Source organism: Eptatretus burgeri, chromosome 17 (assembly GCF_056783735.1).
Source record: "Eptatretus burgeri isolate ZD-2024b chromosome 17, Ebu_testis_v1, whole genome shotgun sequence".
Lineage (NCBI taxonomy): Eukaryota > Metazoa > Chordata > Myxini > Myxiniformes > Myxinidae > Eptatretus > Eptatretus burgeri.
The window spans coordinates 48,682,559-48,754,647 of record NC_140977.1 but is presented as its reverse complement, the minus strand read 5'-3'; the positions used below and the strand labels follow the sequence as shown (position 1 = coordinate 48,754,647).

Sequence of the window (72,089 nt, the reverse complement as noted above, 5' to 3'; positions counted from 1 at the left end):
ACATTGATACCATGCTTCGCCCACTGTATTGTCTGTTCGAAAAGGCGTCAGCTGGAAATGGGACATTGCAGAGTCATCAGCCTTTCAGAAGTCAAAAGACATACTGCAGTCTTCAAATGTGCTCGTTCACGACGACCCAGACAAAGACATGGTCCTGTCGTGTGATACGAGTCAGTATGGGGTTGGTGTTGTTTTGTCACACATCATGCGAGATCGAACAGAGAGACCAATCACATTCACATCTCGTACACTGTCCCCGGCTGAGAACTAGTCAGCTGGACAAAGGAAGACTTGGAATTGTATTCGGAGTTATGAAATTTCACCAGTACATCTTCGGTCGACATTTCACGATTTACACGGACCACAAACCACTGTTTAGTTTGCTTGGTCCAACAAGAACTACCTCAGAGGTCTTACCAGCTCGGATCATACGCTGGTCATTTCCCTCTCAACTAATGATTGTGACATTACGTACAGACCTGGCTCCACAATTTCAATTGCAGATGCCATGAGGCATCTACCACTTCTCGACACATTGTTTGATCCCCCGACACCTGGCAGCGTGACATCTCTGATGGAATTTTTGAATGACAACCAAATCGATGACAACCAGATACGGACCTATTTCGTAAACGTCTCACCCTTCACCAAGGTATGAAGACATTGATGTGCTTGAGAGAAAAGTGTTTATTATTTACCAAGGTTCGTGCACAGGAAGCGCGGCAAACACCAGGAACATCAATTAAGAACTGAGGATGCCCGGAGGGTCCCGCTCTGCTCGAGACGGTTTTATTACCCCCTTATACACTCGTTTTTATTTTTGGACAAATGTTTATCTCACAATTGTCTTTTCAACCAAACCATCTGCAAGCAGTTGGCTCATTTCATGACAAGAATGGTGAAACAAAAGTGGAGAGAAGAAAGTAACGGGTCACTCCCTTTGCTCTGCTCTCACAGCGCTCCTCTGGATTACTCAAGGTTAATCATAATCATATTTCTGCACAATCTGTTCCATTGTTATTATTTTCTAAGCAGCCAGCCAAGAGTATAGTTTGATTAACACCAAGCCTGCAAAAAAACAAGTAAGGAACTTGGGAACAAGCAAAGCTAATAGAAAAAGGTACGATTCCCAACACCTACACCAGGCAGGCATGACCCACTTCTTTCCAAGATCATTCATGCGCCTGAGCAAGGGTGGGGCCTTCTACGTGATGCTAATCCTGAATTGTATTCGTACAATTCCAGGCAGAATGTACTTAGTGTCGAGAATGGCTGCTTGCTGTGGGGATGCCTTCTGGTCATTCGATCCTCGTGGAGGATCTCAAAGTCTCACTCACGTTGTTGTTCTTCATCTTCTTCTTGTGGACTTTTTTGTTTCACAGCCTCCAGGTTTCATCGAAACTTCCTGAAAGTTGGCATATATATGTAAAAATACCCTGCACAGACTGTAACCATCTCTGATTTTGAAAATTCCTACTAGAAAAAAAAGTTATGACGTCAAAATATCTCTGCTAATGGAAATCTCCAAAAAACATGGTCCAACACGTGGAACATGTCTTTCAATCCAGACAAATCTCACACTCTCACTATGTCTCTTCGAAAGGACCGTTTACAAAACCCCCCCATCCACTTTCTCAACAATCCTCTGGAAGAAGTCTTTTCTTTCAAGCTTCTAGGTCTCACTATCTGCCATGACCTTTCCTGGGAAAGTCACATTTCCAACCTCGCCTCAAAAGCCAGTCGCCGACTGGGAATCCTCCGTCGTGCTAAGTCCTTCCTCGGCCCTCTTGAGCTCCTGACCACTTACAAAGCTTTTGTCCGTAGCCTGATGGAGTACTGCTCTCCCCTCTGGGCTGGTGCTCCTGCCTCCCACCTTTATCGGCTTCACGCTGTCGAAACCAGGGCATTTAAGATCATCGGCATCTCCCGCAATGAAGCTGAGTCTTTGGGCCTCTCACTCAATCACCGCAGGTTGGTCGGTGGTCTTTCTGTCTTCTACCGACTCCTCTCCAGCCTTGCCCCCCTGCTCTCTCTGCGATTTGTCCCCACCACATTTCCACAGGGCGCTCAAGGTCCGCCAACAACCCCCTTCTGGTAAAACTACCAAAATCACGAATCACTGCTCATCTTCACTCTTTCATTCCTCTTTTTTCCCGCCTTTGGAATAAACTTCCTCACTCTATTCTTTCCCATTCTTCCCTCCAGGCTTTCAAAACAGCTGTTCACCACCACCTCTTATCTTCCCCCATCCAAATCCTCGATCTCTTCTACCCCCGATAATCCACCCAAGCCCACTTCCTTCATTTCTCCTGCTTTCCTTCCTGAAAGTCCCTGAAATGTCCATCTTCTCTTCGCCATGTTCCCCGTCCCATCCCCATCCCTCTCCCTTCCACAGTTCACCTAATGTGTCTGTTCCCCAATGTTTTGTCCCTTCCACTCCCGCCCCTCTTGTCTCATGCCTCCTTGCTGTGAGTTGTGTGTTTGCTCTCATACGAGCCTCGACCAAGGTATACAAAAACAAAAAAAAATAATAATAATAATAAATAAATATTAAAAAAAAATAATAATAATAATAAATAAACTGAGAAACGAGTGCTCCATTACTATCTCAGAAACGAGGCAAGCTTTTTGAATTCTGTTTGCGGGAATCGAACAAGGCATTAGCAGAGATGAATTACATCACATATGATACATCACTATGACGTCATATCAATTTTTATGCCGTCATTCCTATTTTTTGACATTTTTTGTTTCACAACCCAGAGTTTTCATCGGATCTTCATGAAACTTGCCATGTATATGCAGAAAGCCCCCGCGCAGACAGTAAGCATCTCCGATTTTGGAAATTCTTCCGAGAAAAAAAGTTGACATCATAATATCGCCACTAATGGAAATCGCCTATACCATTCTCTCTGAAACAAGGCAAGCTGTTTGAATTTTGTTTGCGGGAATCAAGCCGGGCATTAGCACGGATAATTTATCGCAAACCTGATACATCACAATGACGTCATATTCGTTTTGATGACGTCATCATTAAGAGGACGAGGATCTTAACTCATTTGAGCTTGTTCTCCCAAACTTGCGCACAAAGATTTGAATCAGCCTCACGATTATCATCCAGGTATTGTAAGAATCAAATCGCTGACCTGGAACTATGTCTGGTGGCCACATCTTGACTGTGACATCGGTCAGTGTGTGAAACATTGTTATCCATGCCAAAGCAGTCGAAATTCCCCTGCAAAGGCACCACAGCACCCCTGGGAATGGCCCACTGAACCATGGCAGAGGATTCATCTTGATTATGCTGGACCCATCGAAGGCCTACGATTCTTATTGTTACGGATGCTCACACTAAATGGACCGATGCCGATGTAGCACAGACAGCAACCTCACACGTAACCACAGAGAGGCTGTGCCAATGCTTTACCACTCCTGGTTTTCCACGCATGACAGTCACTGACAATGGAACCTTTTTCTCAAGCTCTGAATTCACTGAATTCACCCGCATGAACGGTATAATTCATAAGTTTGTGAGTCCACACCATCAAACTTAAAATGGACTCTCCGAACGCTCTGTGAGTGTCATTAAGTCTGGTCTCAATAATATACACGGCGGAAACCTTCAGAACAGACTCACGTTTGCTTTTCGCTCACCGCATCACTCCCCACACTACAATGGGGGTGACACCAGCTGAGCTGCACATGAAACGACGTTTGTGTGCAAAATTGGATTCTCCAAGCCCAGACATGGCGTCAGTCGTGTTTCAAAGTCGGTGGAAAGAGAGATTTCATCATTCCAAACATGCTGTACAGCGCTCTATAAACATCAGGGACCCGGTGTTTGTGAAAAACTTTGGTCCCGGAAAGGCTTGGCCACCAGGGAGGGTTCACAAAAACCGAGGGACCGTTGTCCCACAAGATCAACCTCGAGGACAGTCGAGTTTTCCGGAGGCACCTTGATCATGTCTGATATTGGTCTTGTGATCCTGTCGTCTTCACAAATGATGTCTCGCCACTTCCTGAACCTGTGACGAGTGACGTTGTTGATGCAGATGGTACTGCACCACTCCCTGAGGCTGATCCCAATAACGCTGTTGCAGCATCACCAGCGGGGCCTTGTATCGGCTTTGTACCCCGACGATCATCCAGAGTTCCAAAGGGGCCTATCCGCATTGATTTGTCGCCAATACTCGTATATTCATGATCTTTGTATTTTCTACCAGTGTCTTCGTGACTCTTGTGTTCATCTTTAATACATTTTAACACTTAATGCGAGGGGGAAGATGTCATGTATTCATGTATCAGATCAACCGGAAGCGCGGTCATCAGGAGGCGGGAACGAAGCTGCAGCATGAAGAAGCTCGACTCACGGATGGCTCTGAGGTTTCTGTGTGTGGAACACAATAAAAGATTGATGGAGCACTCAAACTGCTTTCCCTGCCTGATACATTGCACGTGTGTTGTGATGCTGCAGCACGTGATGCGAGGCAATGCGACGTCGCATGATTCTGCAAAACCCAAGGCAGCACCACGTCACGGGATGGAGCACCACATCACGGGACGGAGCACCACGCCACGGGATGGAGCACCACGTCACGGGATGGATCAACACGTCACGGGATGGAGCACCACGTCGCGGGATGGAGCACCACCTCACGGGATGGAGCGCCACGTCACGGGATGGAGTGCTACGTGACGTGATTGAGCGCCACGTGACGGGATGGAGCACCACATCACGGGACGGAGCACCACGCCACGGGATGGAGCACCACGTCACGGGATGGATCAACACGTCACGGGATGGAGCACCACGTCGCGGGATGGAGCACCACCTCACGGGACGGAGCACCACATCACGAGACGGAGCACCACGCCACGGGATGGAGCACCACCTCACGGGATGGAGCGCCACGTGCCGGGATGGAGCACCACGTGACGGGATGGAGTTCCACGTGATGAAACACAGGTGAACCCAACACGTCGTGACTCGATGTCACAACTCCCCCACCACAGGATTCACGATTCCAGTGGCGAGAGGATGTGTATGGGAACTGCAGTTGTGATGGGATAAATCTGTTCATGAGAGTGTGATCTGATGGAAGAATTCCCATGGGGGAAAAAAGGGAATGAAGAATAAAATGAAGAGAAGGGGAAGTAAAACAAAATGTGAACCCGCGATTAACCTCCCCTCCTAAAACAAGACAATAATCACCGAGGATTTCTCTAATGGACCATGTTGTGTTTTGGAGGTTCAAGTACGTGGTGTCGCTTAGACGATGTCTGCTGACGCGGATTGGCCACACTGGAGCATTGTGCTTCCAAAATGGCCGAATCATAGGCATGGGCGTCGATTGCTTTTGAAAAGTGGGGGGGCTAAAACATGAATCTCGGCCCAGCTATGAAATGACATTGCATGTCCAGACCACGAAGCCCACTTCGTGCCGGCGTGGACACAGCAAGTCTGCCCTTACAAATTCTTGATTTTATACGCTCGTTGACATGCTGCCTTCTGATCACACAAATCCCTAAAATTAATCTGACCATCTGTCAACCATCTTTTTATCAAATGTAAGCAGACGAAGCGAAATTAATTAAACATGAATCATACACATTTCAAAGTTTCAAGTGTCATCAAAGAAATACATATACAGGTATATATATCTATATATATACCTGTATATATATAACAATATATATATATATATATATATATATATATATATATATATATATATATATTGTTGTGGTTGACGGAATTCGCACACCACCATTCAGGTCCCTTAGGTGAGATATCTCCGTAAGTATATGTGTAGTTAGGCCCAAACCCGTTGTCTAGTGGGAATACATGTCATTCACTCGGGCTGCGACTTCAGGATAGCCGTTTTTCTTTTCCTATCTTTATTTTGGACCAGCCACCATTTCTACCACCACCAACCACGTCTCAACAGTCATCACACAACAACCACCAACCACAACGCAGCTTCACCACAACAGCCACGACCTTTACCGTCACACCTCGCAACCGTCGCATCGCCACCATTCTCGCGCCACTTGTGGGCACCGATGCTGGACTCGTGCAGGGCGCGCACCGAACAGCGTGTACAAAAACATCACAGACTTCCCGCAGAAAAACGGATCAAAAACGACTCACGCCCACTTTTGTTCCGTCCTATCGGAGAGCGTGGGCGATTTGGCCCCGCCTCCAGGGCGTTGGAGTGAGGACGCTATATGCAAATTCATGGATCAAAAAGCGTTCACGCCCACTTTTCCTCGGTCCAATGAGGAGCCAGTAAGAGAGGTGAAAGGTCGAAGGCAAAGGGTGAAAGAGCAAAGCCACGGGTCTTATAAAAGCGGCTGCGTTCGTCAGTAAAAGTTAGTTCGGAGTTCAAGAGAGTCGGTTGGAAGTTGGAAGCTGGAAAACGAGAGTTGCGCGTTGGAAGGAGTTGTGCGAAGTTCAAGAGAGTTGTGCATTGGAACGAGCTGTGCGGGGTTCAAGAAAGGAGACGGAGGGAACGAGTTGTCGGCGGAGCTGTGGAGAGGTGGCGGCGGCGAAGACGGACGAGGGGGTGCTCGCGTCGGTGCCGGGAGCTGAAGGCGGGAGGCCGACGGCGCGACCGAGGTTGAGGTGGAGACGCTCCTCGTCGCGGGACCCGAGACAGAGTAAAATCCTCCTTCCCCCGAGCATCAGCAACCCCCTCCTGTTTCCCCCCGCGCTGAGATAGTGCGACAAAGGGGGCCCCTTTTCCCACCCCCTACCAGACACTGTCCGCGAGGCCCGCGGAGTTGGGGCACCATCGCCACTTCGCGCCTCATCATCAGACGGGTAGGCCTGACCCGGTCTCGGCCCCAGGCCCGCCTCATCCTGAGGGTGGTTCTTTTTCTTTGGTTTTGGGTATGTGTTGTCGGCGCCGTCTGTGAAGTAAAATTGTATAAGTGTTGCCGTGTGCTCGGTAGTCGGATAGCTCTGCATTGTGTCTTCTCTTTTACATTTGCTTTTTGTGTAAAATTGCATTGTGTTTCTTCTCCTTTTACATGTGCTTTTTGTGGAATTGTATATGTGTGCTTTCCGTTCATCGCGAATAAATGTGCTTTATGTTGAACTGTTTTCCCGCTTCGCTTCGTCTTTTCTTTTATTGAATCTCCACCTTGCTTCACGTAAAGGGTTGGTCGTGGGCTGAAACGCCCGATAATTAATCGAACCGTCGAGGCCGACGAATAACACCGCTCGGTTATCCCGATTCCAACCTCATTTGACCATGTCCTCATTGACGGTCGTTGGAGGATGATCCAGAACTGCAGGGTCTACCGGAGTGCTCAGTTCCTCAATACTGACCACAGGCTTGTTGTAGCAACTCTAAAGCTGCACCTTAAATCCTGGAGAATGGTACCATCCCAGCCTAGGCTGGATGTTGCCAAGCTCAGGGATGAGAGAGTCGCTGAGGAGTTTGCGAACAGGCTGAGTGGACACTTGGGGGGTCTGGATGCTTTGGGGGGTCCTGAAGAGTTGTGGAGCACCTTCAAGACCACCGTCCTTGATGTTGCCGGTGGATGCCTTGGAGTTCACCGCAGGGCAAAGAAGAATTTTGTCTCTCAAGGGACACTGGATACCATTGACCAGAGTCGCAGGGCCAGGCTGAATGGCAGAGCTGAGCTGTTCAGGGAGCTGAGGCGTAAAACTGTACGTGCACTGAGGGTGGACAAGGAGGCCTATGTGCGAGGAATCTGTGAGGGGGTAGAGCATCACCTGTGGACAGGTGATTCTCGTCCCGCTTACAGGGGAATTCGCGCATTACGTTCATCCAAGCCCATCCCTCGGAGCACTGCAGTTCGAGCAGAGAGTGGTAGGCTCTTGACAGAGGAGTCTGAAGTGAAGGCCCGCTGGGCCGGTTACTTTGAGCGGTTGTACCAGGCTGATCCCCAGCTGTCGAGTTGGACGTCAAGGGTGTTACAATCCCTGTTGCTGACCCTCGAATCAACTGTGGTCCACCATCGCTTGTGGAAACACGGGCTGCGGTGAACCAGTTGAAACGGGGCAAAGCTCCAGGGATCTGTGGCATCCATGCTGAACTTCTCAAGGCTGGTGGAAATGCTGCACTCGCGTCGTTGCATGCAGTTTTGTGCTCTGCCTGGAACACAGGCATCATCCCAACTGACTGGAAGAGGGGCCTTGTTGTCCCTCTCTGGAAAGGGAAGGGTGATCGCCAAGACTGCAACAACTACCGAGGGGTGACGCTGCTCTCAGTGCCGGGCAAGGTCTTTGCTCGGATAATTCTTGATAGGGTTCGCCACCATCTGCTTGAGCACCAGCGTCCAGAGCAGTCAGGCTTTACACCAAAGAGGTCAACGATTGACCGTATCCTTGCACTTCGTGTCCTCACTGAACGCAGACGAGAGTTTCGGCAGGGGCTGCTTGCAGCCTATGTTGATCTCTGTAAAGCGTTCGATTCAGTGAATCGGGATGTCCTCTGGAGGATTCTTGGTCTTGTGGGGTGCCACCGAAACTGATCGATCTGATGTCTGAACTCTACTCTGGTACTGAGAGTGCTGTGAAGTGTGGTGGTACCGCCTCTGACTTATTTCCAGTTGTTACTGGAGTTCGTCAGGGATGTGTACTTGCCCCCACACTTTTCAGCACTTGTATGGACTGGATTTTTGGGAGGATGTCGGAGAGATCAAGTTGCGGTGCATCGTTTGGCAATGTCAAGATCTCGGACCTTGATTTTGCAGATGATGCAGTCATCTTTGCGGAGACTTTAGACATCCTCTTGGGGGCCCTCGAGGTGCTGAATGAGGAGTCGGAGCCGTTGGGATTACGGATTTCTTGGGTCAAAACAAAGATCCAGGCTTTCGGTGACATCTTGGATGCTGCTGTCCTGTCTGTGTCTGTTTGTGGTGAGGATGTTGAGGTCGTGGATAGATTCACTTACCTTGGCAGTGATATTCATGTCTCCGCAGGTTGTGAGCCGGAGGTCAATAGACGTCTGGGTCGGGCCTGGGGAGTCATGGATTCACTGGATCATGGGGTGTGGCGCTGCCGGTACCTGTGCGGGAGGACGAAAGTCCGAGTCTTCAGGTCCTTGGTACTTCCAGTCTTGCTCTATGGGTGCGAGACTTGGACTTTGACCAAGGATCTGAGACGGAGACTTAATTCCTTTGGTACCAGGTCTCTTCGGAGAATCCTTGGCTATCGCTGGTCGGATTTTGTGTCCAACGAGCGGTTGCTGAGAGAGACTCGGATGAGATTTGTTACCTGCATAGTCCGTGAGCGTCAGCTGCGGCTGTATGGACATGTGGCTCGTTTTCCTGACGCTGATCCTGCTCACCAGATTCTCTCAGCGAGGGAGTCTCATGAGTGGAGGAGGCCAGTGGGCCGACCACGTGCCTCATGGTTGCAGCAGGTTGACCATCATCTCAAGGAGATGGGGATGGGCCTGGCATCTGCCTGGGGGATGGCCAGACGGAGGCCCCTGGAGTACCGGCGGAAAGTGGACGCAGCGACGCGCTGTTCTGGCACATGCTCCCATACCTGACCTGATGTTGAACTGTTTTCCCGCTTCGCTTCGTCTTTTCTTTTATTGAATCTCCACCTTGCTTCACGTAAAGGGTTGGTCGTGGGCTGAAACGCCCGATAATTAATCGAACCGTCGAGGCCGACGAATAACACCGCTCGGTTATCCCGATAGTACGGAACGGGTCGCTTAAAGTGGCCCGTGTCCGAAGTCGACCTGCGGCGAGGTGCGATCGCCCGGTCTACCCTCCGTGTGGGTACTTCGGTAGGTCGAATTTGGCGAGCAACCCTATCCCACGCGGGGGCCGATTGGCACGATCGCGGTGAGACCGAAAGGTCCACCCGTGACTAGTTCCCGGCGTTAGTCCGAGAGGGTCACGACTGGATTGTCCGTCCGGTGGGCGACGTGCCGCGATTCGAGTTACGTGGCCGTCGCACGCCGGCGGGCGCGAATCTGCAACACTGGTGTCAGGTCGTGCGATATAAACTCATCGCCCTCCTCGCGGCACTGGTGTTGGAGAACGGAAAACGGGCTCCCCTGTCTCCAATTAAATTCACGGGAATCGGTCCAGGGGTGAGAGAAGCGACCCCCGATTCCCTCCAAATTACGAGCGATTTAAATTAACCCTTCACGAGAAACAACATGGCGTCTCAAGGCGAGCGGGAGCCGGGGGTATTAGAAATGGATGTAGAATGTGTAGGATCCATGGCCCAGGATGGAATGCCCGTGCAGGAACATGAACTCGTCCAACTGAACCCAGAGCCCGAAATAGGTGCGGCAGCGGCCGCGGTGTATGACACCTCCCCTCCCCCTCTCCACCAAAACCCTTCCCCGATCCCTGCCGAAACGGCTCACCCAAGTGCACCCGACATGGCCCAGCTATTCACCATGCTGGCAAAGATGAATGCGGATATGAAAAACGAAATGAAAGGCATGAACGAAAAGATGGATACATTCACAAACGAAATAAAACGCATGAAAACTAAAATGGAAACAAACATGAAGGAAGAAACGAAAAAGCTCCGGGGTGAGACGCAGAACATGGGCCGATGCCTGCAGGCGGGCATGAAGGCAGTGACCAGGGAGCTAAAAATGGCGACTCCACGTGTAGGAACGAACGAGCTGGGAGGGGGTGCAACGGCTGACAGGCCCGCGGTGGAGGCGGGTGACAAAATAATTCGGGGGGCGTGTTGGGCGAGGGTCGTGACAGAAAAAGTGACGGTGAGCGAAAGGGAAAAATTAAATGGGGAGTCCAAAACGTGCGAGACGAGACACGAGGTGACGACAAAGGAAATAAAAATAGTGGAGACAAGGGAGGTAAAGGGTGAAGAGGTGACTGAGTTGGCAGAGACACGGGAGATGGGAACGATAGAGGGAAGACTGCACGATGAAGACAAGGTTAGTGACGCACACACACACACGGAGGGAGTGGAGGACGATGAGGGTGAGCTCGCGGAGCGTGCAGGGACCCGGTGCGAGCAGCTGGATAGCCTCCTCCAGGAACGAGGGGAGGGAGTATGCCCCCTTGAGGCGAGTCACGACCAGGTGAGTTCGGTCGTGCTTTGCGAGGTTGAGGGGAGGAGTGCTGTGAACGGGTGCACGGAGAGCTTGGGGGGTATAGAGGCCCCGGAGACCCTTGTGGGGACACGAATCCCCAGTGTGGTTGTCCCTGTGTGTGTGGTGCAAGGTGTGAGTGCGTCCCCGTGTGTGGAAGCGACCCCGTGTGTGTGGTGTGGTGGTAAGTGTGCAGAAGGGCGTGCTTCCCAGCACGCCGTGTGTGGATGAAACGGCCAGTGTGGATGAGGCCCCGTGTTTGAGTGTCGCCGTGTGTGTGAGTGAGGGACGGTGTGTGGATGAAACACCGCGGTTGAGTGCCCCCGCGTGTGGGAGTGAGGCACGGTGTATGAGTGAGGCACCACGAGTGAGTGAAAGGCCGCGAGTGAGTGAACGGCCGAGTGCAAGGGAGACCGTGTGTGTGAGAGAGCGGTATGTAAGGGAGATGTCGGTCGGCATGTGTGAACATGCAGCCGCGTCTCCCGGGGTGAGTTTAATGGTGTGGAGTGTGAGCGTCGTAACACGCAGGTGTGCGTGGGTTGAATGGCGACGACGGCGACATGTGAGGAAAGAAAGCCGAGTAGCGGCTGTAGTTGTTTCGGGGACCGTGCCGGGTTCACCCAGCAGTGAGCACGAGGTCCATGCTGTGCAACGCACGAGGCCGCCACGTGCTCGCTTGCGAGGGTGAAGTCCCGGTCCGGAAACGCCAGCGGTGGATTTGCCGATCCCGCGGACGGACAAAGTTTAGGCAGGTAAACGGATTTGGACCGGACGGATTCTCCACGCGATCGTGTGTGTTAAGCTCCAACGGGCAAAGCACATGTGTTCGCGTGGGGAACCCCTCGAGACGTGGGGCTTGTTTTTTTTTATGCGCACGGTGACGCCATGGCTGCACGTGGGGTTGGAATCCGGCAGGAGGGGTATCCCTGCCGGATGGTACCGTCCAAGGAGGGACGAGGAACACGTGCAGCTGCATGACGTCACGGGCAGGTGCAAAGTGCGCGAGTTGCCGCGCTGGTGGTGCGCATGAAAAAAAAAAAAAAGCAAGCCTCACTTTCGGGTGCACAGGATTCCTGGGCAAGGGGTGGAAGACCCCCTTACCTGGGCACAGGATGGAAACTAGTTAGGGGGAAGGGTTAGCTTAGCTAGACCGACTTCATGGGGCAGGGGTAAGTCCTCATGGAGTCCGTGGAAAGGATTAGTTAGAGGGATTTAGTGAGCTTTCGGTTGGGAAATAAAATGATTTATTTGGAGACAGTGACAGACTTGTGAATGTGTAGAGGGGATGTAGTTGAGCGACGTAGTGTTAAAAGAAACGTGCTGTAGTTTAAGGGACGACGTGGGAGCACGAGTTAGTTCGGGGGATGTAGTTGGAAGGATGGCAGAGTTCAGCGGTGAGTGTGTTGAAGAGTTGTTGGTGAGTGAAGTGGAAAAATGTGCTTGGTGAGTGAGTGAGGCCAGCGGGTCTGTGAGTGGAGCGAATGGGGAATGCATGGTGCGATGAGTGATTGGGGGGAGGAGTGACTCCCGCCAAAGGGACCCCCGGGATCAGTGTAGAGTGAGTTCGGGGGTTATTCAAATTTACAAAATGGAGGTCGTTTTGTTGTTGGTGGGAGTGTAGGCTCGAAACCCGTTTGGAGGGGTGCAGGAGCCCTGTTGACGGGCTGGGAGCGTGGCTGCGAAAAGTGAGTATCGCTGAGTGGGTACCCCGGGCACCAGGCTAGTCGGCCGTGGTAGGCCAAGGGCCCATGGGGGGCCGGGATAGCGTAGTGGGCACGGGTGCGCCTGCTTGGTGCGGGGGCCCGGGGCGCCATTAGCCGCGTGGGCAGTGTTGTGGGCATGGGTGACCCTCGGAAAGGGGCCTGGGAAGCCAGCCTGCCACGTGTGCGTTTCAGGGGAGGTGCCATGGGGGGCACTCCCCGGTGTTAGGGAGCTGGTAGGCTCGGAGGCAGTGTAGTGCCCGGGGGTGCCATAGCTGGAGATTCGGCAGAGGGTCGTGCCTGCCAAAGGGGGCCACGTGTCCCAGCCATGAGACCGTGTGAGGGCACGGAGAGAAAATTGGGGGGCGAGGCCCGAAATTGTGAGGACACCAACACAGGCGACGGGAATCTGGGTTGTTAGAACCAATAGTTTAAGCGAGAGGCGCTTGTTGAAAGCCCTGGGGTAGTTTAACAGTTAAATGGTTAGGGTAGATAGGAAGTGTACCCCTCCGCACCATCCATCCCCTCGCTCTCGTTGTGGGCCGCTGGACCCACTTTGTGTTATAGATCGCCGAACTCTGGGGAGGCCATTCTGAGGCTTGAGTTGGGCCTCGGCACAGGACGTTAGCTCTCCCTTATTCCCCTCCGGGAAGGGAACGTAGGGGTTGGGAGTAGGCTAGGTGACAGGATAGGTTAGCCGAACAAAGACGATAAAGGGGGTTAGGGGACGATTTATAGGGGGGAAGTAAAAAAAGGAAATTAAAGAAAAAAATAAGTTGGGGCTAAATTGGGGTTTGACAAATTAAGGGAGTGGGTATGTACAGTGACAGGCAAAGGCGATAGGTGGGAGGGAGACAGGTAGGTAGGTCCGAGCCCGCCTTCCAAGTGGCCAGCACCACCGCACTCCCTCCACCAACCTCCACTGAACGGCAAAGGCTGGCCAACTTCATCGGCTGGCCGTGTTTTGCTTCAAGGCAGAGGCCGGCCAACTTCATCGGCAGCTGTTGTGTTGCTGCAAGGCCTGTGCCGGCCGGATCATCTGCAGCTGTGGTACTTCAAGGCCTGTGCCGGCCAGTTCATCTGCCGGCTGTGTTTGCCTGCAGTGGCCTTGTTCTGCAGGCTGTGTTTGCCTACTACCTTTGCCATGCCATGCCCACTGCCCCTGTTCACCAGCCCCGTTCAATTTTTGCTTTGCCCCCCCCCCCCTGTTCATTGCCATGTGCGCCAGGATCAAGGCAACAGTTTGCAAGCTGCAAGAACTGCCCTGTTGGCAGCTACAACACGGGCCTGCAGTGGCGGCCCGTGCACCGTGTTTGTGTTCATCCATCCATTCGTTGTGTTCATAGCGTGTGCCACTTGAGCTGGCACGGAGACTGCGTTTGTGCAGCCCATGCACCGTTGTGGTTCACTGCGTTCAGTTCAAAAGGGAAGGCCTTGGACTGCGTGTGAGCAGCCAGCCACGTTCCCTGTCACCTGCATTATTTGAGCCAGAGACTGTATGCGGGCAGCCTGGCTCCCTGCTAACTGCTTTCTTTTTGCAGAGTCCATTGATCCTGGGCCATGGTTTAGTGTAAAATTTGTAAGTTAAGGTTAAGATGTACTGTACATATGAGTGCGCCCCCGGCATGTCTGTCTAGCGCCGGCAATTTTATTTAAGTCGTCCGTGTGAGTGAGTTTGTTTAGGTAGTTACTCAGCCCTCAGGTTATTTATTTTGGGGACACGAATACCATGAATGTCGCACTCAGGGATCCGTAGGTAAAATGTACTAGGGGAAAACTACACATGATGGCACACGAAAATTTGACGACTCGGGACGAGTCTGTAAAAAGGGGAGAGGGTAGTGTTGTGGTTGACGGAATTCGCACACCACCATTCAGGTCCCTTAGGTGAGATATCTCCGTAAGTATATGTGTAGTTAGGCCCAAACCCGTTGTCTAGTGGGAATACATGTCATTCACTCGGGCTGCGACTCTTCAGGATAGCCGTTTTTCTTTTCCTATCTTTATTTTGGACCAGCCACCATTTCTACCACCACCAACCACGTCTCAACAGTCATCACACAACAACCACTAACCACAACGCAGCTTCACCACAACAGCCACGACCTTTACCGTCACACCTCGCAACCGTCGCATCGCCACCATTCTCGCGCCACTTGTGGGCACCGATGCTGGACTCGTGCAGGGCGCGCACCGAACAGCGTGTACAAAAACATCACAGACTTCCCGCAAAAAAACGGATCAAAAATGACTCATGCCCACTTTTGTTCCGTCCTATCGGAGAGCGTGGGCGATTTGGCCCCGCCTCCAGGGCGTTGGAGTGAGGACGCTATATGCAAATTCATGGATCAAAAAGCGTTCACGCCCACTTTTCCTCGGTCCAATGAGGAGCCAGTTAGAGAGGTGAAAGGTCGAAGGCAAAGGGTGAAAGAGCAAAGCCATGGGGCTTATAAAAGCAGCTGCGTTCGTCAGTAAAAGTTAGTTCGGAGTTCAAGAGAGTCGGTTGGAATTTGGAAGCTGGAAAACGAGAGTTGCGCGTTGGAAGGAGTTGTGCGAAGTTCAAGAGAGTTGTGCGTTGGAACGAGCTGTGCGGAGTTCAAGAAAGGAGACGGAGGGAACGAGTTGTCGGCGGAGCTGTGGAGAGGTGGCGGCGGCGAAGACGGACGAGGGGGTGCTCGCGTCGGTGCCGGGAGCTGAAGGCGGGAGGCCGACGACGCGACCGAGGTTGAGGTGGAGACGCTCGTCGCGGGACCCGAGACAGAGTAAAATCCTCCTTCCCCCGAGCATCAGCAACCCCCTCCTGTTTCCCCCCGCGCTGAGATAGTGCGACAAAGGGGGGCCCTTTTCCCACCCCCTACCAGACACTGTCCGCGAGGCCCGCGGAGTTGGGTCACCATCGCCACTTCGCGCCTCATCATCAGATGGGTAGGCCCGACCCGGTCTCGGCCCCAGGCCCGCCTCATCCTGAGGGTGGTTCTTTTTCTTTGGTTTTGGGTATGTGTTGTCGGCGCCGTCTGTGAAGTAAAATTGTATAAGTGTTGCCGTGTGCTCGGTAGTCGGATAGCTCTGCATTGTGTCTTCTCTTTTACATTTGCTTTTTGTGTAAAATTGCATTGTGTTTCTTCTCCTTTTACATGTGCTTTTGGTGGAATTGTATATGTGTGCTTTCCGTTCATCGCGAATAAATGTGCTTTATGTTGAACTGTTTTCCCGCTTCGCTTCGTCTTTTCTTTTATTGAATCTCCACCTTGCTTCACGTAAAGGGTTGGTCGTGGGCTGAAACGCCCGATAATTAATCGAACCGTCGAGGCCGACGAATAACACCGCTCGGTTATCCCGATAGTACGGAACGGGTCGCTTAAAGTGGCCCGTGTCCGAAGTCGACCTGCGGCGAGGTGCGATCGCCCGGTCTACCCTCCGTGTGGGTACTTAGGTAGGTCGAATTTGGCGAGCAACCCTATCCCACGCGGGGGCCGATTGGCACGATCGCGGTGAGACCGAAAGGTCCACCCGTGACTAGTTCCCGGCGTTAGTCCGAGAGGGTCACGACTGGATTGTCCGTCCGGTGGGGGACGTGCCGCGATTCGAGTTACGTGGCCGTCGCACGCTGGTGGGCGCGAATCTGCAACTATATATATATATATATATATACATATATATATATACATATATATATATATATATATATATATATATATATATACATATATATATATACATATATATATATATATATATATATGTATATATATACTAGTTAAGGTGCCCGTCTTTGACGGGCATCACTGGCAACATATGGTAAAAGACAGATAGCATGAATGTATTTTAAACAATATATTATATCATTTTTATCCATTGATTATCATTCAAGTTTTCCACTTCGATGACATTTCCACATAGTTTAGTGACTACACAACATGTACCATTCGTGAGTTCCGGAGGATCCATCGAGCGCATTAAAATTACAGGGCACCCCACTTTAAAGTGATCCAAAAGGCCGGATCAGTTTCGTCTACATATTCATATCTTGTAGATTTTAGCTGGTCAGAAAGTCATGGTTTTGTGAAGAAACTACGGCACATGGAAAGTGCAAATTAGTCAGGTATGAACTCAACTGTTTTCTCCCCAAAAAAAGTTTGTGTCTGGTCGGGGCACACATGCTCACACACCTTCAGCATGCACTACTTCAGAAATGCACCCTCTGAAAACGACTTTGAAGCTCGGTCAATTTCTTCAGCCACAATAAAGCTCGCTTTCACTGCTGCATTGTTTTTAGCTGTAGCTTTTGTGAACATATTCTGCTGTGATTGCAGTCCGCCTTTTAATTCTTGGACAATCTGCTGTTTTTCTTGGAGGATAAATTTGGCATATTTAGCTCCATGTTTGGTGTCAAAATGCCGACGGAGACTGTACTCTTTAACGACCGACACCGCCTCATAACACAAAAGACATACCGGTTTTTCTCCTTGAAACACAAACAAGTATTCACTTTCCCATCTTTCTTGAAACTGCCTTCCATCTGCATCAACTTTTCTTTTCCTGGACATTTTGGGATCAAAAGTAGATATTTCTCAATTCCACTTGCTGGGAAAATCGCCGACACTGATGTGGATACACTGCAATCTAGAGGCGAGAAGCGGTCACTTGGCGCGTAACATAATCGAAATGCATTGTGGGCGATGTAGTTTATGGTCAATGCACACTGTAAAGCAGCATAGACTTATTTTAATACACCTTTTAAGCTCTCGCGGGCCACATAAAATGATGTCTAATGGACCACAAACCACTAATTAGTTTGTTTGGTCCAACAAAAACAACCTCAGAGGTCTCACCGGCTCAGATCAAACTTTGCTCACTTTCGCTCTCGACTTATAATTACGACATTACGCACAGACTTGGCTCCACAATTTCAAATGGAGACTCCATGAGTCGCTCACCACTTCTGGACACAGTTTTGACCCCCCGACACCTGGCAGCGTGATATCTCTGATGAAATTTTTGAATGACAACCCAATCGATGCCAACCAGATGTGGACCAACACCAGGCAGGTGTAACCCACTTCTTTCCAAGGTCATTCATGCAACTGGGCAAGGGTTGGGCCTTCTACGTGATGCTGACCCTGAATTGTATTTTCACAAGGCCAGGCAGAATGAAGTAAGTATCGAGAATGGCTGCTTGCTGTGGGGATGCTGAGTGGTCATTCCCCCAAAGTTGCACACAAAGATTTTGAATCAGCCTCACGATTGTCATCCAGGTATTGTAAAAATCAAATCGCTGGCATGGAACTATGTCTGGTCGCCTCATCTTGACGCTGACATCGATCAGTGTGTGAAACATTGTTATCCATGCCAAAGCATTCGAAATGCCCCTTCAAAGGCACCACTGCACCCCTGGGAATGGCCCACTGAACCATGGCAGAGGATTCATCTTGATTATGCTGGACCCGCCGAAGGCCTATGATTCTTATTGTTACAGATGCTCAAACTCAATGGATCGATGCCGATGTAACACATGCAACAACCTCACATGCGACCACAGAGAGGCTGTGCCAGTGCTTTACCACTCATGGTTTGCCACGCATGACAGTCACTGACAATGGAACCTGTTTCTCAAGCTCTGAATGCACCGAATTCACTCGCCTGAATGGTATAATTCACAAGTTTGTAGTCCACACCATCAAGCTTCAAATGGACTCTCCGAACGCTCCGTGAGTTTCATCAAGTCTGGTCTCAATAAGATACACGGTGGAAACCTTCAAAACAGACCATCACGTTTGATTTTTGCTCACCGCATCACTCCCCACACTACAACGGGGGTGACACCAGCTGATCTGCTGATGAAACGACGTTTGTGTACAAGACTGGATTCTCCAAGCCCAGACATGGCGTCAGTCGTGTTTCAAAGTCAGTGGAAAGAGAGACTTCATCATGACAAACATGCTGTACAGCGCTCTATAAACATCAGGGACCCGGTGTTTGTGAAAAACTTTCGTCGCGGAAAGGCTTGGCTACCAGGGAGGGTTCACAAAAACGAGGGAGTGTTGCCCCACAAGATCAACCTCGAGGACAGTCGAGTTGTCCGGAGGCACCTTGATCATGTTTGGTATCGGCCTTGTGATCCTGTCATCTTCACAAATTATGTCTCGCCACTTCCTGAACCTGTGACGAGTGACACATTAAAAGATTGATGGAGCACTCAAACGACTTTCCCTGCCTGATACATTACACGTGTGTTGTGATGCTGTGGCACGTGATGCCAGGCAATGCGACGTCGCATGATTCTGCATAACCCAAGGCAGCACCACGTCATGGGATGGAGCACCACGTCACGGGATGGAGCACCACGTCACGGGATGGAGCACCACGTGATGAAAGAGGTCAACCCAACACGACGCTGCACGTCGTGACTCGATGTCACAACTCTCTCACCATAGGATTTATGAAACCAGTGGCGAGAGGATGTGTATGGGAACAGCAGTCGTGATGGGATAAATATGTTCATGAGAGTATGATCTTCTGGAAGAATTCCCATGGGAAAGAAAAGGGAATGAAGAAAAAAATGAAATTGCTCGTTGAGCAAGGAATTGCCGGAATAACTTTGTGATATCTCCACGATCTCTGAAAAACAAAAAAAATCTCTGGAAATCAATTTGGTTCATATAAGTCGATAGTGCAACTGTTTTAATGAGTTATAGCACTTAGTTTGGTCATGATCATAACTTGGAAGTCAATCGGACTTGAAATGGCATTTTTATCACAATTTGAAATTTTGACCCGACCCCCCTGACATTCGACCCCCGACCGCTAAGAAGGGTGTTGGTGTAACACACCAATGAGACACATGGTTGGATGCAGAATTGGAAGGTGCACATTTTGGATTTGGTTTGATGTCAATACGACCATTTTACCGGACGTTATTGTGAAAATAAGAATTTCGGTTTTTCGGTGACCTTGACCTTTGACCGAGATTCACCAAAAACGACAAATGTCGAAGTTGGTCCATGGCCGACGTCTGCATCCATTTTGGTCATGATCGCTGAAACGGTGTGACTGTTATAGGGTAAACAAACACACAAACAAACAGACAGACACACAGAATGACACACAACCGACCAACGTAATTGCCGAAATCCGGATTCCAGTGATAAACAAGAACAAGACGTTGTGCAGAGCACGTCACTTGCAAAATCCATGAAACAAATTTGACCTCAAAAATAATTGGTGGTTGAATTCAATGACCAAATGTGCAACTCCTCTTCAAATCTCAAGTGAATCGGATGAAAAGTGACAATTTTAGAAATCCGGCCAATGTCGTCCTTTTGGCCTATGTGGACCTCCAAAATAATTGGTGATTGAATTCCGCGACCTGAAACAAAAAAAATCCTCTTAAAATCCTGTCAATTGTTTGAAAATTGAGGATTTTAGATGAAAATTGAGGTTTCCATGCCATGAAACTGTGGTCCGCAAACGTTGAGGGTGAATATTGTGGCCAATTCATCATTGGACGAGGACAAAATGCTTCGGCCATCCCGTTCCTGGATCATCTTCTCACAAAGCTGCACCACCATTTTGAATGTCTGGTCAGCTTATCTGTGAAGACTCTCCTTCTTGTTCCATTGTACATCGCAGATGCGGAACCCTCGGTCAATAATTCTGATCTTGATTTCGCAGATGATGCAGTAATCTTTGGGGAGATGCTGGTTATCCTTATGGGGGCCCTCGGGGGGGGGGTGAGGGAGGTGGGCTTCCACATCTCTCTCTCTCTCCCCGCGCTCAATGGCTCGCTGAGGAGTTACATGGAACCTTTTGTTCAGTTTGCCAGACTCACTTCATACACCGCACGAGGTTGAGGGGGGGATGGGCCTGTTGAGTGTCGATGTTCAGATTTCTTTACATTGTTGTTCACAGCCATCTCTGTGTGTATCGTGTAAGCTGAAGTTGTCCATTCTCCCTTTAACCTTCTCGCTATCGGACTGATTATAATATTCCTCAAGTTAACATGAAAATCTAAACCAAGAATCGTGGGTTTCATCTTCATTCGAGTGACTCCGGTCATTCACAGGAACGTTAAACTCGGTTTGAATTTCCGTGAAATCCAATCACGTGGTTCAGACACTCAAAGATATCCGGACTGAGTTCTTGTCCGAGAGAGTGTCTGTGAGACCGGGACGTGGAACAGAACGTGGTGCTTCCTCGAGCTGAGGGTCATGGACAGAGACCTGTCGAGCTGCGCCCTCGATTCGAGCTCCTCGGACACCAAGTCGGGAAGTGATGGAGGGAACAGAGGGAGTCCGGGAGCGGTTGCTGGGATCTCCGGGTTCAGGATCCTGGACGTTCACGACCTTCGTGTTGGAGAGGACGGGACTAACCAGGGACCAGGTACGGGGTTCTCTCGTGCAAGAGATATCTATTTATGACGTACTCACGGAGGTTGATTTTAAATAATAACCACGTGGGGGGAGATTAATTTACCTCAGAACATTTTCTCCACAGAAACTGCAGATTCTTAAACCAATTAAATATTTCACTTTGATTTGTCGACGATCCATGATTATAACATTTTAAATGTATATAATCCATTGGACACGAACACATTATCGTGCACAGTGTATCTATGTACTACGTACAAACACTATTTTAATATTCCCAATTAATCCCACCTTGTGGAGTCAGCATGACGAGTTCTCCTCTCCACAATCCTCGATCCCAAACATTCCCTCTTGTCCATCTCCAGCTCCACCTTCTTCTTCATCAATTCTATAACGAGTTTTCTGTGATTTGTATCAATATCAAAGGCTGATCTGATCAGATACCCCAACTAATACAGACGTGTCCACGATGGATATTCACGAATAAAACAACTTCTTCACCACATCCTGACATTCCCATTCCCAAGGACTCTGCCAGTAAAGGAGCAAGGAGGGCAGAATTTAGTTGATGCAAAATACTGTGGATATCCTTTTGAGGACCCTTGAGATACTGAATGAGGAGTCGGAGCCCCTGGGATTACCAGTTTCCTTGGTCAAAACTAAGATCCAGGCTTTCAATGACATCTTGGATGCTGCTGTCTTGTCTGCACTTGTTTGTGGTGAGGATGTTTTGGTCACGGAGAGATTCAGTTACCTTGGTGGTGATATGCCTCTGCTGGCTGTGAGCCAGAGGTCAATATACATCTGGGTCGGGCCTGGGGAGTCAAGGATTCACTGGATCCTGGGGTGTGGCGCTGTCGGTACCTGTGCAGGAGAATGAAAGTCCGAGTCTTCAGGTCCTTCATGCTTCCAGTCTTGCTCTCCAGTGAGATTTGGATTCTGACGAGGTATCTGAGATGGAGACTTAATTCCTTTGGTACCAGGTCTCTTCGGAGAATTCTTGGCTATCACTGGTCGGACTTTGTGTCCAACGAGCGGTTGCTGAGAGAGACTCAAATGAGATTTGCTACCTGCGTAGTCCGTGAGGGTGAGCTGCAGCTGTATGGGCATGTGGCTCGTTTTCCTGACCCTGATTCTGCTCACCATATTCTCTCAGTGAGGGAGCCTCTTGAGTGGAGGAGGTCAATGGCTGACCATCTGCCTCGTGGTTGCAGCAAGTTGATCAGCATCACAAGGAGATGGGAATTGGCCAGGCATCTGCCTGGGAGATGGCCAGATGGAGGTCCCTGGTGTACCGACAGAAAGTGGATGCAGCGACTTGCTGCTCCAGCGCACGCTCCCAGACCTGACCTGACCTGACCTGACCTTAGCGCACTGCGGAAATATAAGGGGCACAGATCGCAGACAGAGCAGGGGGGCAAGACCAGAGAGGAGATGGTAGAAGACAGAAAGACCACCGTCCTGCCTCTGGTGAGAGACCCAAATAAGGCTTCATCGTTGGATATACCAATGATCCTAAAAGCCTTGTTTACCACAGCATGAAGTCGAGCTCGATGTGAAGTGGGAGCACCACCCCAGAGGAGAGAGCAGTACTCCATCAGGATGAAAGCTTTGTGAGTGATTACATGCTCAGCTGTGCCAATAAAGGATTTTGCATGACGTAGGATGCCCAGTTGTTGACTGGCTTTGGAGGCCAGCTTGGGGATGTGGCTTTCCTTGGAAAGATCGTGGCAGATAGTTTGGCCCAAAAGCTTGAATGGAAGGACTTGTTGAAGAGATTGTTGAGAAAGTAGATGGGGTGGTTTCCAGATGGTTTTTTCGGAGAGTCATTGTGAGGGTGTGAGATTTGTCAGGATTCAAAGATATGTTCCCAGTGTTTGACCAGCTTGTGATTTTATCCAGGTCTGCAGTCTGCAGAGATTTTTCCAGGTCTCCTCAGAACTCCTCCTCCTCCTCCTCTGACTCGCACAATCCCTCCCTGCCCTTGTCAGCTCCTCCCTTTTCTCCCCAGGCAACGCTTCGCCCTTGAAGGCGTCTATCACTCCACCCCATCCATCCATCCATTGGGACCAGACTCTGTGCAGAATGTTGGTGCTGCCTAACCATTCTCCTTGGCGATTGGGCATAATCCTGAACCGGTTGCCACTCCGACACAGGATACCAGCAAGTGTGCACTCGTTTTGCCGACCTTGGAAGGATGACAGGCAGAGTCAACTCCACCTGGTATTAATTCAACAGCTGAGTGGGATTTCAACTCAGGACCCTCGCATCCCACGCCCACCACCCGAACCAATAAGCCAACACCAGGCAAACTCTGCCCAGAGGCGTTCATAGTTCTGCCCCTCTCTTCCTCTCTTGCCAAGTCTTCCTGCGCCCATGGTAGAGGCTTACTTAGGGGTTTATACAAACAATTTCCTTAATCATAATGCCGAACTAATTATTACCACGCACCACCCCCTGTAAATGTGTTTCACTGCCCAGTAAAACTTTTAGTGCACATCAACGAGAACCTGCATATACAGTAAACAGGCCTAATTGGTTTCCCGCAAAAACGCCGGTGCCATGCAACCGTGAAGAAGGTGATTATAAAAGATTAACGGACAGAATTCAACTATCCTGTGCAGAGGAAAATGCAAATAACTCCAACTGATGTTCCAGAGAACCTCAAAATTTGGTATGCTTAACTGCAAGTGCTACCCTGAGGATGTGTTAAAATCTGAGTGCCATAGCAGTTGGTGTTGTGTAATAAAATCAGCCAACAACTAAATCCTTTGGCTCAATCGTTTAATGGCGGCTCTCACCTCCTCCACTCTTCGACAGCCCGCTGATGTCACTCTCAGTTCCGCCTCGTCAGTTCTGGCTCATCATGCATACATTAAAATTCATGCAACTCCCAATACCACAGTCGGGAATCAAACCTACATCAGTTTCCGAGCTGTTCGGGTTACTATTATGGTTTTTCATATTTTTTATTTTTTGAGAAAAAAACAATCACATAACAGGATGAAGGGATTGCTGTGAGTACAGAAAGTGGTCAGAATGTCAAATATGCCCAAACCTGAAGGGATTAGAGTAAAAATAAGGGTTTGGGTAATTAATTTATGTTGCTTAAAAAAAAAAACCATGCCACGTTGTGCAGGGGATTGCTGTATCACAGAAACTGGTCAGAATGTCAAATCCAACAACAACAAAAAAAATGAATGAGTTGGAGCAAAAATATGGAGCAGACAAGCAAGGTTACAAACACAATTTCAGGCTAAAATCAGCTACCGAATCATCTAAATATGGTTGGGATTGCTTGACTTGACAAAAAGTAACCTAAGATGTTTGTTGCAATGTTAGTTTATATTTTAAAAACACATTTTTCAAACTTGGATCTGGAAAACTGCAGTTAGAGTTCTCTATGTAGAGTTTTCTGCATTTTGAATTTTGTTTTGGCCACATTTATGTCAAACGCCAACATCTTTATTGAAACTCACATGTAAGATCATATTTATGTCCTCATTTTTTTAAGATATGACATGTTCACATACATAATATATATTTTCAATAATTATGTAATGTGTGTGGTTTATTAAAGTGGTACATAGTAATGGAGCACTCGTTTCTAAGTTTATTTATTATTATGTTTTTTGTTTGTTTTTTAAAGTCCTTCGAAAGCCGTTATTTGCTATTTTATGGTACTAATGGTCAACGCATTTGTCTGACATTTGTCATATTAACCAAAATGTTGCTTTCGTTGACTATATAGCACTTTAAAAGACTCTTGAGATGAAATGCAAAGTACTGTACTTTCTCCTTTAATTGCACATTAAAGTTTAATATTTAATGTTGAATTTGATGTACACATGAGTTTAATTCCTATATGTTTCATTTCTGTAATAACTATTCTTAATAACAAGATCTCACAAGGCTTATACTTGTTGATAACGTTTTTAGATATGTTCCTACATCAGTTTATCCTTTTGTGACATTATTAAAAGGGAAACTACAGTTTAGTGACGTGATAAAACTGCGGAATTATAAAATTTAGTATTTGTTTCATGTTTGTGTTTAAAGTTGTGACTGATTGGGGAAAAATTTGCTGACATCAAAATCATGTTTTAATGTTACCACAGTGTCGAGGCGACGTTGCTGAGAAGAATAAGTGGTCACATTAATTTATATGATGTAAAATAAATGAAATGCAATCACTGGGACATTTGGACCAACAATTGCACAGCACAATTAACTTTGTCTGCACGAATGCATGGTCGGGGGGGGGGGGGCTCGGAGGTTGTTGTTTTTAAAAGCTTTCTTTCCATTATATGTTCTACGGTGATCATTGCTGTTAGCCTGTTACTATATGCACCCAGACTCCGACATTCGTGGGGTCCGTGTATTCGCGGTTGATGATTTGCAACATGCTCCTACATTCACGGGAAATTGCCTTGCGTATTTGTGATTTTCACGGGTTTTTTTTTTCTTTTTTCACGAGCCGTGAGTATAATACAGTTCTAAAACGTATCTTCCATGAGCCACGCACAAAGCAGCTGGATGCACGTACTCAAAAAACATATCTTCCATGAGCCGCGAACATGTCCTGCTTCCTCAACGTGTATTGTAGCTTTGCGGGATAAACATTTTCATAGGATGTCTCACCAGTGTAACACCTCATTCCCCGTGATGCCATCCCCTGTGCGTTCCTTACAGAATGACTAACAGCATCTTTTGATGTATCCATTAATTACCAGGTTGCCACATCTGGACAGTATGCAATGGAAACATTCAGTGCATCTTAGTGTAAATCACCATCTTGATACAAACAGCACCATCTTGATACAAACAGCACTATCTGAGCTGTTACATTTTAAAAACTCTCAGCATAATCTGCCTGCTGATAGGAAAGACATCATGTCCTTTGAGTTAAAGAACGGAAACGTTCAGCATATCTATTTGTGTAATTAGCAGCTAGCTACAGATGGACTAATTACACAATGGCATCACTCAATACATCTATTATCAGCCGCCAAATACAGCATTACCCGTAAAAATTCCCCACAAACAATGTGCAGACCACTCACTGCGTTCTGGATCGCCATCATTCTCGTCCCTTTGCTCTGACCTGTTTGTTTCCTCTTGCTCCATTCATTCTTCGAAAATGGCACCCAAGAATTGAGGAAAGCACTCAGGGTATGGCTTTAAGTGGACCACTGATATGGGAGAAGGCAAAGCTACTGCACGGCCATCTCTCTGGCACGGGTGGTGTAAGCATGAGTGCGGTGGGTACCACAACTGGCAATTCCAGCCCATTTACAGCGTGCTTCCACCGCTTCAAGGCACGATATAATTTGCACATCAGGCTCGTAGGGGAGCATGCTTCCGCAGACCACTACGTGGCCAAGGCATTCCCTGCAGAACTCGCGAGCTTCATCAAGGAGAAGGGGTACCTGCCGGAGCAGATCTTTAATGCTGATGAGACCGGCTTCTTTTGGAAAAAGATGCTGACCAGAACGTTCATCTCACCGTCCGAGAGCAAAGCAGCCGGTTTCAAGGCCACAAAGAACTGGTATCCCCCCTTCTCTGCGCAAACGCCGAAGGGGATGTTCTACCCATAATGTTCCCTGAACCAGCGTGCGCTGAAGAACAAAAACAAGCAGGCGCTGCCCGTGTACTGGAGGGCGAACAGGAAGGCGTGGGTGATGTCTGAACTTTTTATGGACTGGTTCCATAACCGTTTCGTTCCTCAGATCGAGAGGTACCTGGCAGGAAAGAACCTTTCATTCAAGATGCTCCTGGCCATGCCACGGACCTGAACGGTGCTCACGCGAATGTTGAGGTCATGTTCCTGCCACCGAACACCACCTCCCTCTTCCAGCCACTCGACCAGGGAGTAATATCAACTTTTAAGACTTTTTACACAAGTTAATAGATTTAAGACAAAACACTCGTGGATTTCACCCCGACATTCACAGATTGTTCGAGGGTCGGGAAATCCCCGGAACCTATCCCCCCCCCCCATTTCCCACTGAAACAATGCTCCCACATTCGTAGTTCCCGGAACGTATCCTCCGCAAATGTCGGGATGCTGCTGTGTGTATGTATGTATGTATGTATGTATGTATGTATGTATGTATATATATATATATATATATATATATATATATATATATATATATATATATATATATATATATATATATATATATATATATATATATATATATATATAATAGAAAGCCTGGTGTTGGCGCAGTGGTTTGGGCAGTGGCTTGGGACTCAAAAGGTCGTGAGTTCAAGCCCCGTCGGGACACTGAATTAATATATATGTATATATGTATGTATATTGTGTATATATATATATATATATATATATATATATATATATATATATATTGTTGCGGATTCGCGCCCGCCGGCGTGCGAACGGCCACGTAACTCGAATCGCGGCACGTCGCCCACCGGACGGACAATCCAGTCGTGACCCTCTCGGACTAACGCCGGGAACTAGTCACGGGTGGACCTTTCGGCCTTACCACGATCGTGCCAATCGGCCCCCCGCATGGGATAGGGTTGCTCGCCAAATTCGACCTTCCTAAGTACCCACACGGAGGGTAGACCAGGCGATCGCACCTCGCCGCAGGTCGACTTCGGACACGGGCCACTTTAAGCGACCCGTCCCGTACTATCGGGATAACCGAGCGGTGTTATCGTCGGCCTCGACGGTTCGATTAATTATCGGGCGTTTTAGCCCACGACCAACCCTTTACGTGAAGTAAGATGGAGATTCAATAGAGGAAAAGACGAAGCAAAACGGGAAAACAGTTCAACATAATTCACATTTATTTCGCGATGGCACACGGAAAGCACACATATACAATTACACCAAAAGCAAATGTAAAAGGAGAAGAAACACACAATATTACACAAAAAGCAAATATAAAAGAAGAAGACAATGCAGAGCTATCCGACTACCGAGCACACGGCAACACTTATACAATTTTACTTCACAGACGGCGCCGACAACACATATACCCAAAGCAAAAGAAAAGGACCACCCTCAAGGATGAGGCGGGCCTGGGGCCGAGACCGCGTCGGGCCTACCCGTCTGATGATGAGACGCAAAGTGGCGGTGGCGCCCCAACTCCGCGGGCCTCGCGGACAGTGTCTGGTAGGGGGTGGGAAAGGGGCCCCCTTGTCGCACTATCTCAGCGTGGGGGGGAAACAGGAGGGGGTTGTTGATGCTCGGGGGAAAGGAGGATATCTCCCTGTCTCGGGTCCCGCGACGAGCGTCTCCACCACGACCTCGGTCGCGCCGCCGGCCTCTCCCTCCGCAGTTCCCCGAATCCGACGCGAGCACCCCCTCAACCGCCTTCGCCGCCGCCGCCTCTCCACAGCTTCGTCCGATCGCCCTCTCCGTCTCCTCTCTTGACTCGTCCCAACTCTTCACTGGCTCCGCGAACTCCCAACTGCGAATTGCCTTGACTGACGAACGCAGCCGTTTATATCCCCCGTGGCCTCGACCCTTTACCTCCGACCCTTCACCTCTAACTGGCTCCCCATTGGACCGAGGAAAAGTGGGCGTGAATGCTTTTTGATCCATGAATTTGCATATAGCGACTACACTCCAACGCCCTGGAGGCGGGGCCAAATCGCCCCACGCTCACCGATAGGACGGAACAGAAGTGGGCATGAGTCGTTTTTGATCCGTTTTCTTCGGAAAGTCTGTGATGTTTCTGAACACGCTGCTCGGTGCGCGCCCTGCACGAGTCCAGTATCGGTGCCCACAAGTGGCGCAAGAATGGTGGTGATGCGATGGTGGCGAGTTGTGACGGTAAAGGTCGTGGCTGTTGTTGTGAAGCGGCGTTGTGGTTGGTGGTTGTTGTGTGATGGCTGTTGAGACGTGGTTGGTGGTGGTAGTAATGGCGGCTGGTCCAAAATAAAGATAGTAAAAGAAAAACGGCTATCTAAAAGGGTTGCAGCCCGCATGAATGACATTTATTCCCTCTAAACAACGGGTTTGGGCCTAACTACACATATACTTACAGAGATATCTCACCTAAGGGACCTGAATGGTGGTTTGCGAATTTCGTCAACCACAACAATATATATATATATATATATATATATATATATATATATATATATATATATATATATATATATATATGTTTATGTGGAAAACACCAGGGGGTTGACTCAGTCTACCATCCTTCCGAGGTCGGCGAAATGAGTACCAGTTGTACTCGGCCCGGTGTATGCCCCGGTTAGAATAGGTGTACCATATCCCTGTGTGTCGTAAGAGGCGACCAGGGTTGCGTGAGGAAGGGCATCCGACGTAAAAACCTATGCCAAATCATTATGCGGACAACAAAACGAATTTCCATACCGGATTGGTCGAGGCCCGGGTTACCAACGACCGCCACCGGTACCGGTGGTCAGCAGGGTACCGGTGGAAATTGTGCTACTGCTGGGCGAAGGAGGAGAAGGAGACGGGGAAGGCAAGTCCGAAGGCAGTGGGAGAGGGGGAAGGGTAGAAGTGTGCAGGTGAGAGTTGGAACTCTGAATGTTGGGACGATGACTGGCAAAGGGCGAGAGTTGGCTGATATGATGGAGAGAAGAAAGGTGGACATACTGTGTGTACAAGAGACCAAGTGGATGGGGAGTAAGGCTAGGAGCATTGGAGGTGGTTTCAAACTGTTCTACCATGGTGTGGATGGGAGGAGAAATGGTGTCAGGGTAATCCTGAAGGAAGATTACAAAGTTGGATACAAAAGAAGGGGAAAAGAATTTATACCGATTGGCAAGACAGAGGGACCGAGCTGGGAAGGATGTGCTGCAGGTTAGGGTGATAAAGGACGCAAATGGGAATGTGCTGACGAGCGAGGAGAGTGTGTTGAGAAGGTGGATGGAGTACTTTGAGTAGCTGATGAATGAAGAAAATGAGAGAGAGAAGGTTGGAAGAGGTTGAGATAGTGAATCTGGAAGTGGGGTGGATCAGTAAGGATGAAGTGAGGACTGCTATGAAGAAGATGAAAAGTGGAAAGGCGGTTGGCCCAGATGGTATACCAGTGGAGGTATGGAAGTGCTTTGGAGAGATGGCAGTGGGGTTGTTAACCGGATTGTTTAATAAAGTCTTGGAAAGTGAGAAGATGCCAGAGGAGTGGAGATTAAGTGTACTGGTTCCGAATTTCAAGAATAAGGGTGATGTGCAGAGCTGTGGAAATTACAGAGGGATAAAGTTGTTAAGCCACACCATGAAGTTGTGCGAAAGAGTTGTGGAAGCTGGGTTGAGAGGAGAGGTGACGATCAATATGGGTTTATGCCAGGAAAGAGCACCACTGATGCGATGTTTGCTTTGAGAATGTTGATGGAGAAGTATAAGGAAGGCCAGAAGGAGTTACATTGTGTGTTTGTGGATTTCGAGAAAGCTTATGATAGGGTGCCAAGAGAGGAGTTATGGCATTGTATGAGGAAGTCGGGAGTGGTGGAGAAGTATGTGAGGATCGTGCAGGATATGTATGAGGACAGTGTGACAGCGGTGAGGTGTGTGGTAGGAATGACGGACCGGTTTAAGGTAAAAGTGGGATTGCACCAAGGATCGACTCTGAGCCCTTTCCTGTTTGCAATGGTGATGGACAGGTTGACGGACAAGATCAGACTGGAGTCCCCATTGACTATGATGTTCGCGGATGACATCATGATCTGTCGGGAGAGTAGGGAGCAGGCTGAGGCGAGCCTTCGAGAGGTGGAGGTACACACTGGAGAAAAGGGGAATGATAGTAGTCAGTCGGAGCAAGACGGAGTACATGTGCGTAAATGAGAGGGAGGGTGGTGGTATGGTGCGGTTGCAAGGAGTTGAGGTGGGGAAGGTGGATGGGTTTTAAATACTTGGGATCAACTGTCCAAAGTAACGGAGAGTGTGGGAGAGAAGTGAAAAAGAGAGTGCAGGCAGGATGGAGTGGGTGGAGAAGAGTTTCAGGAGTGATTTGTGACATAAAGGTAGCTGCAAGAGTGAAGGGGAAAGTATATAAGACGGTAGTGAGACCAGCTATGTTGTATGGTTTGGAGGCAGTTGCACTAACAAAAAGACAGGAAGCGGAGCTGGAGGTAGCAGAGTTAAAGATGCTGCGATTCTCGTTGGGAGTGACGAGGATGGACAGGATAAGGAATGAGTATATTAGAGGGACAGCGCAGGTAGGACGGTTTGGAGACAAAGTGAGAGAGGCGAGATTGAGATGGTTTGGACATGTGCTCAGGAGGGAAGAGGAGTATATCGGGAAAAGGATGTTGAAGATGGAGCCGCCAGGCAGGAGGAGAAGAGGAAGGCCAAAGAAGAGGTTCATGGATACGGTGAGGGCGGACATGCGGGTGGTTGGAGTGTCAATGGAAGATGTGGAGGATAGAGCGAAATGGAGACGGTTGATCCGCTGTGGCGACCTCTAACGGGAGCGAGCCGAAAGAAGAAGAGATATATATATATATATATATATATATATATATATATATATATATATATATATATATATATATATATATATATATAATGACCCACCCACATCTCTCACCTTTGAATGGAGGGAATAGCCAATCAGCTCTCACCTGATCAACTAAACCCAGGTGGCTAAGATTATATAAATAATTGACCCTTCCCACACTCCTCAAGCCGAAGAAGCTGCGTAAAACAACCCAAGAAGACATACACAAGGTAAGTGCTACACTGTTTTGAACCCTTCCCAGAGTCCAGAGTTCCTCAACAACTATAAAGATGTTCACACATAGGACACACGTGAGAATCCCAATGCTGCACATCACCTCAGCTACCGGACTGGTTTCATCACTAATTGGCGAATCATCAGCGATAGCGTAGACAGCAATGCAGACCAATGAGGCTCCCAAGCATGTTACACATGCAAACGTCAAAAAGTCAATATAAAAATAAAGACCCACCCACATCTATATATTCACAGGTGACATATATATGTATATATGTATATACTAGCAAATACAATCTGTCACTTCGCTGATGGGTCAATAAATGGGGGGGGGGGAGAGTGGGAAGGGGAGGCAGAGAGGATGAAGAAGGGGGACAGAGTGATAGAAAAGGGTGGGGGAGAGGAGGAAAAAAAAAAGACAGGTGAGGGTTGGAGTTGGGGTTAGCAAAGAGAATGATATGAGACGCTTAATGACCGAACATGAAAAAAGAAAAAAAAAACGTGTCCAAACAGCTGTACACACAACAAACAACACAACACGGTTTGTAAAGTAATCTGCTGGCACATTTGCAAAAACTTTGATATTCCAATTCCAGATAATTTGTGGGAAAATGAACCAAAAGCAATCACTGAAAACATTGAAGTTTTCTCACGTATGACCTTAAGATCCCATCGGGTGTGAACATCGAAAACAAAGCATTGTGACCAGATATCATACTTAGGTGCAAAATAAAGAGAAGGCATTGCCAATTGAGGTGTATATACCGGTGATTTTGGACTAACGATGCAGAAATCAAGAAAATGACCGAATACTAAGACTTCAAGCATGAAGTGAAAAGATCCTGGAAGCTGAGGAATGCCAAAGTTGTGCCAGTGATGACTAAGAACCTCACGGGCATGATGAAGAAGAACTCATCGAAATGATGAAGAAGAACCTCACAGAGATATTAAATACCACCCCTGGGAATATTACTACAAACAAATTACAGTTTGAAGCCGTCCTGGGCTCAATAATGATCCTGAAGAGAGCCCGAGGCACAAAACTTTGAAAACAGAAAACTTCAGCTTGGTCTGTGAATCGTGATCCCTAAAGCCGCTGTCACACCTTGATGTTTTAGCCAGCGTCTGGCAACGTATAAAAATGTATGTAAAACGCTGGCGTACGCTGAACTATTGATGTTTTTCTTTTTTTTGGGCGTATAATAACGTGTTGGACGTATGCATAACGTATTAGTAACGTACACAGAACGTTTTAATCACATATAGATAACTTATACCAACGAATGCTGAGCGTGTTGTCGGCGTTCACAACCTATGCCCAACGATAGTCTAACTTATGCATAGCGCGGTAGCGTATCGCCGACGATCACGTGGCGAATGCTATTCATAGGCTGCGGCTCGACGATTCAAATCATAACCGCACTAGACATCGAAGTGTGAAGCCGCTGTCACACCTTGACGTTTTAGCCAGCGTATGCCAACGTATGAAAAATTTGCCGAACCAAGCTGGCACACGTTGAATACGTTATGGGTAAGTTTTGTATACGTTAAGAGCACGCTGGCATACGTTGTAGTACGCTGGCATACGTCGACGTGTGCCACGTTTTAGCCCAATTTTGCACACGTCAGGCATACGTTGGCTAAATCGTCAAGGTGTGACAGGGCCCTAAGGCCTAAGTCACATTTGCTCTACGGTGAGGATACGGCGGCCATACGCCCTCTGAATTGACAGAAACGTGCGGCGGCTGCAGAGTTTCTGTGGTGGCCTCAGGGTGGCCCTACGCTGTTTGGCTATCTTTTACAGGCCGTAGGGGTCGCAGTGGAATTATAACGCAGAGTTATAACTTTTTTTCATTTCTACGTTCGCCGTAGCAATTCGACAAGCTGAAAAAAAAAATGGTAAAATTTTTTTTTTTTTTTTTTAAATGAACCCACTCGTTACCGTCCGTCTGGCCGCATGTTCGCTTTAGGGCCCCCCTGCAGTCGCCTTGCGGGCACCTTGAGGCTACCTTGCGTCTGCCTTGAAAATTCTATGGCTGCCGCAGGGCCCCCTTAAGGTCACCGTGCGACATCGAATCAAAGACCGTATGGCAACCCCACGTTTTCGGTCTCCACAATTTCTAAATACGCTGTGCGGTTTCCCGAAGAATAAAAACATATGTGACTGCTAAATTGTGTGACCGTGGAAATACTGCGGCCGCTGTATAATTGCTAGTGGCCGTAGATTTTGGAGACCCCACGGCCGCCGTGGCAAATGTGACTTAGGCCTTACCGAAATGGAGGTGGATACTTTGAGCCCGCCCTGGGAGGACTCAATTCCACATTCTGAAACCCCATATGTAGGCACACACACACACACACACACACACACACACACACACACACACACTTTGAGACCTGGCAGGTCTCTGTTTCACCTCTTGAAACTCACCCACATGTGAAGATAGCAGGCAACAGCAGCAACTTGCACGTACACACGTACACACACTTCCGTTATGGTAATACAGTTTATATACATACATGTGCATAAAATACATAAAAATGACAAACACAAAGATTTACCTTTAAACAGAGTTCTTTGAAAGAGGAATTCAAGTGGGAAATTAGCAAAATTCAATTGAAAAATGTATCAAGGCACAGAACACAAAATGTCGATCTATGCTTTATGCCTTCACAACCAGATCATGGCAAACACGTAGTCGGATGGACCTTATTGTTTTTAAAATGTTTTTACAATGTTTTGTTTTATGTTTTTCGCCGCGTCGCGTTGCGAACGCTGGCTCTAAGAGAGCTCCGCGTTGTTCTTCTTCTTGTTCTTCTTCTTCTTGTTCTTCTGCTGAAGACAAAACCTTTATGACGCGGCTCTTGTTAAATATGTATCGAAGTTGAAGTGAGGGGTGGATTATATTAGATTGCACAAAAGGTTAAAAAAGTGATGTCCGGCAAAAATAAAATTGTATATTTTCAGCGGATGAGACACCTCTCGAGACACCAACCGCAGGGCCCAACACAGGCGGAACGTACGTCTATCTAATCGATGTTCCCTTGAGAGCATGGACACTTTTACCAAAACGATCAACCAAGCAGCTTGGAGAGTGCTCTCCAAGTGGCTTGAGCACTAAAGTAAGCACTCCAACGAAACAGTTAAGAAACGGCTAGTTTGGCATGCGATTAGCAGCTCATTAATCGTACACCTCCCGGAGATGCCCGAAATGTCAAGCCACAAATTCTGACGTCTCCGGATGTTTATAAGCATTGCAATGTACCCAGCGATCCGTAGCTCTGGTGAACAGGCATTCGATAATATGAGTGAGAAAAGTGAAAACAACTTTATCGTTAAGAAATCGTTGCGGCCTGTTCCAACTCAAGGCATGGTTGAGCAGGCCAAAAAACATGGCGGCTTCAGACCCCAGTGAGGTTACCCAGGAAACGCCTTAAGACCCAGAGAGCAAGGGTTAGACCGAGGAACCTCAAGGGCAGAATAAGATAGAGAGAGAGAGACAGAGAGAGAGAGAGAGAGAGAGAGAGAGAGAGAGAGAGAGCGAGAGAGAGAGAGAGAGAGAGAGAGAGAGAGAGAGAGAGACAAGATGAATGAATGAAGAACAAGAGAGACAGTGGGATAAGAAACAAAAAGAACAAGGAATGAAGCAGGAAAGGGAAATCAGCCAATTGAAGGAAACGACAAGATTGGAGAAGGAAGAACAAGAGAGACAGTGGGATAGAAAACAAAAAGAACATGGATTTGAAATTTAACAACTAAAGGAAAAAGCAAGGTTGGACGACTAGGAGATAGAGAAAGAACAACGAATGGAACAGGAAAAGGAAATCAGCCAATTGAAGGAAACGACGAGATTGGAGAATGAGGAAGAAGAGAGACAGTGGGATAAGAAACAAAAAGAACAAGGAATGAAGCAGGAAAGGGAAATCAGCCAATTGAAGGAAATTATGAGATTGGAGAATGAAGAACATGAGAGACGGTGGGATAGAAAACAAAAAGAAAACAAATTTGAAATTGACCAACTCAAGGAGAGAGCAAAGTTGGAGTCCACGGAGATGGAAAAACTCCGGAAAGATAACGAACAACTAAAAAGGCTCGGAGAGGAAGAACGACTCAAATGGGAAGGAAAATGGAGCCAGGAAGTAGAACAGCACAATAATGTGGGATGTGTGATATCACCACAGGGAGTAATGTTAGTGGTGCGGAACTTGATTGACATCACTCGTCGGATGACACCACAATCAGAGCAAACCCTGGTGATGGAGACATTGAGGGAGCATACGGGGTTGTTGACGAATGAAATACATTTTGAGCAGGTCCAGCATGTGGAGCTGACAGCCCCAGAGGAGTATGGTGAACCGATGATGAGCAACCTGCTGGAGAGAAGCGACCGGACAGAGGTGACTCTGGAACGAAGCAGGTACGTGGGTACATGCATACATGGTGCGGACGATGAGCTTAAGGTAGAAATTGAATTTTATGTTAATGAAGAGACTCTGTCCGATGGGGTGCACGTATGCGTGATCCCTGAAGGTGTGTGTGGAGTGCCTGTGAACGAATGCTGTGAGCCCACAGTCCAGACTACAGCACCGGTATGTGCTGCTGAGGCCGAAGTGTGTGTGGGTATTCACCAGGCGGTCGAGAATGTAGCCCTGGACTGCGAGGCAGTTGGTCAGTTCACAGGCAAGGTTGAAGGTGTGGAATGTTAACACATAACCCTGGAATGTGTGCAGCCTGCTGTGTGTGGGAGTCCTGAGCATGGAATGAGTGGTGACGTAGGAAATAGGTTAGAGGTGCAAGGGGAAATAGAAATGCCACCAGGACAGAACTTGAGCCAGGGGACGGAAACCATAATGGACAGCTCCGCATGGGTTCTTACAGAGTTGGTGGTGCTGCATCCAGGAGCAGTTTTAGATTAGATTTTAGCAATCCAATTGAGAAATTGGATTTTAATTTCTCTATCAGCCTCACAGGAACTTTGGGGTAGAGTGCAGATGAGTGGCAGGTGGCACTGGCATGTGTCACTTGGTCTTCAGACCTTTCTGAGCACACGAGTGGTTTGGATAGCTGAATGGGATTTATCTGTCTTCAGGTAGTTATGGAGAAGAGGGGGAGGCCATTCCACCGATTGGGGTTTCCCTGATTTCCATGAACCCTGGAGAAGAGGGGGAGGCAATTCCACCGATTGGGATTTACCTGACTTCCGTGAACCCTGGAGAAGAGGGGGAGGGCGTTCCACCGATTGGGGTTTGCCTGACTTCCGCGAACCCTGGAGAAGAGGAGGAGGTAGATCACAGCCCCCGTTTAGGCGTGACCCCCTTGAGCCGTAGCGGAAAGGTGGCGGGCTCATGTAATGGGTTATGAGGGATTCATTCCCTCACTCCCCTTCCAATGAGCCAAAGAAGCAGGTCATATGGGAATGTGAAGATTTTGATTGGAAATTGTACCGAAAGTGATTGCAAATTGAGAGATGACAGAAGGCATAAGAGTGGCACGAGTAGATTTGGGTGATTATTTAAAAAAAAAAGTGGTGGAGACATTACAGTCAGAGCATTAGACACACCTGAAACAAGTGGATGACAAAGGGTGGCTTGTTTTAGGAAGGATTGAAATGCCTGGTTAGAACCATGCAGAGGTTCCATGGGACTGATAAAGAGATTTTGATGTCTCATTTAAATTGTTGGAAATAAACGATAAGGGCAGTATGGAGGAGGCCAACAGACGACGGACGTAGAGACAAATTGATTGGGGTTTGATGAAAAAGTGTACCAGTTAAATTTGATGACCAAGTGGGATCCGAGGGATTGGTGTGTTTTTGTTTTCACATCAACGTGAAAGGTGTTGGATGGTGTTGTGGGCTGGGTGTGCGGCACTGTGGAATGAATGACTAAAGAGTTTGGGTGAATGGCGTGATTGTGCAAATGAGGAGAGTGAGTGCGAACAACGTACCCTGTCGGTAGGAGTCTTCTTACCAGGTTGGTGGAGGTTAGGGGGACGAGGATTTTGCATGGATTCTGGCTGCTGTTCTATTGTGCAGGCGGACTGCGAGGGATAGGTGCAGGCCAAGGTATGGGGATACTGGTTGGTAGTGTGACATGGTATGGGAAGTTGGTGAGTCGGGAAATAGGGCAGCTGGGCTTTGGGAGTTCCTGGCAGGTGAAGGCTGTCAGAGGTGCCAGGAGAGCACCGTAGGGTTCAGTGCCAGGAGAGCACGGTAGGTTCAGTGCCAGGAGAGCACGGTAGGTTCAGTGCCAAGAGAGCACGGTAGGTTTCAGTGCCAGGAGAGCACAGTGTAGGTGCTATGAGAGCACAGTATGGGTGCTATGAGAACAGTATAGGTGCTATGAGGACACAGTATGGGGGCTAGAGAGAGCCACCCCTTAGTTATGAGCGCCAGAAGCATGCTCAGGTGAACCCCGAGGTTGCTGGGTGTCCTCCACCCCCGATTTGAAGCAGGCGAAGAGGCCTAGTAGTAGTCACACTCCCCAGCCAGCGACTTATGCCTGGCACCACCAAATGGGAAAAGACAAATAAGGGCCTTGCCCAGGTTTAATAGAATGGAGCAGTGTGCCAGGTCGGGAAAATGGGTCATTAGGATCATTCTTGCCATAGCAGGGTTTGTCGCATTGTCAAGAGCTAAAAGTGTATGGTTAGGTTCGATGGACTCTCCTCCGCACCATTCATGCATGACACCTGGTACGAGTAGTGTTTGTTATGATGATATGCTAGGTGGTCATATTTTGGACCATTAGCTGTGTGTTAATCAGCTGTCGGGATTCTAACCTTGCTTGTAATTGTGTATTATTCAAACCTTGCTTTAAAATGTTGCTTTAAATGTATCATGCTGTTTTCACTATGTCTTTGATAACCCTTTATGGCTCTGCAGCTGCACAACAGCATGTCCTTGGGAAACTGTGTATGCTGATATCCCACACATTCCTGTTCTTAGTCATCACCAGAGTTTCGCCTTTGCTATCAGCAGGTGCCAGTGTAGGGGTGTAGGAGTCTTAGAAAGTTATTAGTTTGCAAGATGAACTGTTGGGTTGCGAATCTGAGGATTGACTGATCCAACTTCCCTGAGGGCCCCTAGGGAGGGGGGAAAGAAGCCCACTGCCGCATTTATTTCTTTATTTATTTATCCCTTAAGCACACACTTGTAGTCCACACCCATTTCTGCTTTTGTGTGATTATATATACAACTGTTTTGAAGTAAGAATCTCAATGTGGTCCGGGGGCACCTGACTGAAGGGCCTTTGGGCTGCATTCCGCATGCGTAGTGCCATCTTCTGAAATAAATCGTATCATTCGAAAACCCTCATTCGACTCTGTCATTACTCGGCCGAGTGAAGAGTCATAACAATTGGCGACGAGGATGCGATGCGACTGATGCTGGCGGTGTGGACGGCGGGACTCCACTTGGTGTACAGCGATCACAAGGGTTCAGCTAAAGGTACGTGGAAATTGCACGTATAGGGCACCTAAGACAGGGAGCCCTAGTTAGGTGAAAACTGTACACTTGGTGGGCAGTGCCCCGCTGGACGCAGCTCCAGGATCTGCTCGGATCAAGAACTGTAACGGTAAAACATATGAGGTGATTTGAATGCGGTTTGTTTGAAGGGCACAAAGAGGGCTGGCAGGCCGTATGTTAGAACCGGTAAGGGTCGAGGATAAAGGTATCCGTGTGAAATAAGGAGGAAACAGGTTGGAATCCTGTACCAAGAGAGGGAAGGTTAGAGGCCTTCATTGGGTTTGAGGCTATTAGGCGGCGGGTCGAAAGGGACCTCGGTCCCGGTGTAAAAGGAGAAACGATTTACAGCTATTAGGCGGCTGATTGAAAGGGATTTCGGTCCCGACGTAAAAGGAGAAACGATTTACAGCTATTAGGCGGTTGGTAAGATAAGAACAAAAGATGGGGAATAACTCTGCAAAGAACATAGAGTTACCCAAAGGAACAACACTTAAAGTTATCGGTGAAAGTGGAAAACACTGGAGAGCGTTTGCAGCGTGGCTAACGGAGTCACAAAGTGAGACAGGACGTAAGCGATTAGATTCAGAGGGAATCTTGAACCAACGGGAAAAGAACACAAGGTTAATGAGCCAGGAGAAGGGCTGTTTGTAGAGTTACCTATTTGGATGTATTTGTGAATACAATGTGGTGGGGAAGGTTGAGTTTTGTGTTAGACGTAAGTTGAGTGTTCCAACCTGGAACTTGTATGTGTGGAACAACTTGTATGTTTGTATGGAGATAATGATGGGTCGTCATCGTCAATGTGAAGACTTTGGACGAGGTGAATTGCGCACACCAAATCTGGAGGAAGGACCATGATGACCGATTCTGCACGTGTTGTTAATTCAGTGATGGGAAAATGTCATTGAGAGTGTGTGTGTGTGTGTGTGTGTGTGTGTGTGTGTGTGTGTGTGTGTGTGTGTGTGTGTGTGTGTGTGTGTGTGTGTGTGTGTGTGTGTGTGTGTGTGTGTGTGTGTGTGTGTGTGAACTGGATGGGGAATTGAATAATTAAAACCACTTCAGCAGACAGTTTGTCAAATGGGATGTCAAATGGACCAACGTTCGGATTTTCTCATGGTCCGATAAACTCTGTATGCTGTTTTGGCTTTGAACACTGTACGTGATAAATGGATGGTCTCCACGGAGCATCATTTTGATTTCAAATTCAAATTCAGTTCTGTTTCCACTTTGCATGTTTCGTAAGGCTGATCGACGTTACGGGTTCGTTTTAACGTCAGTTTCAATTCTGGTTTCATTGTTGGGGTCATTAAGCATGTTTTATGCTTGACTTTCGTAAATCTGGGAAAAAAAAACTTATTTTATGGGGTTTTGCGAGTCACATGACGTGCCATAGGATTTAACAGGCGCGCCGAAAGCACGAAATCGTCCCGTCGAAGGACAGCTTATCGTGAGGGTTTACGAAATGGATTAGCACATTTTACAAGATGGGGACGCCCTTCATAGGATTCTGTAAAATTCCGATTTAAAACGAACGTATTTGAGATGTCGTCAAATATTTGTTCCGTGAGTTTGATGGTAAAAACCAACGCGCTGATAAGACGTATTGCTCATGTGAGTGCGTGATGACGTAATCACGCATGGGCCCAGCGCGCTTTGTCAAACTTGAAAGTGCAATTAACACCCTGCTGTGAACGTGCCTGCTTGTCGGAGCAATGTACAAGAATTTCTCGAGGCGGCTGATTTTGAATATGGTGGACAAACTAGATTTTAAAGAGATAGCTTTGTGGTAAAATTAATTAATAAGGACATTGACGTTTCAAAGGATCGCTCGATTTTTTTGTTTCGAGGCGAGTGCACGCGCTATCGGAACATGGAAGCGACAATGCTTTGAAACAAGGCTGTAATATATATATATATATATGTTTGTTCCGGTTGTTGTTGTTGTTGTTGTTGTTGTTGTTGTTGTTGTTGTTGTTGTTGTTGTTGTTGATTGGGCTTCGTGACCGGAAGAGGAAAAGAGAAAAAAAAAAAAAAGAGACGCGGAAGAGGCGCAGGACCGAGGGATTTAGGATGGATGGTGTTGTGGTAATGAAGTGCCGTACTGTGATTAGCGGCAACGGAGATTGGGCGGATGTGGCAGCACTGTGTATGGGGGTCGGTGGCTGGTGATGACTCGTATGCCGCGTGCTCCGTGGAGGGTCGTGCTGGAACAGTAATGGTATGTAGTATACTGTGTTAGGAATGGTGTACTCTGAGGAATGTAATTGGGATTAGAGTATGGAGTTTGCCTTCAGTATTATGTGTACAAGTTATTGTATTTTGTTATTCTTACCCTATGTATATTTATGTTGTTGCAGATATGCGTATGGGTTTTGTGAGAATAAAGCCGATCGAAAAGGTTTATTGTTGATTACTACAACAGATGGAAAGGAGGATTTAAATGCTTTGAACAAGGAACGGATTTTATTTAAAGTGGGTTTATCTTTTAGCCGCGTCTCGCGTAGTAAACGCCGGCTCTAAGAGTTCCGCGTTGTTCTTATTATTATTCTGGTGAAGACAAAACCTTTAGGACGTGGCTCTTGGACACATTTGTCCTAGTTTACATGTCAGACATCCAAGAACAAGGACGTTTGGTAGGCTACGCACTTATGAGGATAGCGGTGTTTTTGGGAAAAATTACGGGGCGGGGCTCGTGCTGTTTGAACACGCAGCCATCGTGGGCCTTGACGAGGGAGCGTTTCGATTCTCTGCCTGTCAGGGTCGAGATGTTTGTTTGGAAGCGGACAGAAAAGCATGTCTGTTGTCTTTATATGAGCCTCTATCTGTCAGGATAAATTCATTGGATTTGGGAAGTATAAGCGGAATTAAAGGGATGTAGAGGAATGGTTGCTGAGCAACGACATCGATCTGGAAGGAATGGAATTGGCTTTGCACTGCACTCACTGTTGACTACGATGAAACAGGGCAGGATTATGAATACGTGGCCAAAGCACATAGAGATTACACCGTCAAACGCTCTCTGATGACAACCAACCGATGGATCGGGAAGGAAGGAGCGGCGGTGGAGGTGAAACAAGCCGCCAGAGAGCGCGAACTAATGAAGCACAGAGAAGGACTAGCACCGTACATCTCGATGGCAGTTAGTAACGGACATAGTGCAGGGGAGTTAGGAAGAATGGTGAACAGATTGAGATGCGCCCCAGAACCACAAGATGGGGCAACGAACACCAGAACACTTTACTGGCCGTCAGACAAGGAGATGGATGGAAGGTATGCTTGCCTGATCAAAATCCACAGTAGTGTACAGTAAGGTCTCTGGCCTTCACGTCCACTCACCACGCACCCAGAGCAACTTCCAGTCCTGCAAGCTCTAGTCATGGTGGGAGCCTCGTACGGAGGTATCATTTAAAAATAATCTTTTACACAAATACTTGTCATTATGTTGCAGTTGACTGCAGTGTTCAGTGCAGTGGCATGCTGTAAACCTTGTAGTAACGGAGACAGTGACAGAACCTTTGACGACACAATATGCAACTCCTGGTACTGACACTACTCCTTTGTGGGGGGGGACCTATCACTAGGCAACACACTCAAGCCAAAGAAACCGTATACACCTCCGTGGCAAAGGGGGACGTCAGAAAATGCAGAAAAGACAGAAGTGGCTTGGCAGAACAAAACGCAAGACAAAACCCAGCGGGGGCACTTTGCACAAATAGGATTCATATGGGGTCAACACGCATCTCTAATTACCCAAGTTCCATGGGCCCCGAAAGAACCCTTTTGGAGTATAGTTGTGAAATCTTGTGAAAATACAGTAACCTCCCAGAGAAGAACACATTTCACTTATAGGTGTTTTCACCTATAAGGCTTAAGCTTCTCACTAGCGATCGAGTGGAACGCAAGGAGGGTTACGCAGGGTGGAGATCTATATTTCATGACTGGGGAGACTGGTTACTGTGCCTGGTAGGGGCAGCAATCCTAATCATCATGGGAATCATTTTTGGAGTATTTCTGATCAAACGTCTCATTTCCATTTGTCTAAAGAAATGCTGTGAAGCCTCACCCCTCACCCAGGCCATCATAATAATTAACAGCGAACTCATGGAGGAAGACCCCGAGGACCTCTGTATGGGGCCACAACCAGACCCGACCCCCACCAGCTGAGGAGCCAACAAGGTGTTCTGGCGGAGGGCGCCCTGGGGAAGACTCTTCCAGGTATTACTGATTACTCAACGAACTTTCAAGTGAAAAGGTAAGCCAAACATGGACTCATACATCTCACTACACACGAAGATACAGGAAATTGTAACAAGAAAGAAAGGAAATCTACAAGTAAAATGCTGATGGAGGTTTATGATAGATGTGGCAGTGTTTTGACTAGCATATGCATAATCGTGGAAAATGGACAATACCAGATGGTGAAGGCATGTATGGAAAATACTTGTATGACCCTTATATGTAAATATGCATCTCATGAGACTCTTTTGTCTTCTAGCGCAAGTTGAGAAAGGAGCTTACACCATGCCTTGAGCGCTCACATTGCTGCTCACCCATTATTACATTTGCATATTGTAAATATTATTGTTGTAATTAGTGTTGAGTATAATTGCCTAAATAATAATGTTGCTGTTAATATTGTATAGACTTGTAGTGCCTTTAATATTGTGTGGACTTAACTAACATCAAATTTGTATATGACAACTTAATGGGAGACTTGTGGCAGTGGGCAAGACAAAAGGCAACAGAAGCTAACCTGAACCACTGGCAGTTGGGGACTTCTCATTTGGGGAATGTTGATGGCTATCCACGGCATTTGCAAATCCCGTTTGGCAGGCGCGGGGGCCTAGGGGTAGCTGCTACAGGAACCAAATAGGGGTCCACTCGGTTGGTGAGTATCAGGTGTGGCTGGGTATGGTCAAAATATGACCAAGGAGGGAAACTGTTATGATGATATGCTAGGTGGTCATATTTTGGACCATTAGCTGTGTGTTAATCAGCTGTCGGGATTCTAACCTTGCTTGTAATTGTGTATTATTCAAACCTTGCTTTAAAATGTTGCTTTAAATGTATCATGCTGTTTTCACTATGTCTTTGATAACCCTTTATGGCTCTGCAGCTGCACAACAGCATGTCCTTGGGAAACTGTGTATGCTGATATCCCACACATTCCTGTTCTTAGTCATCACCAGAGTTTCGCCTTTGCTATCAGCAGGTGCCAGTGTAGGGGTGTAGGAGTCTTAGAAAGTTATTAGTTTGCAAGATGAACTGTTGGGTTGCGAATCTGAGGATTGACTGATCCAACTTCCCTGAGGGCCCCTAGGGAGGGGGGAAAGAAGCCCACTGCCGCATTTATTTCTTTATTTATTTATCCCTTAAGCACACACTTGTAGTCCACACCCATTTCTGCTTTTGTGTGATTATATATACAACTGTTTTGAAGTAAGAATCTCAATGTGGTCCGGGGGCACCTGACTGAAGGGCCTTTGGGCTGCATTCCGCATGCGTAGTGCCATCTTCTGAAATAAATCGTATCATTCGAAAACCCTCATTCGACTCTGTCATTACTCGGCCGAGTGAAGAGTCATAACAGTGTTGATGGGAAAATTTGCTGGCAAGGGCCAGGCTAGGTCACCCTCTCCAAGTGCCAGAGAGGCCACCAGTATGTCATGAGCACACATCCATGAAGATAACAGTTGAGTAAGAAACACACCGTCCTGTCTAAAATTTTAAAAAAGGAAGGAAGAAAAAAAAAAAAGAGAGAACTTAACCGAAACAGGCAGGCAAGGAAGGTTAAGGGAACACTGCATCTCACTTGGTCTGAGGTCATCACACCCATTTGCGTCCTCAAAAACACCTCCAAACTGCATTTGCTTACCATCGATATAACCGTGCCACCATTGCTGTGTCACCTGCTGTCCAATGCAGGGCTTGTTGCCTGCTGCTGCTTGTGAGTAGGCCATATGGGCCGTTGCGGCCAAAGATTCATGCCATTTTGTGGGCTCAGTGGGCTGAAGAACTCTGTGAGATTAGGCCACTGGGCTGACTGAACTCACCTGGTGAGAGGCCAATAAGGCCACAAAGTGAGGAAACCCTCAGGGGTGAATGGACAATACTGCCGGGAGGGGGCATGATGGAGCGAACACGTGAAAGAACTTTGAACCTTTGAATGTTCTGCTCCTATGCACATATTGGTGTTAAAAGTAATATTGAATGTCTTCCCGTTCAAATCTATAATTAGAATGTTAAGTAGTGTGCATTGAGTGTGAATTTGTTTGATGGATTGGTGACCTGACACACTAGGATAGGGACATGCCAATCTTACTGTGACACTTTGTCTTTTTGGATTTAAGTGCTTCCCATGTTGTGGGTTAGAGTAAATGGGAGATCTGTGCTGTACATTAGACAGGACCATTGCCGTGGGCCACCCCAGATGAGGCTCGGGAGAGCCTCGGGAGAAAGGTGGGGGTAGTGTTGCGGAAATGGCCCTCAGTATGCTACTAAATATAGGATTAGTCCAGTTCCCCATTAAATGCATGTTTAGCCAGGTTGTTTGGTAATTTGACATTACATATGTGTCGGGAGGTGACACAAGCTGTTATTTGTTTGTGCGGTGGTGGTGTACCGAGAGCTTCCTCTTCTTCCTTCCCCTCTCCGGACGATAGGCCCCGCCCAGTCGGCTGAGAGGGAGTGGCCTGGAGAGGGAGGTGGAGCTGGGGGGAGGAGTTTGTCGGCTTCGTAAAGGGGCACGCCCCAAAAATAAAAAGTGGTAAGAAACTGAGAGGACGGAGGTGAGCAGTTGGGCTTCGAGGTGAGCGTGCGCCGGGAAGGCAAGAGAGAAACGACAGGTGTCGAGGCGTGATCTGCTGGTTGAGCAGTCGGGCTTCGAGGCGAGCAGAAGAAGAAAAGCCAGTGGTGATTCTGAGGGAGAGGACCTGGCTGCTGTGTGAGTCTGGAGTCGGCTTCGAGAGGAGGTGATCGACAGGTTCAACCTGCATCTAACGACGGAGCCTCTGACTGTCCCTACTCACCTCATGGCTCGACGACGTGTTGGAATCCCATGGACCCAGCCTGCCGGAGCCTGGCACCTCGATTTGGCCTTGTCTGGTGAACGGGCCAGGCCTGGACTTGTGTGCTGGACCTTGTGAGAAACCAGCTGGAACCCATCATCGACCTGACGGTCTTGTGCCGTCGACCTTACGCGGGGTCAGAACGCGCTGAGGCTGCATGCGCAAGCGGTGCCGGGAGAAGAAGGGCGAGCGCCATTTTGCCACGCAGCGTGCTCGAGCTTGGGGCGTGAATCCGTGGACATCGGCTTGTTACGAGCGACATTCGTGCTTTTGACACTTTCCTCTCATCCATGAGACATCACCAAGTACTCTGTCTTGTCTGCATGCTGTCTATGTCTTGTCTGCATGTCGTTTAAGGCTTATCTCGGTAGGGACCCCTTTGAAACCCGTAATCCGTAGTTCCCTTTTTAAGAACGGGTTAAAGATTGATAAAAACATTGTCGTGAATATTTTGCTTGTGTTGTGTTCCCCGATGTTCCCCAATAAATCTGGCTGATTCGTATGAAGTTGCCGCTATGGATTAATTTGTGTCGCGTCAAGGAACGATCCGTTCGATTGGTATATAAAACCAAAATGGTTACAGTCTGGCAGAAAACACTCGCATCGGACAAAACCAGTCTGCAACCGGGGTCTATTTCTCCAATTGGTAAGGTCCCAGGGGTACGTTGGTATCGCGATCGAAGACGCGTGACCCGAGGCCTGTGCCGAGCCAGCCGGCGTTATCAACCCCAGAGACGGCTGTGGTGGGGGTGGTGCTGAATCTGTAACGTTTGGCTATCAAGACTCGGGTGCAAATCCAGTCACCCCGGATCCGCAACAATATATACAACATTGAATCGCAGTTTTTTTTAACAGTACGTTATTAATTGATAAACACAATGCCCCAAGTAATGATCGTTTTCATATTAGACGGTGCATAAATTTCGGTAACATCAGAGTGAGCTGGTATGCTCCGAACCAGGAAGTAAAGTTTTTTTTTTTTGTTTTTTTTGCATGACCGTTTTTTTTTTTTTCTCTCTTATCTTCTCTTTGTATTTTTCCTTGCGACAACATTGCGCAAAGGCAAAATACGTTGGCGCTAACGTTTTTGTCTGCATTTTCTATCCTGAAATATATTGTTTTTTTCTGAATTGTCAAAAAAAAAAATTCTGGTTCAGAAATGTTGAAAATATGGTAATTTTGATTGATTGTCCTTTGTCATTGTTATTTTGTACTTTGTTGAAAGCAGATTTTGTTTCCCTGCAGAACATATTGTGGTTGTGAAGGTTGAACCAGAATCTCCAGATGATTCTTTCTCACAAGGTAAGAATCAAAATGACTAAGGTCATCCAATCATGCTCTTCTTTGTACTTCCAATTTGTTCGATCTCAACAGTCACATGCATCTGGCTGCAGGGGTTCTGCCTCCAATATTTTGTCTGCGAGGCATTTTTTCTGTCTTCCGCTTACCTGATGGACAGCCGTTGAACCGTTTCCGTCACATTCAGTGCATTGACGTTGGCGAGCATTTAAATTTTATCTGATGTCTTGTTCTGCTTCCTATGAGCAATCACCATCTCAATAAAGCGAGTCGCTGTGCATCTGAGTTTCGGGATCCTTCCCCTTAAAACTGAATGCACAGCGCTGCGTGGCAGATTGATTAAACATAGCCAAACTGCACTAAAGTGAGTGCCCGGCGTCTTAAGAATTATTTTGCAAAATAAAAAAACTCACGATGAAAAACTGAGAGTGAAAGTTTAAACAACTTGATAATATGTATTGTTGCGGATTCGCGCCCGCCGGCGTGCTGACGGCCACGTAACTCGAATCGCGGCACGTCGCCCACCGGACGGAAAATCCAGTCGTGACCCTCTCGGACTAACGCCGGGAACCAGTCACGGGTGGACCTTTCGGTCTCACCACGATCGTGCCAATCGGCCCCCGCGTGGGATAGGGTTGCTCGCCAAATTCGACCTACCTAAGTACCCACGCGGAGGGTAGACCGGGCGATCGCACCTCGCCGCAGGTCGACTTCGGACACGGGCCACTTTAAGCGACCCGTTCCGTACTATCGGGATAACCGAGCGGTGTTATCGTCGGCCTCGACGGTTCGATTAATTATCGGGCATTTCAGCCCACGACCAACCCTTTACGTGAAGCAAGATGGGGATTCAATAAAAGAAAAGACGAAGCGAAGCGGGAAAACAGTTCAACATAAAGCACATTTATTCGCGATGAACGGAAAGCACACATATACAATTCCACCAAAAGCACATGTAAAAGGAAAAGAAACACAATGCAATTTTACACAAAAAGCAAATGTAAAAGAGAAGACACAATGCAGAGCTATCCGACTACCGAGCACACGGCAACACTTATACAATTTTAGTTCACAGACGGCGCCGACAACACATACCCAAAACCAAAGAAAAAGAACACCCTCAAGGATGAGGCGGGCCTGGGGCCGAGACCGGGTCGGGCCTACCCGTCTGATGATGAGACGCGAAGTGGCGATGGTGCCTCAACTCTGCGGGCCTCGCGGACAGTGTCTGGTAGGGGGTGGGAAAAGGGGCCCCCTTTGTCGCACTATCTCAGCGCGGGGGGAAACAGGAGGGGGTTGCTGATGCTCGGGGGAAGGAGGATTTTATTCTGTCTCGGGTCCCGCGACGAGCGTCTCCACCTCGACCAGGTCGCGCCGTCGGCCTCCCACCTTTAGCTCCCGGCACCGACGCGAGCACCCCCTCGTCCGACTTCGCCGCCGCCACCTCTCCACAGCTCCGCCGACAACTCGTTCCAACACACAGCTCGTTCCAACGCGCAACTTCCTTCCAGCTCCACCGACGACTCTCTTGAACTCCGAACTCTTCGTTCCAACGCACCACTCCTCTTTTTCTGACGAACGCAGCCGCTTTATAAGCCCCGTCGCTTTGCCTTTGACCCCCTGCCTTCGACCTTTCACCTCTCTAACTGGCTCCTCATTGGACCGAGGAAAAGTGGGCGTGAACGCTTTTTGATCCATGAATTTGCATATAGCATCCTCACTCCAACGCCCTGGAGGCGGGGCCAAATCGCCCACGCTCTCCGATAGGACGGAACAAAAGTGGGCGTGAGTCGTTTTTGATCCGTTTTCTGCAGGAAGTCTGTGATGTTTTTGTACACGCTGTTCGGTGCGCGCCCTGCACGAGTCCAGTACCGGTACCAACCAGCGGCGCAAGAATGGTGGCGATGCGACGGTTGCGAGGTGTGACGGTAAAGGTCGTGGCTGTTGTGGTGAAGCGGCGTTGTGGTTGGTGGTTGATGTTGTGAAGCGGCGTTGTGGTTGGTGGTTGGTGGTTGTTGTGTGATGACTGTTGAGACGTGGTTGGTGGTGGTAGAAATGGTGGCTGGTCCAAAATAAAGATAGTAAAAGAAAAACGGCTATCCTGAAGAGTCGCAGCCCGAGTGAATGACATGTATTCCCACTAGACAACGGGTTTGGGCCTAACTACACATATACTTACGGAGATATCTCACCTAAGGGACCTGAATGGTGGTGTGCGAATTCCGTCAACCACAACAGTATTATGGTGATGTTGAAATCGGAAGTAGAATATTTTGATTAAAACGAAAAGAAAAATTAATTCCAATGTCAAACGTCAGAGTGAACCACCATGCAGCTAAATAACATTCCCCTTTTATAGTACCGTTTTGGAAGAAGATTACCATTCGCTTTGCTGATTGCTTTAAACAAAAGACTTCCCCGATGAAGCCAAATGCCGATTAATGAAACATAATAACCACACCGCTCACGTAATCACATACCCATGTAAAACATTGGAGTGCACGACCATGGTATCACCAAAGTGATGAGCGTCAGCTGCTTTTCCATTTTTATATCTGCTAAATAATATTCTCCTTTTAAAGATAGCACTGTTTTGGAAGAAGATTACCCATCACTTTGCTGATGGATTGAAACAAAAGATGGCATGTTGTACCCCACAAACATGATTTCAACCTCTGGTTCAAGTGAGTGAAATGAAACATTTTCAAAATTTCATCTTATTCTCACTCATATTTCAACATCACCGCAATGCATATTGTTAAGTTGCTTAAACTTTCTTCAGATAAGAAAAAGATGATTTGTCATACCAGCCAACACCTGGTGGGTCGTGTGACACACATTTACATGGAGTGAATTGGGGTCTTCCCCCAACCAGCAATGCAAATGAACACTAAAATAAACCCACTTGCCATTAGGACCTCGACTGCTATACATACATTGCTGAAATGCATTCACCTGGGGCGGCCAGTCAAAGTAGACAAAACAGAGATGAGAGAAAACCTGTCCCATGTGGCAATGCTCATCACGAGGTGGGCCCTGTTCGACCTCGCAGTGTTTTGTGAGTCTCCCCAGATGCTTGCAGCATCACCACCAAACCACGAAGGATTAGGCGAGAATCACGGCGTGGCAGGCAGGAACCAACAGGCGATGGAGATGGCAATGACATTTGCAAAGGTAGTGAGAGTGCCAAGACCACAGCACACTCACTCAAGAGACACAATCTCCACTTCTCAAAGTGCTTCCCTACCAGTGCTCTTTCCTTGGCTTTATGATTGCTGGTGCGAGCAGACCCCAGCGGCATGTACAGATTGTGTGACTCAGACAACAGGCGAGGTTTGTTAATCTGCGTAGATTGGCAGGTGTCACCAGGGACTTTCCGATCATGCATCTTACAGAGGCCTTGGGCATGATGGATTCTCCCAACACTGTCATGTCACCTTTCACACAGGCCTGGCAGAGTTTTTTGTGGGGGGAGGTCGGAGGAGGTGGGGATGGCTTGTGCAAGTGAAATTTACACAAATACAGATACACAGGCAATATTTCAGAATGCAGGGGGTGGGGTGGGGTGGAGGAAAATGGGTACAGACATGAACATTTGGGCAGAGAAGATGAGTTTTCTAAACATTTTATTCGACACAATTCTTTTTTTGTATACTTTGTCGAGGGTCCCATAAGAGTTTTCTTCATAGAATACTAAGATATATCTAGCTAAATCCTACGTGTTGGTGCTTCGTTTTTCTCCAGGGTTTCACAACTGTCACAGAATATACAATTAATAGCCCAATCACGTCTCTCATCCATACTTGGAGGAACAACCAATCAGCTCTCACTTAATCACTCATACCAATTGCAGTGAGATTTCACATAATTGAGTTACCAATCGGCCCTTGTAGTTGGAGAAGACTGCATAAAGCCACCAAGAACACAAACCCAAATGTAAGCCTGTTGGTATGTCACACTCCACTGATGTTCCTCCACAGCTGCAGGCATTAACATGGAGCATTTGCATGAGAAGGTGAGAACGCTTAATCCCCTTCCCCCACCCTCCTGCCCCAAATCAGCCATCGTACTAGTTTCCCACTGATTGGTATGTTGTCAGCGACTGCCTAAATAGAAACGCTCACCTCTGTGGCTGCTCACCATGTGGCCTCTCTCAGTCATGATGGTTTGAGTAGAAGATTGATTTGACCCTTAAAGTTCGTAGTTTTGTATTCAATATACTGTTTAGTGCTTCATAAAGAATTACTTTTCGTAATTGATGCAGATGAACGTATTTCAGTTTGTGCAGATTAATTATATATCTGCTCAGATTTTGGAGCTGAGAGTGTTCCCTTCTTCGTTCGTAATGTCTTCGGACTCCTCTGACAGTCTTGTCCTTGTGCTTCCCATATGATACTAATGCCCAAGCGCATTCCTACGTATTATTTGTATATTTTTAAACAATGAAATAAAAGACTGAGTACTGCATTGCAGTCATCATGAAGGACCCAAATAGGCAAAGATTGAGTCGTCAGGAGGAACCAAAATGGGTAAAGATTCAGTCGTCAGAAGGAACCTGGATAGGATTGGGATTTCGGCTGCTATTCAAACCTCGACCCTAATTGAGACTGGTGGGAGAGCTGCACACCAAAGGGAGGAAGGTCAACAGACTGACAGGAGACATGGCAGACAGGCCATATGTTGTGTGCCTTGGATGTTTCACAACCCCAAGAGATGTACTCTGTTTATTGTATTTGGGCAGTGTATGAGTGTATATCCACCTTATCATAGTGCATTATGTCTATGCAACATCAATACTTTAATTCTATATTGTTCTAACGCAACAATTATCAGATTTAAATGCTGAACACGACATGTATTCAATGATCAAGTTCCTCCTCTGGGCTAACATGGGATCTTGTCCAGGTGAAACCGGTCCAGCGGAAGCAGGATGTCTTCCTGATAATGCTCTTCGGACTTCAAATGGCATCCAAGTGAAGGAAGAGCTGAATGAAGATTCTCTCTCTGCAGATGGTGAGTTCAATTCGGCTTGTGTTTTGCACATTTCTGAACTCTGAAGGACAGGAAAGCCATTCCTGTTTTGGATCAAGCACGGTTTATTTTCATAAATAGTTTTTTTAACCATCATGTTGCAAAAGTTGATGCGAGCAATTTTGATTATTGTGAGACTGATTTGCTTTGCAGTGTATTATTGTTGGTTCTGGAAGCAATTACCACACATCTTTCTGAAAGGCAGCCATGTGTATCTGGAGTGTGGTGTTTTTTTGTGGAATGGCTGTGTTGATATTACACGACCAGTCTATTGGGTTCATGGCCCACACCATGAGAGAGATCCGTGCACCTGTTATACACATATTATATATGATTTGAAATGGCAGCTTGGATTAAAAAGTGGTGTGATTAAGAGAATCGGGAAAATGAAAGCTCAACCGTTGCTGTTTATGGAGACACTTCTCAGCAGGCTCGGAATGTTGTCGTGATATCTGTGACCCCTTTGACGACCGTGTAGACGGTTTAATATCTGATGCTTTTTCAGACTCTACGTTGTCAGTGCATCAGATATCTGGTACAGTAATCGGGGATATCAAGTCTGAAGTTCCAGATAACTTTGTTTCTGGAAGATTGTTGTCAGTCTGTTTGCTGTCATGATTGCTCTCTTGCATACTGACACTGCCCATGTTGATGCATATGCGGTCTCCGATGCACGATCTTCAAAGGACTTCCCACCAAGAAACATTTCCCCATCCCCATCAAGAAACATTTTACAATGATTTCACCTTTTTTTCGGGGATTGTGCAAATGCTGGCATTCCTCCTTACCGATCTATCCATCACATCGGTTTTGTTAAAACCCAATCATTCCATTTCTCTCTGAACATTTTCAATCCATGTCTTTTGAGGACCTCCTCTCTGCTTTCTTCCTTTTGCCTTTAGAGTTGGAGCTTCATCTTCTGACCTTCATTGCAAATTATTATGCAAACCAGGTCTTCTCTTTCTTAGTTCTTTTCCACTCATATTGATTTTTAATCTCTCCCTTATTGCTGAGTTCTGAATTCTTTATATCAGATGCAATCCATTCACCCATCATATCATTCTCGTCTTTTCTTCCCAATATTTTTGAGTGGAGGTGAGCAGTGATCTTGAATTTTTTGTCAGGACCATAAGACTCAGCTTCAGTGCAGGATATTCCAATGATGTGTCAGGCTTTGGTTTCCATGGCATCAAGCTGAACAAGATGTGAGGCAGGGGAGCCCGCCCAGAGGGGATAGCATCAAGCTGTGGATTCATCAATAGATTTATTGGGCTTGCAGATGGATCGGAGTTCAGATGTGCCAAGGACTTTGCATGATGGAGGATACCCAGTCACGATGACTGGCTACGGAAGCCAAATTAGAAATGTGGTTTGCTCAAAAAAATCTTTACTTATGGTGAGATCCAAGAATTTGAATGAATGAACTTCTTCAAGAGGAATGTTAAGAAAATGAATGGGAGGGTTTGCCAGACACTCCTTTCAGAGAGAATGTGAGGAGAGAATACGAGATACTTTTCTACCCCAGCCCCTCCCTGGTATGTAATTGTCATATTCAAAAATATAAATTGATAACCAAGTGAAGTTTTATTTTCCTCATTCCTCTCTTTTTAAGATCCACACCATTGTGTTGATGCCGTTTTTATTTCCGTTTGATACACTGACTGATTTTTTTTTTTTGTGAATGATCTTCAGAGAAATCAACAACGATGTTCAGGATGTTTTCCTGGACCAAGAATGTTCATACCATCACTGAGAAGTCTTTGCAGCAAGACCAGAAGACTCACTGTGTGATTTCCAAGGAATACGAACAGAAATGTAGTCTTGACCAAGTATATCTGAATACTGACACTTGTGAAAAGACAGACGAGGGCAATGAATGCAATAAACGATTTTGTTATTCCTCACCCCCTCAGGTACACACGAATACCCATGCCATGACAAGTTTGAACAAATGTAGAATGTGCATTAATGCATTTGGGCAAAACTTATCCCAACAGGTGCACTTGAGTATCCAAAAAGGAGAGGTGGAGGTGGATACTTTGAGCACTGGGAGGACTTTGTTTCATCTTGTAAACCCCACAAGTGGAGGTTACAACGAACTTGAGGAGTCGAATACGTGCAGTGTGTGCAATAATTTTTTTACCCACAGTTCAGGCTGTCACGTGCACAGGAGGATCCACCTTGAGGAGGAGCCATTGAAGTGCAGTGTGTGCAATAAATCATTCAGTCAGAACACAGGTCGCCAGATACACATGATGAAACACACTGAAAAGAAGCCTTATAAGTGCAATATGTGCAATCGAACGTTCAGTGACAACTCAACCCGCCTGGTACACTTGAGGACACACACTGGAGAGAAACCATATAAATGTAGTTTGTGCACTCGGTCATTCAGTCAAACCTCGGGTCGCCAGATACACATGCGGACACACACTGGTGAGAAGCCATATGAGTGCAATGTGTGCAATAGAACATTCAGTGACCACTCAAACCAACGGGTACACATTCGGACTCATACTGGGGAGAAGCCGTTTAAGTGCACTATTTGCAATAAATCATTTACTCAGAATTCAAAGTGCCAGGCACACATGAGAACTCACACAGTCGGAAACAACAAGCCTCACAACACAGGCCTCACAAGGCGTGGTCCTACACCCTCTTGGGGAAAGCAAAATGGATGGCTTAACAAAAATATGCCAAAGAATGACAATCAATCACAGGAAATGACAAAAGGGACACATAACCCTTGAAGGCTGAGGCCTATGTCTGTGTGGCCACACTGAGCAGCCAGAATGTGTGCTGAAAAGGATAATGACTACACCTTCTCCAGTGAGGAAGGGGATCCCTGCCTCATGATAGGACAGAGCTCTACACCAAAGCTAAAAAGGTGTTACCTGTTCTACAACCAACCTTGCATGGGGGATGTGTCGCCTGTTCTACTAAGTTCCAGATGAATCAGAGAAGAATAAATGAACAGAGCTGGAACTTAAAGGAGAAGGAAATCATCCTTCACTGCAAAGCATATTCTGCATATGAAACATGGGGGACTAATGGTAAAGGAGAAAGATTTATGAAGCAGTTGACAATTTGGTTCCTGAATAACGATCCTTTACCAAAAAAGAAGGTGGAGATTTTGAGTTCTGAGAGAACTTCGTCCCACCTTCTGAAACCCGCAAATAGAGATAACAACCAATGGGAGACTAATCCAATAAACTATGGCATTTTTCCCTTTCGTCTTATTCATATCAACATCAAAAAACGTACATGGCAGAAAAAACTACAAGTGCTCCAGGTACCGTAAGGCCTTTATTTCTTCATCACATTTATCTCAACATCAAAAAATGCATACGGTTCAGTAACAATCCTCAAAAATTCTTCGAAAACTTTACAATTTGCACCTTAAAACCTGATCCAAGCCTGGTGCGTAACCAAAGCCTGGCTTAGCGGTTAGGGTGGTTGGCTTGGGGCTTAGAGTCATGAGTTTGAGCCACTGTAAGCCATTGAATTAACACCATGTGGGGTTGACTCAGCCTGTCATCCTTCCGAGGTCGGTAAAATGAGTACCAGCTTGCTGGGATGATGGAGCCATTTGAGTATCCTGTGTCGGAGTGAAGACCCATCCAGGATTGTGCCCAATAGCCCAGGAGATTGCTCCGGCAGCACCGACGCTCTGTACAGAGTATGGTCCCAATGGATGGATAGATGTACTGGTAATGGGGGCATTGCATCAGCGGCATATCCGCGCCCTCAGCCGATGATGTAACCCGCAGTCTTGTGCTGCATACGAAGGAGGAAACATGATCCTATACTGAAGTGAAGGCAGATATCTTGAGTCCTGCGAGGACTCCGTTCCACCCTCTGAAATCTGCAAATGGAGGAACAACTAACGAGAGAAACCATGTTGGTGTCATGTGTGCAGTACATCATTTTGTCATAATTCATCTTGCACAGCACATCAAATACAATGATTTAGTGCATTGGTTAAATTAACTCTAATTTGTAGGAGTTTTCATCAAAACAAATCTCCACAATGTTTATATTGTTATTATTATTATTATTATTATTATTATGCTTTTTTACGAATTAATTGACAAATTTGCTGTTTAGAAAACAAAACGCTGTGAACTTGACCGATGCAAGCAAAATAAAAATAAAAATAACTTTTAACAATGTTGATTTTCTTTATTTGTCACTGTGTTTATTGAACACGAGCAGGGATACCTGGCATTGCCCAGCAGGTACCCAGTGTTACCTGGTGATCTTCTAACCCTGTTGGGATTTTGAAGAAATCAGTTTCGTTTTTTTTCTATTTTATGTGGGTGCCGAAAACATGTGGTCGAGGGTCATTTCATATTAACTTTCACAAAGCTATAAAGGCAAAGGCACTATTGATGGTTTTTTTTTTAATCCAAAAAAACAAACTTTTTTTCTTCTTCAAATTTTTCCAATTTTTTTTTAGGTCTAGAATACTCCTAAACACTCACTGATGGACCTCTGACAATTTGCCGAAGATTTGTTCAGCCATCTCTGAGAAAAATGGTGACACACATTTGGCTCTCATAAATACAGGGTATTCCAAAACGACCTGGACAACTTTGGTTAATATATTTAGTACCACAAATGATACAACGATACCCTTTATTAGCCCCTGTTTGACTTAGTCCAAAACGGGGGCTTTTGGATTTGGTCTCGGTTTTCGTGTGCGTGTGTGCGCCTGCAATCTTATCTCTGGCATGTATGGACCGATTTTATTTGTTGTTAGCACAAAGACAATACATGATGGTGTACATAGGCACATCATTTTGTTTCGTGATGCGATCAAACATGGCCAACTGGCGGCTATTTTAGTTGTAAAAAAAACCCGATGTTGAACATGTCCTCAACCATTTCTCGGACATGCATTTACCGATCTTGTTCAAACGTAGCACACAAATAACGAATGATGGCTTACTTATGCACGTCTTTTTTTTTCGAGATCAGATTCAAGACAGCCGACTGGTGGCCATTTTGTTACTTAAATGTGTCCCCAACCAATTCTCAGACATGCATGGTCTGATTTTGTTCAAACTTGGCACAAGCATGACATGATGGCATACACTTGCACCTAACTTTATTTTGCGATCTGATCAAAGATGGCCGACTGGTAGACCGGCGGCCATTTTTCTTGTAAATATATATGGGCTCATCATTTTACTCCGAACAGCAAAATTACTAAAACAATGGGAACCATGACATTTTACGTCTTTTTTTTTCTTGTTTTATGTGATACAGAATCTTAACAAGTTTTCTTTATTTTCAGGTCTGGTGGTTTAATGTAGAAGAAAAAGGTGACTTCACAGGAGAAAGCTCAGTGCGTCGAATGGTTCATCGAGACGAGATCTGACATGCAAGACCGCAACAAGTTCAACGTAATTTCTGTACGAGGAATGGAAGGAATCTGCCATTGCGGATGAGTATCAGAGAGTGGTACAAGAGGTTTAAGGAGACTGGAGGTTGTCAGAAACAAAAGTACTGGTTGACCAAGCACAAGTGCAGCAGATGTTGAACGAGTGCTTGAGTTATTTCAACAAAGTCCCAGAAAATGAATTTGACGTGCATACAGAGAACTGGGACTACCAACCACCACTGCACACAGGATTTTGCATAAATGACTGAAGCTTTGTGCCTGTGGGGTGCAGATTCTGCAGGAATTCAAACCAAATGACGGACCAAAATGCAAGGCGTTTGCCTTGGAAATGCTCAGTCGCAGAGAGGATGACAAAGATTACCTGAAAAAGGTCATGTTCACAGAAGAAGCTTGCTTTCATGTATCGAGAAAGGTCAACTGGCACAACGTGAGGATCTGGGGCTCTGAAAATCCCCACGTCATCATTGAATACAAACGCAGCAGTCCAAAGGTCAATCAATGTGTGGTGTGGCCTTCTCTATGACCTCTTGGTGGGTCCATTTTTCTTTGTGGAGGATAACTTGACCTCAACAATTTACATGAATGCATTATAAGGATTTGCCTTCCCACAGATGAAGATCTGCTGCAATCCAACATCATTTTTCAACAGGACGGCGCTCCCCGTCATTGGGCCTCAGTTGTTTGAGCCGTTTTGAATGAAAAATTTGGTTTAGCAGAGATGGACAAACTGCCTGGCCGTCAAGTTCACCAGATATAACCCCCCTTGATTTTTTTTGTCTGTGGGGGTTTTTCAAAGATGTCAACAACACCAAGGTGGCAAACCTGCAGGATCTTTTTTCTTGGATCACAGCGACATACGCACTGGTAGACGCAAACATCTATCGTATAAACCAAAGGGTATCATTGTATCAATTGTGATTCTAAATATATTAATAACCAATGTTGTCAGGGTCTTTTTGGAACACTCTGTCGTATAGATTACTCAAGACTTTTTTTTTTCTTTATGCTTATTCAGAATTTGTGGTGAGTGAATAATTTCATCCACAGAGCCACTCGCTATACTTGTGGACCAGCAGCTTTTAGAGTTATAGTTCATGTTTTGGAATAATACATTAAAAATTTGCACCAAAAAGTCTGAATTTTCAAAACTTGTGGAGATTGCTGTCAAAGATGAGTGATGAGATAGAATGGCATTTATTTGGATGGCAAGGTATAGAATCGTGACAATCCCCAATAAAAGTCGACCACAACAATGGAAAACTTTTTTTTCGATTTCAGGTAGTGGCAAACAAGGTTGGAGATGGGGGACATTAAAATCAGCTCTGACCGATCATCTGTTAATGTACTTTTGTGTTCGCGATATTTCAAAAACTGTTCAAGATTTAGCTGTCATATTACACAGATCTATTCCTCATACTGTGGTATAGCCTGCGGGCCTGCGGGGCAGGGCATGGTGGTGGGGGAGTGGTCGGAATGGTCATCATGTCTGCAGGGGATATAAGGAGTGTGCGCCGCTTGAGGCGTCGTAGTGATGCCGTGAGTCGCCAGGCCTGTGCGTGTGCTGAGTGCGTAATAAAGGAGAGCCGCGGGCAAAGTACGCTCGCACTCGCTTGTACAACACAGCCCGGCTCGACTGTTTCCCCCGCTCGTGTCTGCCTGCTAAGCATCTGCTACCACGACACATTAGTTGGCTGACGAGGATCTTCGGATCGGCGTGTGCAGGGTGGGTGCTGGGTTCGGAGTGGCAGCGAGTAACTCAGCACACCCCGCGCGGTTCAAGGTTCCGGAGGAGTACGCATCGCGAAGAGCGCGTCGCAGGTTCGCTCGCCGCACGCACAGGCTCCGGAGCCAGGAGGCTCGCCAGCGCGGTCAGCTCAGGCATGACAGGAAGTCGGGGCACGGCGCGCGGACGCGTGCCCGCCTTTGTCGGAGTCGACTTCGGCCACGTCGAGTTGGCAGCGGCCACGCTCAGTGTTCGTTTTATTGAGGCGCGACAAATCGGGGGAATGATTTCTGCAAAGCCACGACTAAAGAACGAGGACACGCAGTTCGGCTCGAACGCGACGTTTTGACGTCGCGAAAGCTCTGAAGAATGTCCGAAGTCTCGATGGTCGGTGCGCAGCAGATGGTCCGGAGGTCAGCGCAGGGTGCCAGGCGCGCACGGCCGCGCGCACAGTCTGCGGCGCGGGTCGTGGGCGAGCGTTGCGATGCAATCACTCGGACGGCGATCTGAACACTCGAGGACGTCTACGGTGTGTGTGCCGGGAGTCATCGCCCATCATTACAGTCATTGATGGCGGTGTGCGAAGCGATCCTTCCGGCCCGGGTCGAGACCTACAGCCGGTGTTCGACCTGCTTCCAACTGATCCGGAGATGACAAGATCAGTGGCAGGGGAAGTTGAGGTGACCGGGGCACTGATGCTGCCCATGTTGAACCTGGTTTCAGTTGGTCCTACGGTGACAGGACCGATGCCAGTGAATGTCGAAGTGATCGGGGCACTGATCGGGTGTCGAATGGAGTCCACTCGTGCTGCCCTCGCCTCGCGCACGTACACCAGCGGAGCGGTTGCGGCGCCCGACGTCTCGGTGCTCTACCGGGGGCGGAGCGCCCTACTCACGGTGGTTGCGGTGGTGCGAGGGGAGGGGCCCGTCTTTTTGGGTCGAGACGGGTTGACGCGCCTCGAGCTGGATATCCAGCTCGTACCTCCAGGTGCGCCGGTGCTTCCTTCGTTGCTTCCTTCGAGACCCGAGGGCGAGGTTCTGGCGGCGGGAGCCGCGTCGATGCAACGGGGGTGGTCGTTCGTTGCTGCCTGCAACGATGTTGCGCGGGTCGGGAGCGGCGCGAGCCGTATCGGCTCTCGCGATGAGTTCCCGCGCTTCGGCAGCGTTCATGAGGCAATGCGCGCCTGTGTTGTTCGGGCAGCTTCGGCGGCGAGTTGCAGCGAGCCCGCCGCATGCACGGGAGTCACGGTTCGCAACATCAAGTCAACAACCAAGAATCGGACTCGTGATGTGGGTTGTGGGTTGCTGTTCGTTGCATATTTGTTTTGCATTGCTCGAGTGATGCGGTTTAACGTGGTTGAAATAAATGCCGACAGTTCATGTGTGAGAATGGGTTTGGCTGAGATCAATCGATGGGTTTTGCAGTATGGTCAATGTGATGTGGTGGCTTTGGGAGCGGTGGTGGCGAATAAAAAGGTTTGGTTGGCCTTCCATTGCCCCGGGCCGCGGGTGGTTACTGTATCATGGGCAGAGATTTTATCGAATGAACGCGCTGTACGGGAAAATGAATTTGCGAAGGTTCAAATGTTATTCCTATTGATTTATAACGAGCCTGTGGTTGGAGTATGGTTTGTATGGAATGGCTACCGTCTAATTGCCATGTGGGTCTCGGAGATCGACTCGGAGCCAGGACTGGTGCGCTGTTCAGCGTTACCCCCACCTCTGGTTTCGGCCAGGTCAGACGTGCCTGGCGCCTTGGGACGCGGCTCTCTGTTTTCGCTCAAGGCCGTTTTGGCCATGCGGTGGAATCTTAACTGATTGTGGTGCGTGGATTGTTGGGAGCAGTTGTTGCATCCCGCCGGCGGCGCTGTTCAGTGCCCCCACCCAAGGTCAATCAGGTCTGGTGTTGGCGCCACAGCGTCCAGACAGCGGGCTTCCGGCCTCAGAATGTTTATCTGCTTCAGGTCTGGCTGGGGGGGGGGATGTACCGCCTTGGTGACCGAGGGCGTTTGATGGTGGTGGGGGAGGTTTGCTCGGGAGGTCGTCGCGACCTCACCGGAGAGCGTGTAAGCATGAGCCGCCTGGGGGCGTTTTTGCTGCTTCATATCGGTAACGCGGTCAGAGTTTGGTAGATGCTTTGGGCAACTCAGTCTTCGGAACCTGGCCGTTGCTGCTCCACTTGCTCGCATCCACACATTATATGATGTGCTGTGCTTTTACACTTCGCTGTTTTTTTTTTTTGTACCTTGTCTACTGTTATACCGTAGTCCTTCGTGCTGTTTATGCTTATTATGATGGTGATCATTTAATAATCATAGTTTTAGGGGGGAGGAGTGTGGTATAGCCTGCGGGCCTGCGGGGCAGGGCATGGTGGTGGGGGAGTGGTCATCATGTCTGCAGGGGATATAAGGAGTGCGCGCCGCTTGAGGCGTCGTAGTGATGCCGTGAGTCGCCAGGCCTGTGCGTGTGCTGAGTGCGTAATAAAGGAGAGCCGCGGGCAAAGTACGCTCGCGCTCGCTTGTACAACACAGCCCGGCTCGACTGTTTCCCCCGCTCGTGTCTGCCTGCTAAGCATCTGCTACCACGACACAATACATACCACCGAAAAGGCAGGGGACCTGGATTATCAACTTAATGTCCTCTATTCTTCGAGTGATCTTCCAAAGCTAAGTAAACCAGTTCAGGTTTGTATCAATTGCCGTAAATTGTTATGCAGTTTATTTCGTATTTATTGTTCTTCTTGTCATGTACTCATTGTCTTGTCTTTTGTGTACCCATTTGGTTTTTGTGATCTTGTGTCTACCTCGACTCCTCGGGCCTCCTTATTTTTTGGCCAAGTTGTAAAAGTACTCGCACACCCTTTTGTTTTGCTTTCATCCGATTGTCTCTGTTTCCCATTTCCTACACACATTTTCATGGTTTTTCCCATTTTCAGTTGGGGATCAAGACAGGACCAGTCAACTCAACAGAGACAACCAACTTGGGCTTGTAAGAATGTACATAGTATGACAACTATTCCCTGTACCTCTGCAAATGATTACCATTTACTGAATAATTCTCAATGTGCAGAGCAATATTGTATTGACTGGTTTAAAATCCTGAGTAGAGGATGCAGTTTAGCTCACCTTCGTGCAATGGAGGTGACATTCATCAGGTCAACCAACCCTATTCTTTGTGGACAGAAAGAATCTATCCAAACTTTATATCTATTCTGACTATGATGGCTTGACTGCATGACAACTGTACCACAGTCAATGTTGAGTCATCATGAAAACCACCCTCCTCCCCCCCCCCACCAGCCCCCAGCTCATTAGCATGACTTTTCCACTGGTGCTTGGTGATTTATCTCTGCCTACTCATTATTCATTATGCTCCATGGTTCCACTAATCAGGTAATCCCATCTTTTCTCTCAATCAATCCAGTTGAGGACATTACATTGTAACTTTATAAGTGAGAGTTTTCTGCTTCTTCTTCATCTGCTTCTGGTTTTATCCTGAGGGGTGCAAGTCGAAAAGCTTTGACAATGTCCAATTTATTGAAATGCTTAATTCATAATTTATGAACACAAGCCACCAAGTGTTGGGGCAAAGGGGGTGGGATGAGGGAGGGGAAAGGGTGGTGTGGGAGTCTGGAAGAAGGGGTGGTGTGGGAGTCTGGAAGTGAGGAGGAAGGTTGGGTGGGAGCAGGCAGGGTTGGGGTGGCATGAGGGAGGGGAAGGGTGGGAGGAAGGACCCAGTGTTGCCCAGCACAGACACAACCGTTTAAATAAAGACACAGCCACGGATCATCGATGGAACTTTAAAAATTATGCCTCACTCATTCATAAGGGGTGATGAGATAGATGGAGAGAGAGGACAAGACAGAACAAATGAAACTTGTCTGCAAGGCAATATCCACCATGTGGTGAGGGGTCGTTACAGCAGAAAGAACAGAATGTCTGCATTCACTTGTGACACGTGTCCAAGGGTCAGAGTAAGCAAGACCGAGACCACGGGTTAATTGCTGTCACAGATTGTCGAGTAACCGACTGCTGCAGTCACATCGCCTTCTGAAAATCAGCACACTCATTGTCAAATGGAATATCCGCAACAATTCTGCCCCACTCACAGGACCAAACATCCTCTTGTGCATTGCAGAATATTCAAAGCAAAAAAATTACAATCCAGACTCATCCTTTTTAACCAATGGAAAAGATGTACCAGATGTGCTCTGTCAACTAACCATTCAGCCATAGAGTGTCAAGTACAATTAGGTTCTCACTGTGACATCATTGCACAGCACTTTGTGATGCCAGTTGTGCTACCCTGGACCGGCAGGGAGGCAATTTATCAGGGATTCTGTGAACACCGAGAGTGTTTGATGGCTTCAAAAGAATGGCGAGGAGCGACACTCCGTGATTAACAGGTGTATGGATATTTGTGTTAGTCACGGATCCAGAGGAAGGTCTTGTTCCCAAATCTGTCTTATGAAGGTATGCATCAATGGCAATCCTGAAAACTTTCTGAAAACTTATACTGTGTTGGATGACCAGTCAAATCGGTCTCTGGGCTGCAGCAAACTCTTTGACCACTTCATCATGCCAAATATCCTCGTTCCCTATGAACTCAAAACCTGCTCTGGAACTATGGTAGCCAGTGGTGGGCACGTCAGGAATCTAGTCATCTAATCTTTTTATGGAATTGTCCACCTGCCACACGCAGAGCTAACCGAGTGTAATGCTATTCCATTCAATTCCTCTGAGATTCCAACACCAGAGGTCGCAAAGCTCCACTTGTGTATATACATATATATATATATATATATATATAATGTCCTCTCGCTGAAATGTTTCCCGAACCTGACCCAGAAGCGACCATCTTGCTGTTAATTGGACCACCTAATCCTCCTTGGGCACAGCATACAGACCTTGGATGGGTGATAATTGGCAATGTATGTCTCGACGGCATCCATAGCCCTGAGCAAGTGGAGGCATATCGTACCCACATTCTCGACAATGGAAGACCATCAGTCTGCTTGCCATGCCCTAATCATGTTACCGTCAGAGACAGCATCCTGTCACATCGTCACGTACCTTCAGGTCAGCTCTTTGGGAGATCCTGCAACTAGAGATACCCTGGTTCTCAAGTTCACGTAATTCTCTTTGCTCAATCAATTACTGTAGTGGATTATATAAAAACCAGATGAGGAGTGTGAAATAACCAAGTTTGTATGAAAACGTATATTTGTTTTCTTCGCATATTCATGTTTTGCGTCATGCATATTTATGCTCCGCGCATTTGTATTATCATCTCTGCTGCAGAGGGCGAGCGGACTCTTCCTCAGTCTGATGGGACATGTGCATGTGTCTGGACAAGGTATGGTTTTTACCGACGCATTTGAAGTTTTTTAAATAAAGGAAAAGTGATTTAAACTGCTTGGAGCATTCTTATTCAAGAATTGGGACGTGTCAGCAGTTCCAAGATACTTATTGCCAAAAATGATGTTCTGAATTTGTTTTATGTTCCCAGAGATCAGACGTTGAAGTGAAAATAAATGATGTATAACAGTGAATGAAAGTGACAATCAGGAAAAACAAAAAGTGTTGTTATATACATCTCACGAAAACAAACGTTGCGAATTAGTGTTCCAGGTGCATCACCATTGTTTTCATTGGCATCATTTATGTTTTGTGATGGTGAACAATTAGTCACCATTAAAAAAAAAAACGTTTTATTTCAGTGGCAGAACAAGGGGGGATGGGGGCCCCTGGTGATTAATTTTTACAGAAAGCCCACATTTGTTGTGATGAACTGTAAAAAGTTTTGTTTACTGAGCCGAATTAGTCCATTTTAAATTAAAAACAAAAACAAAAACATTTTCTTGGGACCTTTTAACCCTCCAATTTTCACTCTGGATCTTATAAACAAGGTTACGGGTTCATCGGCCTGCAAGCAGCATGGTCTGTCCCTCTCCTTATCTGGAATTCATTCCGATTAGCAAAGATGTGCAGATCGAGTGGGTCTCCTGCTCCACTCACTGCAACGTACAGCTCTATCCGTGTGTAAAACACTGGTAGGAAGCAGGACGTCACACCGCCGCAGGTTCTGACCCTGGCTTTTGTTGATAAGTCATCGCAAAGGCCGACCTGACCAGAAACTGTCACCGGCAGAGTTGGAAAGGAAGATCCGTGTCAGATGGAGAAAGAAGAGTTCTCGTAATAAGGAGAATAGACCTGGCACGCTCACCACCGAGAATCCGCGTTGCAAGATGATCATCAGTGACTTTGGTTAAGATATAATGCGTTCCGTTGCAGTGACCATTGTTAGGATTGAGATTTCGCAACAGCATGATGGGAGTGTTCACCTTCAGTGACATCTCGTGCGATGGTACACCTGAAAGATTGATGGAGTTAAGAAACTCAGGTGGATAAAGGGCAGATAGGTTTTGATCGGACAAAGAATCAACACTTTTGACGATGAAAGTGTCACCAGGCAGGCGCTTAACGATCTTACTGTTGAGAAGATCAACCATGTTATTTGTTGTGGTTAAAATCACACGTGAAGCCAGCCACTTAGAATTTCTATGATTGGAAGATTCTTCAGGTCCGGCATGCACAACATGGTTGATAACGTCATCCGAGTTCACGTAAAGATCAGACGGTAATGCGATTACGTCATTGTAAACATTACCCTCCACAGAAGGCGGCGCTCCTCACCCACTTGCAAAAACCAATCAATATAATGCTCGAGTCGTTTTCGACTTCCTTCATCTGCACCATTAGGTCGATTGAGCAGGGGCATATTTGTTTGAAGTTGGCGTCGTGCAATGTCACCACGATGGAGCTTATCATGCAGGTGTTGACGATGTTTGGTCACCTTCCTCGTCGGACCACCGGAAGAATTTGAGAGAATCAGTACACCACTTCTCATTGACTCGTAATTAATACACCACTTTAATCCAGTAAATTTGCAGTCTCAACAAATTTATTTGTGTTATGATTATAGTTACTGTTGGTATAATTATTGTCATATTATTATTTTTACAAAAATGATATTACTGTGTAAAGAAACCTGGGTTAATTCCTCACCCCTGCTGTAAAATGCTTAAACTCTCCCGGGGGGTGGAAACCCGGGCAGCAAGTCCGGAACGCTGCACCAATTGCTCCAGAAAAAGTAATAACCTGAAGCGGCCTAAAGGTGAGGCCTAATGAACGAAGCCTCAGGTCTATACATACTATCATTGGAAAGCCCGTGACGCATATCCTTTCGATATTCGATTATCATTTCAAGAATCACTTTGTGTTTCACTCTGAATGGAAAACACATAGGTGGGGAGAGGGAATAGTGATTGTGACTGAGACAGGTTCGACAATATGTTGGACCTGAACTGCATGAAAATATAAATGGCAGTTGGAGTCAGTCATCCTATGCCGTAGCCTGTAACGATGTAGCGTGACTGACAACAGACAGCAAACTGCCATTACTTTAATGTATGAATGATCACCACACACTCTGCTCATGTTCCTTCCCTCCAAGCTTTGTGTCATCTGCAAATTTAGAAATAAAAGGAGATTCTCACTTTGTTCAACAAAATCTCCCTTTTATCATTCTACTAGACGACCCGTGAACCCGTTGCGTTCCCATTGTGACAGCGGTTGACAAAAAAAATTATTTCAAAAAAAGAAAAGAAAAAGATCGCTCCAGCGAACTATACCGCTGAGGTTGTTTGCATTGATCAAATTCTCCCGAAGAGTACTTGACTGAATCGGGAATTGATTTTTTAATATTTTTTTTTTCGTTGCCCGATTTAAACGAAACTTGAAACTGCACAGGAGAATGGTGAGTAAGATGGGCCAAAAAATTTTGTGCTATCGTGTACCGTTTTGGCTGTATTTTGGGAGCATACAAACATACATGCATAAATATATACAAGATGAGAGTTTTTGTAATATACATATACAGTATATAGATATTGACTGCCCTTAATTAGTTTGTATTTATTTAAATTGTTCCTAACATGTTCCCAACGTCTCCAACACCCTCTTGAAAACTAAAGTTAAACTAATAGGTCTATAATTCCCTCATTCTTCACTGGAACCTTGCTTAAACTGGAGAGTTCATAGAACACATTACCCTACGCTGTCTTGAGAAATATGGACATGGGCAGGATCGACGAGCGGAAAATTTGATTGGTCAAGATGACGCAAAATGCTAATATTTGGGCCAATCACTGCTAAATGGAAGGGTTTTGAAAGTGGTAAAAAGACAATTTGTGTTCTCGTGTTCAAGTACATAATTCAATTGAAATAAAATAGACTTTAAAGTTTGTGGAAATTTTTTTTGGAAGTTTACCGCTGATTATAGCACTGAACAACAAATTTCAAAAAAATTTTTTACTGGAGATGTGTAAAGTGATTAAGACTAATTTGGGAACGCTGATTTCAAAAATCATAACCGTTTTGCTGTATCACGTCAGGATTTTCAGGAACAGAAATATTCCCATTGCCTAGAAGTCAGGATTTCAATGAAATTTACATATGTCTTTAACATGTCTATTTCGTACAATTGTTGTTAACTTGTGTTATATTTCTTTCTTTCAGATAAAGATGAGTAGGCGTTCCTGTACCAATCATCCTGACAACTTCTGTTATGTCTGTGGTCGGTATACCAAAAAAGATCAACAGCGAAGTATATCTACAGCAGTGAAAATGAAGGCCGCCTACTTTCACTACTTCGGGTGTAAGGTGGGGGACCAAGAACAGAGCTGGGCACCACACATCTGCTGCACAAGCTGTCACACAACCTTGACTCAGTGGTTGGTGGGCAAGCGCGCGAGCATGCCATTTGCGGTGCCCATGATATGGCGTGAGCCGCAGAATCATCATGATGATTGTTATTTCTGCTGCACAAGCATCGCTGGCTTCAACAAGAAGACTAAAGGTCACATCAAGTACGCTGACTGCGTCTCTGCTCGTAAACCTGTGCCTCATGATGACGAGAACCCCGTTCCAACACCTCCAGCTGATCAGAACATAGCTGTAAGCAGTGGTGAAGAGGATGGTGATGATGAACCTTTTGAACCCGACACTCAAGAATCACACCTTCTGAACCAGGGAGACTTAAATGATCTTGTAAGAGATCTCTTGCTGTCAAAGGCGAAGGCAGAGCTGCTTGGATCAAGGCTGCAGCAGTGGAATCTACTTGAACCTAACACCAAGATATCCTTGTTCAGAGCACGTCACAGAGACATGGCTGAGTTCTTTGAGATGGAAGACACGATGACATTCTGCAGTGACATCAACGGTCTGTTGAAAGAACTTGGGTGTGATCACGATCCTGCAGACTGGCGCCTCTTCATCGACTTGGGGAAGAACAGCTTGAAGGCTGTTTTGCTCCACAATGGCAACGAGAAACCATCAGTCCCACTGGCTCACGCGTTCGGCATGACAGAGACCTATGAGACTATGCGGCAGCTGCTTGATTCCATCAAGTACAATGACTTCAACTGGCACATCTGCGGAGACTTGAAAGTGGTGGCGCTTTTGTTAGGGCTGCAGTCAGGCTACACGAAATACATGTGCTTCCTTTGTCTCTGGGATAGCAGAGACGACAAGAATCACAGGACGAAGAAAGATTGGGAAGAGCGAAAAGAGCATGTACCTGGTCGACACAACGTGAAGCATGTCGCCCTTGTCGACCCAGCCAAGGTTTTCCTTCCACCAATGCACATAAAGCTCGGCTTGATGAAAAGTTTTGTACGGGCAATGGATCTGAATGGGCGTGGGTTTTTATACCTCAAGGAAAAGTTTGGCAACACCTTGTCGGAGGCCAAGATCAAGGCTGGTGTCTTTGTTGGACCGCAAATCCGACAGATTATGAAGGACAAAACTTTTCCGACAACTCTAGACCCCAAAGAGCTGGCAGCGTGGAGGAGCTTCAAAGCTGTGACGGACAACTTCTTGGGGAACGAGCGCGCGGACAACTATGAAGAAATAGTGCAGCAGCTGCTGGAGTCCTTCAGGAAACTTGGCTCCAGGATGTCCCTGAAAATCCATTTCCTACACCAGCACCTGAACTTCTTCCCTGACAACTTGGGAGCAGTCTCGGACGAGCACGGCGAGCGATTCCACCAAGAGATTTCACTCATGGAGACGCGTTACCAAGGGCGGCACAACCCGAACATGATGGGCGATTTCTGCTGGTTCCTGCATCGTGAAACTGACACAGAGCAGCACAAACGCAAAGCCAAATGCCTAAAGCATTTTTAATTACATTCTAGTGGAGTTTTTCTGTAATTTCTATAATTTTGAAGCATTCATGATGAAATAAATGAATAAATGAATTTTTGTAAATTTCATTGAAATCCTGACTTCTAGGCAATGGGAATATTTCTGTTACTGAAAATCCTGACGTGATACAGCAAAACGGCTATGATTTTTGAAATCAGCGTACCCAAATTAGTCTAAATCACTTTACACATCTCCAGTAAAAATTTTTTGTTGTTCAGTGTTATACAGCGTTGTTCACACCACCTTATTTAACACATTGTATTAGTTGTTCATGCTTGTTGTTATGTGCTTTAGTGTTGGGCACCGATAACCAAAAAGTTAACTTCGATAACGATAATCCGATAACCCCAATTTTTAAGTCCGATAACGATAATCCGGTAGTTATAATACAAAGTTATCGGAAGTTAACGATAATCCGATAACGATAACTACGTTTTAACAAAAGTTAAAAAAAAAACAAGGAAAAAGCTTCAAAACCCATAGAAAAGGCTTATTTATGCTAAACACCAAGAATAAAACAAGCATTATGCGTCTTTTTAGAGTCGATGACACTTTGTGCTGTTTGTATAAAAAAAAAATTATTATTTTTTAATTCTTCAATTTTAATGTCTTTCCAACAAACACGAACCGTTTTTTTGTAATTAAGTTAATATTGGTATTCCCGCCAGTAAACCGACTGCTCTTCCAGGCTCGTAGTACTTATACAGCGCCTCGGCATTTTTTGGCGTCGGCTCCTCTGATCTCCACCACTGGATTGGTCACGTCCACAGCGATTGTATACGGAGGAGTGAAGTCACCGGAAGTTCACTTTCCGCCATCTTGTCTCCCCCAAAACATCACTGCAGCGAATACGAAAACAGTAGATTGGCAGTAAGAAATCTCCAAATGCAAGCAATAAACTTTGCATGTAACTCATGCAAAGTTTTATTAGTTGGTGTAATGAACTTGTGAAAATCACAGACCTCATGTGACTGTGAGAGAATGTCACTTTGCGTGGTTTCATCACCTTTTACGTCTGTGCTCTGACAGGGAACATTGACATTTCACATTTTCATGTGTTAAGTGTATTTTGTGATGTCATATACAGGTGATTAAACGCAGGTGGTGACCTTTTGGCCCATCATACCTGCACCACATCAACACAAGAAAATTCCGGACTTTTTTTTTCCAACTTCCAGAGGAGTGGGCATGTCTTGGGTAAAATAAAAATAAATCAACCACGCAACACCCCTTGACAAGACCCACCCCCATCAACAACACTCTGCAGACATGCTCATAATCGTCCATCAATGCTCAAACTTGGAAAAAGACCTGCCAACATCCCTCTACCCCTCTCCATCAAGTGTAGCCTGTGGCTGCTGGTTGCATCATTGGTTGGGATGCGGCTGTGCTTACGAGTACACTGGTACTCATTTTGCCGATCTCGGAAGGATGACAGGCAGAGTCAACCTCCTGATGTATATTAATTCAGCGGCCAACAGGACTTGAACTCAGGACCCTGAGATCCCAAGCCACCACTCGAACCACGAAGCCAACAGCAGGCTTTTTCCTCCACCCCTCAATCTCCATAACTTCCAGGTTCCCATCTAATTCCAATTTAAACCCATCTACTGTTTTTGTCACCAATTCCTTTCCAGGGAGACCGTTCCATGCATTAACTACTCTTTGAGTGAAAGACCCCGACCTCACTGCCTTCTTCATTCGACTCTTCTTTACTCTCAAGCATTGCCCCTGGTGCTATCACTGTGTCTACTCTGCTGAATAATTCTTCTGCATTTATTTTGTCGATGCCCTTCAATACCTTAAACATCTCAATCATATCGCCTCGGATCCTCTTTCTTTCTATTGCATAAAGCCCTGTCTCCTTCAACCGCTCCTCAGCTGAGTCGAGTGAGGCCCGGGATCAATCTGTTCGCCCTGCGTTGAACCCTTCGACATGGCAGCGACGTCCTTCCTGAGTTGTGGTGACCACAACTGCACACGATATTCTAGATGTGGCCCTC

At 47.0% G+C, this 72,089-nt stretch overlaps 2 protein-coding genes, 1 long non-coding RNA gene and 1 pseudogene across 6 annotated transcripts; all 4 read left to right on the top strand.

Moving 5' to 3' along the window:
* Positions 1–20,726: 20,726 nt before the first annotated feature.
* Positions 20,727–63,385, top strand: LOC147010030 (uncharacterized). Of its 4 annotated transcripts, none has more exons than XM_085861086.1 (4): positions 20,730–21,142; positions 47,605–47,661; positions 52,564–52,671; positions 54,382–57,968. In XM_085861086.1, exons 1-4 carry the CDS (start codon positions 20,971–20,973, stop codon positions 55,437–55,439), a joined length of 1,395 nt encoding a protein of 464 aa, XP_085717212.1. In that variant the 5' UTR covers positions 20,730–20,970; the 3' UTR covers positions 55,440–57,968. The 4 variants fall into 4 exon arrangements, with proteins under 4 accessions (XP_085717213.1, XP_085717212.1, XP_085717214.1 ...); XM_085861088.1 differs by lacking the exon at positions 54,382–57,968 and adding an exon at positions 62,754–63,385 and having other exon boundaries at positions 20,733–21,142; XM_085861089.1 differs by lacking the exon at positions 54,382–57,968 and adding an exon at positions 57,989–60,654 and having other exon boundaries at positions 20,738–21,142.
* Positions 35,418–37,178, top strand: LOC147010032 (uncharacterized; annotated as a pseudogene).
* LOC147010031 (uncharacterized) lies at positions 38,538–44,367 on the top strand. The gene is made up of 2 exons (XR_015052721.1): positions 38,538–41,510; positions 43,788–44,367. It is a non-coding gene; the product is annotated as an uncharacterized LOC147010031 (long non-coding RNA).
* Positions 63,386–63,547: 162 nt separating the features above from the next.
* On the top strand, positions 63,548–71,236 carry LOC147010029 (uncharacterized). The gene is made up of 3 exons (XM_085861059.1): positions 63,548–64,896; positions 65,119–65,173; positions 68,398–71,236. Exons 2-3 carry the CDS (start codon positions 65,153–65,155, stop codon positions 70,063–70,065), a joined length of 1,689 nt encoding a protein of 562 aa, XP_085717185.1. The 5' UTR covers positions 63,548–64,896; positions 65,119–65,152; the 3' UTR covers positions 70,066–71,236.
* Positions 71,237–72,089: the final 853 nt, after the last annotated feature.

What these genes read in the sequence shown, in the direction of transcription:
- LOC147010029 (XM_085861059.1), top strand. Translation starts at nt 65,153, where the DNA reads ATGTGCATGTGTCTGGACAAG. An exon ending in TGTGCATGTGTCTGGACAAG is followed by an intron (nt 65,174 to 68,397) that starts GTATGGTTTTTA and finishes TCTTTCTTTCAG; the next exon opens with ATAAAGATGAGTAGGCGTTC.
- LOC147010030 (XM_085861086.1), top strand. Translation starts at nt 20,971, where the DNA reads ATGGACAGAGACCTGTCGAGCTGCGCCCTCGATTCGAGCTCCTCGGAC. An exon ending in CGGGACTAACCAGGGACCAG is followed by an intron (nt 21,143 to 47,604) that starts GTACGGGGTTCT and finishes GTTTCCCTGCAG; the next exon opens with AACATATTGTGGTTGTGAAG. An exon ending in AGATGATTCTTTCTCACAAG is followed by an intron (nt 47,662 to 52,563) that starts GTAAGAATCAAA and finishes GATCTTGTCCAG; the next exon opens with GTGAAACCGGTCCAGCGGAA.